This window comes from Lynx canadensis, chromosome X (assembly GCF_007474595.2).
Source record: "Lynx canadensis isolate LIC74 chromosome X, mLynCan4.pri.v2, whole genome shotgun sequence".
Classification (NCBI taxonomy): Eukaryota; Metazoa; Chordata; class Mammalia; order Carnivora; family Felidae; genus Lynx; species Lynx canadensis.
The window spans coordinates 81013533-81085621 of NC_044321.2; the positions used below are offsets into that span (position 1 = coordinate 81013533).

Consider the following 72089-nt stretch of genomic DNA (forward strand, 5'->3'; position numbering starts at 1 on the left):
CAATATTATTCAGCCATAAAAAAGGATTAAATCTTGCCATTTGCAATGACATGAATGGAGCTAAAGAGTATAATGCTAAGTAAGATAAGTCACACATAAAAACACAAATACCATATGATTTCACTCATATGTGGCACTTAAAAGACAAAGAAAATGAACAAAGAAAAAAAAGGAGAGAGAGAGTCAAACCAAGAAACAGACTCCAAACTATAGAGAACAAAGTGATGGTTACGAGAGGGGAGAGGGCTGGGCAGATGGGTGAAAGGTGATGGGGATTAAGGAGTTCACTTGTTGTGATGAGCACTGGGTCATGTGTGGAATTGTTAAATCACCATGTTGTATGCCTGAAATTAGTATAACACTTTATGTTAATTATACTGGAGTTTAAAGTTAAAACAATTCAAAACAAAATACATTGAACAGGTCTATAAATAGTAATGTGCACAAATATTCATTACTTGGAAAAAATTACTTGTATCAGTTTCCCTGGGAAATGAAGTACATAAAAATTTGATTTGACAGTGGATCTCTGTCTGTGGTCTTGTATTTCTAAGACTCTTCTACATTCATCACCCACATACACACTCACAGATACAGCTCTTCTTTAGTTCAGTTTAGATATCCCAGAAAATGATGGACATAGAGGGACTGATGCCAGCTGTGGGTTAAAATATTCCATAAATCTCTGAGTGGTGCCATGGAGCCAAGTTCCAAACCTCCAATTGTCTTGTCTCTTCCCCTTTCTGAGCCCCCAGGTCTGAGACACTCAGGGCTGACATACTGAATCTGGCTACCTGGTGGCATGCATCTCCATTTTTCTTTTTAAGAAAAAGGAGTAAGTTTGGCAAAGAATAACAAATGTCTAAGAATTTTTTTTTTTTGCTATGATACAAGCTCTGTTTGGAAAACTCTTTATGTATTTAAAAGCAGTTGCATTTGCTGTTGCCCCAGATCTTCATCTTGTTCATTGATTTATCTCTTCATCAGTGTAGTTTGACGTGATTGTGGAGGTTCCCTCCTAGTGGACAGGGCATTTACTCTCCATTACCCCACCCCTCTTCTGGCCGTCCAGTCCTTCTCCCACCTTCTGTCTGTCATCCCCTGTCTATGACACAGATCACAGCTGCCCAGAACCTGTTCTGATGGCACAGCTTCTATGTCACCTGTCTGCCCTGTGATGCTTGCTGGTGGCCAGTCTTTGCTGACTGTCAAGGCATGCTACCTCCACCTGGTGTTTCATCCGATTTAAACACTTACCTATATGGTTTTCCGGTTTTCTTGTAGACCTATGAGGTTTTTTTTTTTTTTTTTGAATATAATTAGACTCATTCTGTACATAGGTTCATTAGTTGAAATTTCAGAAAGGGTATTGTATTTTTCTGTTTTTTGAATATTTGTGTTGTAGAGAAAGTTGAATGTAGTGGTATGTTGGTGCCACCTCGTGACAGAAGCCTGAACTGCGGTTTGGACATCAGGGAGCAAGAAGGTGTGAGGGAGGGACTGTGGCCCAAAACCTCCAGACAAGAGTTTGATGGAAGTCTAGGTGGAAAAGCAGCATATCCAAGATACAGGGGTACTGAAGACCTATTTCTATGCTGAAGGGAGAACTGTATGTGAGAAGAATAAAAAGATTGTTTTCATTTTTTCTTTTGAGAAGTCTAGATAAATAGCTAGAGACCTGTATAAGCAAAGATGGACCGTTCCACTTATGATCTTTGTAACCCACCTTTGCTCTTATTATGGCCATCTTTCCATGTAAATACGTTTCTAAGATGACATTTTAAATTACTTCAGAACAAAATTTTATTTTATTATTATTACTTTTCCCATCTTCTGGGTATTTGATCTTATGGAAGTCACAAAATTAAATTGACCAGTATCCTACTGATAAAATTTTTGTTTTTATCTTTACCATTTTTTCTATTATAAACAATACTATACTTAAAAACTTTTCTCATATATGTGCAAATATCTTTGTAAGCATCTCTTTATTAAGTTCCTGAAACTATTCTTTCCAAACTATGAAATCTAGAAAATTGCATATTAACACAATATATTCAGAATACTATTAATAATGTATATTGCTAGCAATATAGTATGAAAGTTTCCATTTCCTTACACTTGGAAATAATGTGAATCAGTGCTAATCCAATAAGCAACAATTCATCTCTCATCATTGTTTACATTATAATTATTATTATTTTTTTTTCAACGTTTATTTATTTTTGGGACAGAGAGAGACAGAGCATGAACGGGGGAGGGGCAGAGAGAGAGGGAGACACAGAATCGGAAACAGGCTCCAGGCTCTGAGCCATCAGCCCAGAGCCCGACGCGGGGCTCGAACTCACGGACCGCGAGATCGTGACCTGGCTGAAGTCGGACGCTTAACCGACTGCGCCACCCAGGCGCCCCATAATTATTTTTTAAATATCTGACTACAGCTCTAGCCTATGAATGTGACATAACCAATTGTCACAAGGCATGTTTTTTGAATTCAGAGTGTTTCTTATATTCACTGTTATCTACAATGTGTGGATGGCATTTTTTTCAGTGTTTATACACTGCTAAAGGGCACAGTTCATGGCATAGTTCATATGGATAGTTACACTGGAGAGCTGAATGTGTCCTCTTTGAGCCCAGCAGTGTGTCATGGGAGAATTCTAGTACTGTAATAACAGAACTTGGTTGCTGTATGAGTGACGGTGTGTGTGTGTGTGTGTGTGTGTGTGTGTACGCACACATGCATGTGTGCTGAAAACAACATTTCTTTTTTTTAATTTTTAATGTTATATTTATCAGAGAGAGAGAGAGAGAGAGACAGAGACAGAGCATGAGCGGGGGCGGGGCAGAGAGAGAGGGAGACATAGAATCCGAAGCAGGCTCCAGGCTCTGAGCTGTCAGCATAGAGCCCAATGTAGGTCTTGAACCCACGAACTGTGAGATCATGACCTGAGCTGAAGTCAGACACTCAACTGACTTGAGCCACCCAGGAGCCCCTGAAAATTACATTTCTTTCTGCCTCCTTCTGCCCCTTCATGGTGTTGCTTCACATTTGGTCTTCCTTCCCAAATCCAGGCCCAGAGTAAAAAGAAGAAGTTATCAGGAGGGCAATCCATATAATCAATACTTTACTGCCATCTTTAACTATGTCCTGAAGATAAACTTCTAACAGGGAAATTGTTGGTGCAAAGGATGTGCACCTATGTAGCCCTTTAAAAAGTCCTGCCATACTGACACACAGAAAGATAGTTCTATTTGGCTCCCTCAAAGTAGAGTCATGTGAGAAAGGCCGCAGAGCAGTGAAGAAAGCAGTAATGCTAAAGTCGTGTCACACCGGATAGGCTCTGGACTGTCATGGACCTACTCTCAAGCCACTATCATGGTCAGAAGATGTGGAAGTAATAAATCACACCTTGCACACAAGAGCAACCTGAGGTGGCATGTGTGTGGAGGGAAGGTCATTGCTTGAAGAAACACAGGACATAAAATCAGCAGGTCTGAGATACAGTGGCAGTTTTATTAGATTCATTTTTATATAAAACCCAAGCATGAAGAACTTTTTTATTAAAAGGCTGGTGTCCACTGTGGTACAACAGGAGACCAGGCCAACATCACGTTGTAAACAACTTTACTGAGATATAATTTAGACAATAGAGGTCATACATTTTAAGGGTACAATTTAATGATTTTAGTAAATGTACGGAGTTATGCAGTCATCAGCTTAAGTGAGCGTCTGTTTCTAAGGATTTGTCTATTTTTGATATTTTATATTAATGGAATTACAAAAAAATGTGGTCTTTTGCATATTTGGCTACTTCACATGTTTTTATGGTTCATACGTATTGTATCATGTGCCAGTAGTTCATTACTTTTTATGAATGAATAATCTACTGTGAATACACTACATTTTGTTTTATCTATTCATCTAATGATAGTCATTTAGGTTACTTTTACTTTTTGGTTATTATGAATAATGATGATATGTGCATTTGTTTACAAGTTTTTATGTTGACATGTGTTTTCATTTCTTTTGGGTATATACTTTGGATTGGAATTTATTGGTCATATGGTAATTATGTTTAACTCTGAGGGACTGCCATACTATTTTCATGACCCTGACGGTCTTGGTGGGTACAAGCTTGGTTTGTTGCTTTTCTCATGATTAGACTAGGATTAAGGGTTTTCTGAAAGAATACCACAGAGTTGCAGGGCCTTTCTTGTCACAACCTACCTGGGAGAACATAATACCCACATGATGTCCCTGGAGATGTTCACATTCATTGCTAGTTTAAGGTGATGTTTGCTGAATTTCTCTATTGTACAGTAACTATTTTCCATTAGGGAAATTATTTCCATTTCCCTACTCTATTCTTTAGAAGTGAGGTATTAAGTTTGCCCTGCCCTATGTATATGCATAGGGACTTAAGGAGGAAGGTGAGGAGGGAAGGAGAGAAGGGTGGAGAGAAAGAGAGAAAAAGAGAGAGATTGAGATTGGTTGATTATGAGGAATTAGCTCATGCCATAATGGACAATAAGAAGTCCCATGATCTGGTGACTCTTTGCTTGAGACCCAGCAAAGCTGACTATGTAGTTACAGTCCAAGTCCAAAGGCCTGAGAATCCAAGCACAGATGGTGTAAATCCAAGTCTGATGGCACGAGAAAACCAACGTCCAGTTCAATGATTAAGGCAGAGAGAACAAATCCTCCCTTCCTCCACGTTTTTGTTCTATTTAGGCCCTCAATGGATTGGATCATGCCCACCCACATTGGGAAAGGTGATCTGGTTTAATTAATTTACCAATTTTAATGCTAATTGCATCCAGAAACACCCTCACAGAATACCCAGAAATAATGTTTAACCAGATATCTGAGCATCCCAGGACCCAGTAAAGTTGGCACATAAAATAAAACATACACCTCATGGAGGGAGCATATCCACATATACTATTCGAAATTGTTAAATGAAGATAACTTGACACCTTTCAACCATCTTTTTATTAATTCAAGCATTTACTTAATTAGCATGGATATGTGTATATTTATTATATAGGCTGCGTTACTGAATGGACACATCCCCCGAAACGTCCAGCACTATGATTTATGTTGTGCAGTATAAGTATTTTGGCTTAAGATCCCAGAACATGCAAAAGAGTTCCCTATCACCACCATTGTTTTTCAGCACTGTCTTAGTCCATTCAGGCTGCTAGAACAAAAATAGCAGCCTGGGTGGCTTCTAATGATAGGAATTTATTCTCATAGTTCTGGAGGCTAGAAGTTCAAGTCCATGATGACATCATGCTTGGGTTATAGTGAAGACCCTCTTCTGGGTTGCAGACTGCCCACTTATGCTGTATCCTCACATGATAGAAGGGACAAGCAAGCTTTCTGGAGCCTTTTTAATAAGGGAAGTAATCCCATTCATGAAGGGTCTGCCCTTGTGACCTGATCACCTTGTAAAGACTCCACTTCCTAATACCATCAGTTGGGGGTTATGGTATATGTATTTTGGGGGGACACAATCGTTCAGATCATACTAAGCACTATTACATTGTCTAATTATGGTATATTAAAGAATGTTTTTAGATGGTGCATTTAGCCATGGTATAATATAAAAACAACATTATAAATTCACTTGATTTCATTGCATACTTGGAAATCCCTTGAAAAAAGGGGAAAAAAGACAAAGTTTATTGAAAGGATCATGGAAATTTATTGCTACCATTCAGTAAACCTATTAGCAAAATTCCTTATGATGGAGCCAAAGTATGTGAGGTAGAGAAAAATATTTCCTTTATTTGAAAGCCCATTGTCTTGGGCACAACCTTCCCCATTCTCTGACTCTGACTCTATGGAAAGTATTTTAAACTCTAGATATTAGGTAACTTATAGCATTGTAATATAATATTTGTTTATACACAAGCAAATGAATTCTGTCTTAGAAAGGAAATCTTTGTCTTCATTTGAGTCTTCATTTCAACACTCATGATGTACAAATGTGACAAAGGTGGTTGCTGACCTTGTTAAGATTAATTTCAGTGGAAACATGGAGGGACATAGCCCTATTGGTTGAAGGATAAAAGGTGAGGCAAAGTTTTGAGATGGTGTGTATTGTCAATGGGACAGACACAGTGCTGTACTAGACAAAACCAGGTAGAGATGGATCCAATGAGGACAACCAGTCCAGTTACAAGGGCCCTCCATAGTTTTGTTCATCTGAGCTGAGTGCATGGTGAGCAAACTTGGGCACTACTGTGCTAGTAAGTAATGGGACCAGAGCTCAAACCCAGATCTCCTTTACTCCATTGCACTTACCCCTAGCCACTGCGATTTGGTGCTTTCCTTTGTAAGTGAGGTCAGCATAAGGAAAGGGACTTTACACATCCAGAGGAAGGGGCTTCTTGTGTGTGTGTAAGGAAGTGGGAAGAGAGGCAGATTCTAGATTACCACAGCAAGTTAAGGCTGAGGCTCTGGTTGGGCTAAGTGAAGTGTGGCTGTCTGTGCTCATACAGGGCACTATCTCACACACTTGGAATTTGTACAGGGAAACATTTGTCATAAACCAAGCTTTCAACCCTTTTCTACTCAAGCTTAGTTTAGTGCTCAGTCCATTACAGAATGAGTGCATCATAGTTTTGTCGGTAGAAAGTTAATTTCCTTTCCACTGTGGATATTCACCTCTGCACTATCGCTAGCTCCTGAAAATGGAGTGGCCCGCTGATAGGACAAGAACTGCTTTGTATCCAGCCACATTTGCTTTGAGAAAGTAATAGGTGGTACTTAAACTGGGTCTTGGTAGATCAATAATTTAGGCACGTTAAAGTTTTCTTTCAAGATTCCTTATGAATATGTCTGAAAGTCACTTAAGTTTTGGTTTAAATTTATATAGTCTGGCTTAAATTTAAATTTACATTTTGGCTTAAATTTATATATATAGCATTGCCTATAAGCAAACATGTCATTATATAGACTTCAATAGTAATTTGTTTTAAGAGGAAGCTCTTTAACTTGAGAAACAAGGGATTATGTTCTTTGAATGTTTCTGTTCCGGTTTTGCCTATCATACTCTTGCAATGGTTAATTCATTTTCCAAGATGAATTCAAAGATAGCTTTCTTTCTTTGTTAGAAACATCTGTGTGATATGCTTTAAAAGAGGAGAAATGAAGACAAAAGAGTTGGTCCAAATAGTCACAGTAAATTGAAATTCGATTTTAAACAATGTTCAATTGTCAGGAAGGGAACGCCAAAAGTTAACTGTTCATCAGTGGGCTGTGGAGTTGCTGGTTATTTATGTTTTTCCCTCCATACTTGAATGTATTTTCCACACTGTCTAAACTGAGTGGGAATAGCTATGACAGTCAGAAACAAAGCCCATAATGATATACTCAATGGGAAGAGTAAGGGAAAGACATGGGTTCTAGTCTGGGCTCTGCCAATGGCAAATGGCAGGATGGGGCACTAAGCTCCCCAAGCCTCAGGCCCCCCATCCAGGGGCTGAGCAGAGGACCCTCCCTCACAGGGTCCTTGTGGGCAATTGATGAAATCACAAAAGCAGCATAGGTCACAGAGGTGTTTTGGTCTCAGCCATGCCTGGGAGGTGAGGCTCAGCTTCTGCATCTGTAAAGAGGGGGAAACACCATGTGGACCCCTGCAGTTATGTCAAGAGATTCAACGTTATAATGTAGATTAAAAGATAAGTCAGTGTCATATTATGCACTGTTAATAAGATTGTAGAGAATGATTATATGTAATGATAATGTAATAGAGAATTTTGCTGGCTTCTTTAATTTTTCCTCTTTTCCAAATTCATTTATACACTTTGGAAATATATTTTCAAAAGTATTCCACAAAGTAAATCGTTTAAAACTTGCACCTCTACCTCTAGAATATTCACGTGGTCTTTGCCATGGAAAACCGTGTGTGGTAAAAAGAAGAGTCACATCAGAGCTCTCATTGGATCTTTTAGAGGAGGAAGCATCAATCCGCAGCCTCCACAGGTTCTCTACAGTACGTGCCCCAGTTGTTCTCTATGGAACAGCTCTGCAGTTCCATTACTCAAATGGCCCGAGTCCTGGGCATCCTCCTCAAAAGTGGAAGAGGTGAATCCTGGGGCAAAGCTCCAAATAAGCCATTTGAAAGCTCTAGGGTTCTCAGCGCATTGTGTGAAGCCACAGCCCATGAGAAATTTTGAACTCACTCCCATTGGATCCCTTGCAAATGAAAAAAGTGTATCTGGCAATGGTGAGCTAGTGGAGTTACCAGATGACTAAGGATAATCAAACCACTAGGCTGAGGACACTTCCCACAGGAAGCAAGGCTTAAACTGAGACCTGAGGGGTAAGGGGGCACTAACCAGGGAAAGAGGGAAGCATGGAGCTAATCTGAGACCCTAACTGGGTATCACAGTCAGGATATACTCTATGACTTGGTTTGTCCCTGAGGAAATCCCGTGTGGAGATCCACTACCCGGCTGTTGGGCATCTCTGGAAAACTGTGTGTATCACAGCGCAATGGTAGAGGTACCTGAACCCCTTCTCCCTTTGCCCTGACCCCAGGCCTGCAGTATCCACCAGTGAGTGTTCTCAGCAAGTGTGATACTAGTCCTGTGTTTTACACCTGTGGAACCATAGAGAAGAAAACTACTGAGAAAAGGGATTTGATTATGATTTTCGTTTTACATACACTTTGACCACTCGCAATGCGTTATTCCTCGCAATAACGTTTGATAGATATTTGTTTCATTTTCTCTGACAATTGTTTTGTTTGGAGGAAATTCAGAAATTGGTGGTCCCTGCCATCTAGTGACCGGGTCGAGAATAGCGTCTTGGACATCATGTAGCAGGAGGCCTTGGAAGGAGGGAAAGGAGAGCCCCATCACAGGGAATTTTCGGGACGTTTATATGACAAACTCAGCATTAAAGGGTGACTCAGACAGAGCCCAAGGACAATAAACCCCATGTCAGGAAGTTTTCGTCAGTCCCTCTCACCAATGATTCCCAGAAATCTGCACCTATGTGTCTGTGAGAATGTGAACTATATAAATATGTGTACATACATACATATAGACATATAGACACACACCCACACACACACACACACACACACACACACACACACACATATGTAGTTGAGGTGCATTAAAACGTTATTTTTGTAAAGAAATTCCCAACAAAGAATATACTACAATCTTCTGTAATTTTATCTGTTATTTTTCTGACTTCAAAATTAATATAAATGTCCTGAAAATAAATGCACTGCAGAATGTATATTTATTAGGGAATTTTTCTTGTATATTTGCCTATCCTTCATAATTAAATTTGTATTTTCCAGCTATGATTTTCTGTGTAGAGTCACAGGAATGTATATATTTCTTCAAAATTTGGATTGCATACTATACTTCAATATGCTTTATACATACATACACAGACATATACATATACAATTTGTTTATTTTTATTTTTATTTTTATTTGAGAGAGAGAGTGGGAGAGCACATGAGCATACACTCACCCATGCGAGCAGGGGAGGAGCAGAGGGAGAGAGCGAGAGCGAGAGTGAGAGAGAGAGATATTCTTAAGCAGGCTCAGCACAGAGCCTGATGCGGGGCTCCATCCCATGTCCCTGGGATCATGACCTGAGCTGAAATCAAGAGTTGGAGGCTCTACCAACTGAGCCAGCCAGGCACCCCATGTTTTTATACTTTGATCTTTATATATGTGACTGTGATGGATAGTTTGAATTGCTTCACTATGGACTTTGAACAACACTTTCCCAGGTAATCAGATTTATTTATATATGATAATAATAAACATTTGTTTCTAAAATATGTTCCAAATATTTTTCTAATAATTCACATTTCTTTATATGTAATGTTTTGTTTGGGATAGACAAGGTGTTTTTTTTTTAACTCCCCTTTAACTTGTCTAATTAAATTTGTAACGTAAAGTGTTTCCAGGGTTGCACATCTAGTTTTAAATTACTCTGGTGTGTATATCATGCCCACGGGGTTTTCAAACAACCCACCCTCTTGGTGCTGAAGATGACCGTGGAGATGCAATGCTGGCCCTTCAGCCTAGAGGCCTGGATATAGGGCCCCTGTGATTGGTCTGTCTGAAGCCAGGCGTGTGGCCTAGGCAGAAGCACAGGAAAATCAAACCTCCATGGCAGGAATGAAATTATGATTTACAGAATCACTTTGATCCAGATGCACATTACATATCCCCCTTAAGCCACACAAGTGTTCAGATATCATCCCCATTTTCCGATATAAAGCTTTTTCCACTGTGCCCTGATGCCTTTATGGCTTTGAATGATTGAAGCCCGAGGGGACTGGTATTTGATGAAACCCTGTGTATTATTCACTTTTGCTATATTATTTTTAAAACACAAAATCAACGAAACTGGAAAGCCAAGGTATGCACCGTCAAAGTAAAAAAAAAAATAAAGTGTGAAAAGCTGGAAATAAATATGTGCAAACATTATTACAGACCTTGTGCTAATACGCATTAACCTAAAGGACTATTGGTAACCAGTCAATAGAGAAAAAGAGCCAAAAGATAGGAATAAATAATTCACCTAAAAAGGAAAATGTTTCTGTAATAAATATTGGACAGATGCCAAACCATATTAGCTGAAGAAGTGAAAATCTGGAGAAGTCAAAACAAGTGAAAAATGCAGTTTGCATAAAAGTACGTATGTGTTTGATAATTTAAAAATAATGTGTGTGCATATAAAATACTTATATTTTAAGGTGCATGATCACAGTACCTAAAGAGAATACATCTGGAAAATGAGCACCAATCTATTTATAGTGGGTATTTGTGGGTCACAGTGAAGGGATCATTTAAAAATAATGTGTGTGCATATAAAATACTTATATTTTAAGGTGCATGATCACAGTACCTAAAGAGAATACATTTGGAAAATGAGCACCAATCTATTTATAGTGGGTATTTGTGGGTCACAGTGAAGGGATCATTTAGTTGGAGGGTGCAGAGTGATTTCATTGTCTAAATGTATATTTGTAGGGTTTAATATTTTGACATTAGGTAAGATTGTTTAAACTCTTAAAGTATACAATAAATAATAGAGAGAAAAGTTCACATATATTTTTACAGTTTATAAACATGTTCACTTGACACTGTTTTATAAAATTCAAAAAACTTCCACTCTTCACTTGAACAGTTTATCTGTGTAGGTGTGTTCACACGCTATCGTGTGCAAATTTGTTTTTAGCTCACTCAGGCTGGACTTGCCCTCTCAGGGCATAGAGACTTGGGAAAGAATTGCTGAAAGAAGGTGGGAAATTCTAGAGAGTTCTGGCTGATGCCCCAGAGCCCAGGCCCTCTCCTCCTCCTTTCCCTTTATGGTGCCCCTGATCCAAGACTTTCAGAGCTACGATTCTAGAGCTGACCACCAGAGGGCATTTGTCTACACTGACTATATTTTTATTTATTTATTTGTTGTTGCTGTTGCTTCATTTTTTTTTAAATTTATTTTTATTTTTTAATTTAAATTCAAGTTAGTTAACATACACTACAGTCTTGGCTTCAGGAGTAGAACTCAGTGATACATCCCTTACATATGACATCCAGTGCTCATCCCAAAAGGGCCCTCCTTAATGCCCATCACCCATATAACCCATCACCCACACCCGCCCCCCTCTAGCAACCCTCAGTTTGTTCCTATGCATATGAGTCACTTATGGTTTGTTTCCTTCTGTTTTTATCTTATTTTTCTTTTCCTTCCCCATATTCATCTGTTGAGTTTCTCAAATTCCCATTATGAGTGAAATCATACGATATCTGTCTTTCTCTGACTGACTTATTTTGCTTCACATAATATCCTCTAGTTCCATCCACGTTGTTGCACCTGGCAAGATTTCAATCTTTTTCATAGCGAGTAGTATTCCATTGAATGTACATACCACATCTTCTCTATCCATTCATCAGACGATGGACATTTGGGCTCTTTTCATAATTTGGTTATTGTTGATAGCGCTGCTATAAACATTGGGGTGCATGTGCTCCTTCGAATCAACATTTTTGTATCCTGTGAATAAATTCCTAGTAGTGCAATTGCTTGGTCATAGGGTAGTTCCATTTTTAATTTTTTGAGGAATCTCCACACTGTTTTCCAGAGTGGCTGCACCAGTTTGCAGTCCCACCAACAGTGCAAAAGAGTTCCCCTTTCTCCGCATCCTCGCCAACATCTGTTGTTTCCTGAGTTGTTAATTTTAACCATTCTGACAAGTGTGAGGTGGTGTCTTATTGTGTTTTGATTTGTACTTCCCTGATGATGAGTCATGTTCAGCATCTTTTCATGTGTCTGTTAGCCATCTGGATGTCTTCTGTGGAAAAGTTTCTATTCATGTCTTCTTCTCATTTCTTCACTGGATTATTTGTTTTTTGGGTGTTGACTTCAGTAAGTTCTTTATAGATTTTGGATACTAACTCTTTATCTGATATGTCATTTTCAAATATCTTCTCCCATTCCGTTGGTTGCCTTTTAGTTTTGTTGACTGTTTCCTTTGCTGCACAGAAGCTTTTTATCTTGACGAGGTGCCAATAGTACATCTTTGCTTTTATTTCCCTTGCCTCCGGGGAGACATGTCAAGTAAGAAGTTGCTGTGGCCGAGGTGAAAGAGGTTGCTGCCTGCTTTCTCCTGTAGGATTTTGATGGTTCCAATCTCACAAGTAGGTCTTTCATCCATTTTGAATTTACTTTTCTGGATGGTGTAGGAAAGTGGTCCAGTTTCATTCTTCTGTATATCACCATCCAGTTCTCACAGTACCATCTGCTAAAGAGACTGTCTTTTTTCCATTGGACACTTTTTGCTGCTCTGTCGAAGGTTAGTTGGCCATATATTTGTGTGTTCATTTCTGGGTTCTCTATAATATTCCATTGATCTATGTGTCTGTTTTTGTGCCAATACCATACTGTGTTCATGATTACAGCTTTGTAATACAGATTAAATCCTGGAATTGTGATTCCTCCATCTTTGGTTTTCTTTTTCAACATTACTTTAGCTATTCAGAGTCTCTTCTGGATCCACGCAAATTCTAGGATGGTTTGTTCTAGCTCTGTGAAGAATACTGGTGCTATGTTGACAGGGATTGCATTGAATGTGTAGACCGCTTTGGGTAATATTGACATTTTAACAATATTTGTTCTTCTAATTCATGAGCATAGAATGTTTTTCCTTTTCTTTGTGTCTTTTTCAATTTCTTTCATAAGCTTTCTATACTTTTCAATGTACACATCCTTTACGTCTTTGGTTGGGTTTCTTCCTAGGTATTTTATGGGTTTTGGTGTAATTGTAAATGGGTTCGACTTCTTGATATCTCTTTCTGCTGCTTCTTTATTGGTGTATACAAATACGACTGACTTCTGTACTTGATTTTATGTCTGGCAACTTTACTGAATTCATGTATCAGCTCTAGCAGTTTTGTGGTGGAGTTTTTAGGGTTTTCCACGTAGACTATCATGTCATCTGTGAAGAGTAAAAGCTTGACTTCTTCCTTGGCAATTTGGATGCCTTTTATTCCTTTTTGTTGTCTGATTGCTGAGGCTAGGATGTCAAGTACTATGTGAAACAACAGTGGTGCGAGTGGATATCCTTGTCGTGTTCCTGATCTTAGGAGGAAAGCTCTCAGTTTTCCCCATTGAGGATGATATTAGCTGTGGACCTTTAATAAATGGCTTTTATGATGTTAAGGTATGTTCCTTCTATCCTTAATTTCTTGACGGTTTTTATTAAGAAACGATGCTGTATTTTGTCAAATGCTTCTTCTGTGTCTATTGAAGGGATCGTATGGTTCTTATCCTTTCTTTTATTGACATGGTGTAGCACGTTGGTTGATTTGCGAATATTGAACCAGCCCTTGTAGCCCAGGAATGATTCTGACTTGACCATGGTGAATAATTCTTTTAATGTACTGTTGAATTCAATTTCCTAGTATCTTGTTGAGAATTTTTGCATCCAGGTTCATCTCAGATATTGACCTGTATTCTCCTTTTTAGTGGGGTCTTTGTCTGGTGTTGGAATCATGGTAATGCTGGTTTCATAGAATTAGTTTGGAAGCTTTCTCTCTCTTTCTTTCTTTCTTTCTTTCTTTCTTTCTTTCTTTCTTTCCTCTTTCTTTCTTTTCTTTTCAGGAACAGTTTGAGAAGAATAGGTATTAACTCTGCTTTAAATGTCTGGTAGAATTTCCCTGGGAAACCTTCCGGCCTAGGACTCTTATTTGTTGGGAGATTTTTGATAACTGATTCAGTTTCTTTGCTGGTTTTGGGCCTGTTCAAATTTTGTATTTCTTCCCATTTGAGTTTTGGTAGTAGGTGAGTTTCTAAGAATTTGTCCATTTCTTTAAGATTGTCCAGTTTGTTGGACAATACTTTTCATAGTATTCTCTTATGATCGATTGTATTTCTGTGGTGTTGGTTGTGATCTCTCCTCGTTCATTCGTGATTTTATCTATTTGGGTCCTCTTTTCTTTTTGAGAAGTCTGGCTAGATGTTTATCAATTTTGTTTATTCCTCCAAAAAAATCAGCTCTTAGTTTCATCGATCTGTTCTGTTGTTTTTGTTCTTATTTTTTTATTCTGTCTTTATTTCTGCTCTAATCTTTATTATTACCCTTCTTATGCTGGCTTTGGGCTTTATTTGCTGCAACTTTCCTAGCTCCTTTAGGTGTAAGGTTAGGTTGTGTATTTGGGACCTTTCTTGCTTCCTGAGATAGGCCTGAACTGCAATGCAATTTCCTTTTAGAACTGTCTTCACTGCATCCCAAACAGTTTGAACAGAAAACTGTTATGTTTTCTTTTTCCTTTGCTTCCATGTATTTTTTAATTTCTTCTTTAATTTCGTGTTTAACCCATTAATTTTTTATTAAGATGTTCTTTAACCTCCATGTATTTAGGGATTTTCCAAATTTTTTCTTGTGGTTGATTTCAAGTTTTATAGTGTTGTGATCTGAAAAAAATGCATGCTATAATCTCATTCTTTTTGTACCTGTTGAGGGCTGTTCTGTGACCCAATATGTGATCTATTCTGGAGAATTTTCCATGTGCACTTGAGAAGAATGTTTATTCTGATGCTTTAGGATGAAAAGTTCTGAATATATCTATTAAGTCCACCTGGTCCAATGTGTCTTTCAGAGCCATTCTTTCCTTGTTGATTTTCTGCTTAGATGATTTGCCCATTGTTGTAAGTGGAGTATTAAAGTCTGCTACAATTATGGTATTATTATCAATGAGTTTGTGATTATTATGTTTGTGATTAATTTGATTTATGTTTGGGTATTTCCAAACTGGGGGCATACATGTTTCCAATTGTTAGATCTTCTTGACGGAGATACCCTTTAATTATGATTTAATGCTCTTCCTCATCTCTTGTTACATTATTTGTTTTATTTTATTTTCAAAAACAAAATAATGTTTATTTATTCTTGAGAGAGAGAGAGAGAGAGAGAGCATGAGCAGGGGAGGGGCAGCGAGAGAGGGACACAGAATCTGAGCTGTCAGCACAGAGCCTGATGTGGGGCTCAAACTCACAAGCTATGAGATCATGATCTGAGCTGAAGTCAGACGTTTAACCGACTGAGCCACCCAGGTGCCCCACAGTCTTTGTTTTAAAATCTAGTTTGTCTGATATAAGTATGGATATTCCAGCTTTCTTTTGACATTCATTAGCATAATAGATGGTTCTCCATTCCTTCACTTTCAATCTGCAGGTGTCCTCAGGTCTAAAATGAGTCTCTTGTGGGCAGCATATAGATGGATCTTGGGTTTTTTTGTTTGTTTGTTTGTTTGTTTGTTTGTTTTCTTTTTTCCACTCTGATACCCTACGTCTTTTGATTGGAGCATTTAGTCCATTTACATTCAGAGTGATTATTGAAAGATAAGAATTTAGTGCCATTGTGTTATCTATAGATCTCATACTTGTAATGATATTCTCTCCTCCTTTGTAGTCTTTGCAGCTTTGCACTCACAGAGCTCCCCATGGGATGTCTTTCATGGGTGGTTTAGTGGTCACAAATTCCTTTAGGTTTTGTTTGTCTAGGAAAGTCTTTATCTTTCTTTCTATTCTAAATGGCCGCCTTGCTGGGTAAAGGATTCTTGGCTGCATATTTGTCCTGTTCAGCACATGGAATATTTCCCGCCACTCCCTTCTGGACTGCAAGTTTCAGTGGAGAGGTCTGCTATTACCCTTATGTGTTCTACCCTTGTAGGTTAAGGCCTGTTGTCCCTAGCTGCTTTCAGAATTCTCTCTTTATCTTTGTATTTTGCCAGTTTTGTTATGATATGGTGTGGTGTTGAGCTATTTTTGTTGATTTTGAAAGGAGTTCTCTGTGCCTCTTTGACTTGGATGCCTGTGTCCTTCCCCAGATTAGGGAAGTTCCCAGCTATAATTTGTTCAAATAAACCTTCTGTACCTCTTTCTTGCTCTTTTTCTTATGGGACTCCTGTGATATGAATATGGTTTTCTTTCCTGGAGTCACTTAGTTCTCTAATATTCCCCTTGTGATCTAGTAATTTCCTTTCCATCTTTTTTTAAAACTTCATTTTTTATCATAATTTTATCTTCTATTTCACCTATTCTCTCTTCTGCTTCTTCAGTCCTCACTGTCACCGTATCTAGTTTATTTTGCATTTCAATTATAGTATTTTTTAATTCATCCTGACTAGTTCTTAGGTCTTTGATCTCTGAAGCAAGGGTTTCTCTGGTGTCTTCTATGCTTTTCTCAAGCCCATAAGATGTTAGTCTTATGACTGTTATTCTAAATTCTATATATATTGTTTATATCTGTTTTGAGCAATTCTCTGGCTGTGATTTTTTTGTGAACATTCTTTTTGGGAGAATCCCTCCATGTGTCATTTTGGCTAAGTTTCTGCCTTTTGTGGGTTTTAAAACTTGTTATGTGTCTTGCACCTGAGGATGCTACTATATTATAAAAGGGTCATACCCTGTCCAGGGCATGGCACTTCAGGAAGTGTTTTTGGTGTATGTTGTGTGCACTCTGTTGTTGCATTTTGGCTGCTCTATTCCACTTGTCTGTCCTCTGCAGACCTCCTCTTTTCTTGTAGGGGTGAAGTTTTTGGACCTTCAACTAGGTGTGCTTTGATTTGTTTGTTGAAGTGATATTAAACAAACAAACAAAAGATAAAAAAAAAATGGGGGAAGCCTGATCCCATAAAAAGAGAAAAAAAAGAGGAAGAAAAAACCCAGAGAAGCAAAAACTTATAAAGCTAATTCCAGAGAAAGGGAAAGGAAAACAAAGAGGAAGAAAGAGAAAAGATGAAAAAAAAAACAATAAAAATGCCTGATGAAATATATATATATATATATATATATATATATATATATATATATTTGACCAAAAACAAATCAGAAACTATGAGCCTGGTTCCAAGAGAAAAAAAGAAGAGGGAGGAAAGAAAAACAAACAAACAAAAAAGAGTTCTCTGTTGGTGCCTAGGGCTGTTGGCTGTGCTGGTCTGGGAGAGAGCCTGGCTGTATTGGGTCAGTCAGTCTTGCTCTAGTAAATAAGCTGTTGTCAGGTATGGAGGGGCAGGGTTTGATATCAGCGTCTCCCACCTCCACTGGACACAGCTGTGCTACTCTCTCAAGTCCAACTGTGTTGTTATGGGGGAAAATGGTGACATCCCAATCTCTCCTCCCTTGACTGGGTGTCTCAAACCATGCAGCCTTTTCAGGCAGCCTTCGCAGAAAAAAGAGGGCACTCAGCTTGTCCTGCTCTATAGTTCTGTGCCTTCTTGGCGCTTGGCTGGGATTCAAAACCCAGTGTCTTAAAGGACCCAGCTCAGTGGCTCCTCTCCCCTGCTCTGGATTAACGTCTCTCTATCCTGCTGATAAAAGGCCTTTGGCCCCTGTAAGGTCTTTTGTCCTTGGAGAGGCAATAAACCCTCTTCCCAATGTTCTCCAGTAAGGGGACTATTCTCTCCCAGTGTGTCCCTGAGATCGCTACACCACAATATGCACTCTGGGGCTGGCTCCCTCTACCCCAGGAGCATGGCTCCTGGCTCCACCCATGAGAAAGTCACACACTTAGGAAACCTCTGAGGTTTGGCTCCAAAGGCTGTTTGTAAACCAAACCAATCAAACCAAACCAAACAAAACAAAACAAACAAACAAACAAACAAAAAACTGGCACTCTCCTTATTTCCCATTCCCTAGTCCATGGTCCAGAGAGGTTTTCCTCTTGTGCTAACTAGATGCTGCACTTTCACAACCCCTCTCTCTTTCTCTCCCCTTTGTCCCTCCACAGAAAGGGTTCCCTCCCTTCCATGGTTGTGCCATTTTCTCTCACCCAATTCACATACATGCACCTTGATCCGGCCAAACAGTCTTCCTTGAACAGTGGAGATCCTTCTGCCACTCTGCAGATCAATTTTCTGGGTGTCCCAAGTGATCTGACCTCAATATGGCTGTGTTTGAGGGATGAGGAAAATCTCTGTCCCCCCACTTCTCTGCCATTTTTAAAGGGAAAAACTACATTTTTAAAAGGAAAAACCAATCTTTTTTTCTTATTCTCCTCATAGTGACCCACCAAATGTTTGCTGTTTCCTTTACACCCTCCAGCTGTTTTGTGTGTAACCTCTTTGGAATGTGCTGGAGTTATTTCCTGCCATGTGGCTATTTTGAAATGTTTCTGTTACTTTACACTTATTTCAGAAAACCTCATATACAGTTGTCCCTTGAACAATGTGGAAGTTAGGGGCGCTGACCCCCTTCCCCCCTAGAGTTGAAAATCTACGTATAACTTTTACTCCCCCCAAAACTTAAGTGCTAATAGCCTACTGCTGACTGGAAGCCTTACTGATAACATAACTAGTCGATCAACACATATTTTGTATATGTATTATATACTTTATTAAAAAAAAATATTTATGGGGCGCCTGGGTGGCTCAGTCGGTTGAGCGACCGGCTTCGGCTCAGGTCATGATCTCACAGTTCGTGAGTTCGAGCCTCGCATCGGGCTCTGTGCTGACAGCTCAGAGCCTGGAGCCTGCTTTGGATTCTGTGTGTGTCTCTCTCTGCCCCTTTACCACTCATGCTCTGTCTCTCTCTGTCTCTCAAAAAATCAATAAGTGTTAAAAAATATTTTAAAAAATATTTATTTATTTTCAGAGAGAGAGAGACAGACAGAGCACTGGGGAGGGGAAGGAGAGAGAGAGGGAGAGAATCCCAAGTAGGCTCTGTGCTGTCAGCACAGAGCTCAACACAGGGCTTGATCCCATGAACTGTGAGATCATGACCTGAGCTGAAATCAACTGTCACTTAATTGACTGAGCTACTCAGGTGCCCCTATATACTGTATTCTTATAAGAAAGTAAGATGGAGAAAAGAAAATGTTATGAAGAAAATCGTAAAGAAGAGAAAATACATTTATAGGACTGAAGTGTAAAAAAGAAATATTCTTATAAATGGACCTGTGCAGTTGAACCCTGTGTTCAAGGGTCAACTGTATTGCAGAAAGAGTTAGTTGCAGCTATGCATGGCAGCGTCATCGTATCTCATGGAGCTCAGTTCCGGTCTCGATTTCTCTGTAGTATCTGAATGGCCCCAGAGAAACTCCTGTAGCTAAAACTCAGCAACCTCAGCAAAGGCAAGGAGCTGGTGACTATGTGGTCAGAATCCCCTTTAGAGGAAAAATGAAGGAACATCATGTTATACAGTAGGCCACAGAATGTCCTATATTTGCAGTTACAAGTACTTGGGTCTTAGGCTTCCTGGACTCTGGTTGGCCTCCTGTGTAAGAGTGGTGCAGTTGGAAATAGCTCCTGGGGCATTAGGCTGGTCACAAAACTCAGGGGGAAGTAAGAACTGGAAGGTGTGTGTGTGTGTGTGTGTGTGTGTGTGTGTTTCCGGCTGCCAGCGCTCTCTTCCTTATGCCCCTGGGGAAGGGTTTTCCTATCAGGATTCCATCTTGTTTGTGTGGCCCTGACAAAGTGGTTTGGGGTCTGCTCTTGCCTTCCTCAGCAGCCCTCCTGGATCTTCTCCAAACCTCCAGCCTCAGACCCTCATAAGCGCCCTGTGAATACATTGGTGATGGGTCACTGCCTGCAGGTCACTCCATGGGTGGGTTGGTCAGTGCTGGTCCTCAGTCTCAGGACCCCACAGGCCAGGAGGGTTCTGGGCCCCCTCTCCAACTCCATCCAACAGGAGCCCAGTAATCCCCCTTTAGATGGGAGGTGGCAAGTGCCCAGGCTGAGTGTTTTCCTTTCTTCTGAGGACATGACCCCAATGGGCCATGACACACCTATCCTAGTTCTACATGGAAAACCTCTCCTCCTATGGCTATGGTTATGACTGAGGTGAAATCTTACCCTCGGTGTATTCATCATGTTTTTTATTAACTATATTTTCTGATGGTTTGATACCACAAGAGCCTGTGGACCTGGTGAGGAACTGGGTCTCCTAGGGTGAGCTAATTCCTTGAGCTAGCAATCAACTTGCCTATGAGCATGGTTTTGATATGTAAACCAGCAAATCCAGAGCCCACACCCCCAGCCACCTCCTTTATCAAACTCTCACACCCCAGTCCAATATTCTCCTTTCCCTAAATCACCCCAAGTCCAGACACTGGACAACTAGGGGCCACCCTTATCACTCAGAGCCCACCAAAATTATTCCAACTTTTCAACCCAAAGTTTTACTCAGCATACTGATCCTGCTTCTCCCGTTCCTTTCCATAAAACCAGAATAAAGACTCTGGTTCATGTTTTCCCTTCATTCTGTCTGCCACCTGACAGCTCCACCACGAGCTTCCTCATGTGGCCCTGAGTGTTATTGTATGTCCCCTCCTCTTGGGACCTGTAGCTAATAAACTCTTCTTTCAAGGACATTGGCTCCATGTCTGCCATCTCACTGTACCTGATTACAGCAAATCTCAGGTATATTTTAAGACATCTAGTTGAGGGTAAAGGCCAGAGTCATGTGCTCCTCTCAGGTCCGGGTTTGGTATGTGGAGAAGGTCTTTTGGAGCCAGGGGGTTTTTGGAGATTAATGTTCTTGCAATTGATGTAAAGGTAGGAGAGTGGCAGAGAACCCAACATTATCCTTGAATCTTCACACCAACCACTCAGGCTAGATTGCATTATGCTCTTGGAAGTTTCCCAAGGCTTCCTTTATGGCCCAGCATGTGACTTATTCTGCCATGTTTCATGTCAGTTAAGTAAATAAATTGGTTAATAGCATTTTTAAAAAATATACAGAATGCTTCACAAATTTGAGTGTCATCCTTGTTCAGGGGCCATGCTAATCTTCTCTGTATCATTTTAATTTTAGTATATGTGCTGCTGAAGCAAGCACTTGTTACTAACATTGTTTAAATCTAATTCATCTAACTGAATTTTTGTTTCCCTGTTTTAGCTATCACTCAGTGAGATGTGTTAAAATTTCCAGTTGTGATAGTGGATTTGTCCATTTTTCCATTTACTTCTGTCAGTTTTAGGTGTTAATATACTGTACCCAATTCCAATGTGTGGGTTTCCCCCGACACATATTCTTTTTTTTTTTTTTAAATTTTTTTTTCAACGTTTATTTATTTTTGGGACAGAGAGAGAGACAGAGCATGAACGGGCGAGGGGCAGAGAGAGAGGGAGACACAGAATCAGAAACAGGCTCCAGGCTCTGAGCCATCAGCCCAGAGCCCGACGCGGGGCTCGAACTCACAGACCGCGAGATCGTGACCTGGCTGAAGTCGGACGCTTAACCGACTGCGCCACCCAGGCGCCCCATTTTTTTATTTATTTATTTTTTTTAAATTTTTTTTTCAACGTTTATTTATTTTTGGGACAGAGAGAGAGACAGAGCATGAACGGGCAAGGGGCAGAGAGAGAGGGAGACACAGAATCAGAAACACCCCCGACACATATTCAAGCAAGTCTCCTACACAAGCTGGGTGTCTTATAAGGTAACTCAATTCTGACACCATCTGCCTGGAGATGGCATCAGATTCCACAGGTTAAGGGCTCAGTCCCACAAGGCTGCCCTGTACTTTAGATGCTAATCTCGAGTCCAAGTTGTTACCTGTGCTTCTGACATTCTAGCTATAAGTCAGAGGTTCCTACAACCCCTTCCTTGGGTTCGATTAATTAGCTAGAGTGGCTTACAGAACTCGGGAAACTTGTTTATTCACTACATCACTGGTTTATTACAAAGGATATTAAAGAATAGGAATTGACAGCCAGATGAAGGGATACATGGGGTGAGGCCCCAAACGCAGAGGCTTCTGTCCCCGTGAGGTTTGGGGCACGACACAGTGGCACATGGAGGCATTCTGGTTTACCAACCTGGAATCTCTGAACCCGGTCCTTTGGGGTGTTTCATGGAGGCTTAATGACACGGTCAGGATTAAATTATTGGCCATCGGTGATTGGACTCAGTCTCCAGCCCCTTGCCTTCCCTAGAGGTCAGGGAAGTAGGACTGAAAGTTCTAACCCTCTAATCTCATGCTGGGTTCTTCTGGCAACCAACCCCCGACCTTAGGTGTTTTCCAAAAGTCATCTCACTAACATAAAAAAGACAGATCTATCATTTTCAACATAGAATATTCCAAGAATTTTCGGAGCTTTGTAGCAGGAGGGACAAAAAGACCAATTAAGATGGGTATAGTAGCATACCCAATTAAGATGGGTATACTAGATTTCTGTTGGTTAATGTTTAAGTTGCCATTTCCCCTAATTTTCTGTATCAATAAACTTTACATGTGTCTCTTTTAAGGTGCATTTGACGGAATTTTTATCTAGCCTGATGTTTGCCTTTCGATTTGGAATATTTCATCTGCTTACATGTAATGGCATTAACATACATAATTTGGCTTAAACATGTCATCCTAATATTTGCTTTATATTTATTTTTACCTGCTCTAATTTCCTTTTCCTTTCCTTTCTTTTGAGATAATCAATAAGGCCTAGGTTTGGTTTTCCTCATACCCCTGTAGGCTTGACAAACACAGAGCTTCGTGAATCTGTGACTTGATGTCTTTGGTCACTTTTTAAACTTCCCAACTATCATTTATTTAAATATATCTTCTGTACTGTTGCCTTTCCTTTTTATCTGGGACCAATTGAACATACGTTGTTATTATTTTCTATGACACCTTCAACTCTTGTCCTTTCTCTTTCAGGATCCTCCATCATTTTGTCTCACCAGGCTTAATGCTGGGTATTTCTTCAGACTAATTGTTTGTTTATAGAATTCTCCATCCAGGTGGGTAACTTGCCTTTGACTCTTGAAACATAGCACCACACAGTCAGGGTAGATTCTGTTATTGCTTTAGAGCTCAGGTTGGAGCAGGGGGTTATAGAGAGTAATTAACTTGTGCCAGGTCACCCAGCCTGGAAATGTCAGAGCAGGAACTAAGATCTCAGAATGGAGCCTCTGCCCAACCCTTCTTTGTGTGCTTGTTCTCTCCCGGGCTGAGGATGCTCCCTACCTCTTATCTTCCAGGAAGCAGATCCACAGTGGAGGTTTCCAAACTTTAAGCATGTTGTTGTTATATTTCTTTTTAGATGAAAAAAGTCAACGATATTTCTTCATTACCCATAAAAGTTATCACAGGACTTTTCTCTGTTATTCAGGCCATTGATGTGTTTTCTACCTTGATTTGGTTTTAATTTTGCTGTTTTTATACCGTTCTTCCTGATTTCAGAGTACATTGATAGACGTCATTCCTTTCAAAGAGGACCTAGATACCTGGGTGTTTCCCAAGGAAGTATGAAAGCTGATATAAACATGGCATTTCTGGCATTCATCTTCATGAATCCATGAACAAGAGGGAGAAGCAGCAATGAATGATACTTATGTACAACCCCAAATAAGATAGTGTTAAAAATAAATTCAAGTGGGTAAATTTTAAAGATATTATTGGATTTATTCAACAATCCATGAATTAGGCAGCATGCCACCTGGCAAATGGAAAGAAGTTCCTAAGAGCTGGTCAAAATGGAAGACCTTTATAGGCAGAAAGCAACAGGACAAGGAAATTACTGACAAATAGTGGATTGTTTCAGACAAGGTGACCTCCCTTTTGGGGGATGGCAGGGGCCTATTAAGCAGATTACCTCACTAGTACTGACCAGGAGATACCAGACTGACTAGTTAAGATTACATTCCTGAGAGAGGCTGAAACTGCAATTAGGTTAGGTATTAAGTCAATGAGATGACCTGTATTAGGTGTAATCACCTGAAATTAGGTGACACAAGCTTAGCATTAGTGACTCCATTTGGGGCCTGTTGTCTCTTCTTTAACAATGTTAAGTGATCAGTCATCATGGTTGATTTGTACTAGCCAGTGGAATACGTAACCCTGTAGTTAACTATATCTTTTTTTTTCCTACAACATGACAGAGTGTAGGCATTAATTAATGGTTGAGCAACCTTAATGGTAGTCTTGGTATTCGTGGGGCAAAAGTGTAGAAATCATTTTTAGAACTCATAGATTTCTTCTTTCTCTCCACTTCCCCACAGCATCCACTAGGCCAACGAACTGTACCATAGGAGGGGCCAGGGGCATTATTAAAGTTTTGTCCATGCTAATGTGGACATAAGGAAAGAAAGAATTACTCCATGGAGATAAATGAGGGTGAATGGGCAAGATGGAACCATGGGAGTAGGTTCAAGATCACAGTTCTGGCAAGACATGTGGAATGTGCAGGAGAGACAGGTCAGGGCAGCTGTGATGGTCTTGTGTAGAGATGCTAGATTATTTTGCTGGGAACAGGTGAGATTTGTAACGTGTCCCTTTCTTTCTTTCTTTCTTTCTTCTTTCTTCTTTCTTTCTTTCTTTCTTTCTTTTTTTTTTCTTTCTTCTAGGAGTTATCTGCCTCGGTCACTTAAGGGCAGGTTCAGAGAAATGGTGTAAAAGGATAAGAGTAGAGGATGGCTAAAAGCAAAGGTGAAAACTGCACCCAAGGCGAAGGAGCAACTTTCCACTGCATGTCTCAGTTTGGCTCAAGATGAGTGCGGGAGATGGAGGTCGAGTCTCTGGAGACTTTATCTGAGGGGCAAGCAGGGTCTTCACGAGGTAGAATCTCCTCGAAATTTATAAAAGGAAGATCACGTCTAATATCTTAAGTGTTTATTTGGAGGAGAGCTTTGAATGGAGAGAAAGGGAATTTAATAAATCCCTATTTGGGGGAGCACCTGGGTGGCTAATGTCAGTTGAGTGTCCAACTTTGGCTCAGGTCATGGTCTCACAGTTCACGAGTTCAAACCCTACATCGGGCTTACTGCTGTCAGCACAGAGCCGGCTTTGGATCCTCTGTCCCCCTCTCTCTGCCCCTGATCCACTTGAGCATGCTTTCTCTCTCTCTCTCTCTCAAAAAAAAAAAAAAAAACAATAAAAATAAAGAAATCCATATTTGGTACAAAATATGAAATTATGTCAATGATCCTTTTTTAGCACTTTCTTTTCAAGCTCAGTAGGTGGTTGGAAAAGGATCTGTTCTCTAGTCTTAATTCCATGTTGCCACTCTTCTCTCCTATCCTCTCTTTTACCCCCTACATGCCCTATGGAAGAAAGTATGACAATACATGGCTACTGATTTCAATCCTGAGCCATTGCAGTGTACCCTTCACCCCTTTTGATGTATAAGAGAATGCTGAAGCCAGAGGAGTGGTCACAGGGAAGGAGGAGAGCTGGTTCTCCAGCACTTTTTCTGTTGCTTCTGCCACCTGTAGTTCCACTATGTGAAAACACAGGCCTAGAACTTTGTCCAGGATGCTGACACTGCCTCTGCATTGAAGGGTGTCAGCTCTAATATGTGTAATGAGGAGAACCAGAAGGTTTGTGTCAAGGACATTACCTGTACCTAGTCCTGGGGAAGGAGGACAGGCCAGGGGTTAGCCGTCTTCTTTAGAATGAGAGTTCCTAGTGCTTACCCCACCCCTCCTTTCTGTAGATATCTCTTTGTCAGTCATTCTGCTGTACCCTACTCTGTGCGGTATGAGTTGGAGCCAGAAGAAATGGAACATCTAAAGGTAATGCAGACTCAAGGCCCATTGTGTGTTCACACCCAGACCTACCTCTTCTTCCTCCAGCCCCCGATTTCCCTATCCCCACCAGAGCCTCACAGTGGCTCTCTCCATCTCTCTCTGCAGCTGACCATGAACAAACACTATGATGTCTCCCAGCAAACTCTTGACCTCCAGAGGCTCTGCTTTGACCCAGGTACAGTTGACAGCAGTAATGCTAGGGCAGGGATCTGCCTGGGAGGGAGACTTAAAGGATGACAATGTGGGGAGGGGTTGGTACTGGCCCTGGACCCCTCTCAGCCTTCCTATTGCCTCTTCTCAGATTGTTGAAGACTTGGTGGGCCATGATATTGATATAATCCTGAATTGAAGAAAATGCATGGCTGCCACCCTGAAGATCATTGAAAAGAGTTCCCCCTGATGTGAGGCCTTATGCCCAGTGCTGTTTTTATGGTAGAGGATGGTACGAATGGTGTGGAGGGAAGACTTGTTTCTGAGGCCCTAGATAGTAACTGTCACTCTAACTCCTTCTCACAAAAAGCTGTTGTCCTTGAACTCGATCAACAACAAACTGTACAGGCTGCATGGCCTGTCTGACATTATACAGATGGTCCCCACAGTCAAGATCCTGAAGCTCTCTAAGAATGAGGTGGGAAGACGGCGCCAGATCAAAGTTGGGGTTGACGGTGGGTGGTAGTGTTTATCAGTGATGACAGGAGGCAGGAGAAGGTACCTGTGTGGAAAAGTGGGGGCTGGGGGTGCAGGGGCCCACATGTCTCTCTTTCCCTGGGACTCGTTTCCAGCTTCCTCCCCATATTTCTCAGCAGACGTCAGCCTGAGAGCTGGACAAAGTGAGGGAGCTGTGGCTAGACGAGAATCCGTGACACCTTTCCTGGGGACCTCTGCCCCTGGGAGCATGAGCTACCTGACAGTGCCCATCTGCAGGAGGCAGCAGCTATGAGGAGGACCATGTGCCCTGACTTCTCTACTCTCTTTCTCACCTGTGCTTAGAGGTCTCCTTTCCTTCCTGTGACCTGCTTACCTGTTTTCCTGGTCTGGGGTCTGTTTCTTACCCTTCTGCACTTAGCTTTCCCTAACATACTGCTATGTTCTGACTGTGTCCCCCACCTCACCGCATTCATTTGTTGAAATCCTGACACCCAAAGATGATAGTATCAAGAGGTGGTTTTTTGGGAGGTGCTTAGGTCATGAGGGTGCAACCTTCCTGAATGGAATGAGTACCATTATATAAAAGGCTCCAGAGAGATCCCTAACACCTTGTACCATGTGAGGACACAGAAAAACGATGCCAGGAATGAACCAGGAAGAGGGCCCTCACAAGAAAGCGACCATGCTGGTGACTTGATCTAGACTTTCCAGCCTACAAAGTGGATAGCAGAAAATTACTGTCATTTATCAGATACCAACTTGGTAGTATTTTGTTATAGCAGCCTGAACAGACTGAGACACATGCCTTCCCATGAGTGTGTTCCAGGAAGCGGGGCTCCATCTCCTCTCCAGAACCAGAGTGACCACTTTGGACCAGGTGATGGTGCCTTGGACTGAGAAGGGCCCTCAACCCCAGGGCTTCATGCTGAGACAGGCCTTCCTACTCCCTGCTGAGATGGTGCTTCCCTCCCTTGTTCTGAGAGGGACCCTCTTTTCCTTGAACCAAATGTGTCCCCTCCTCCAATTCCAGGATGCCATAGTGGCTTTTCCTGCCCATGCTGAGGGCTGAGGTCCTGGGGGGCTGCCATCATGACATCCGTTCCTCTGACCCAATGCCAGGAGCTGGGCTCTCCTTGAGACAAACCAGGGTTCCCTGAGTCAGGGGGCCAGAAGTGGGAGACTGCCAGGGAGCAGAGGACTTCCTGAGGCAGGAATGGAAGTCAGAGAGCAGAGGTGTTTGAGGAGACAGATGGAGAGGCTTCTCAGAGGCACTGTTCCCTCCCCACCCCCACACATGTCACATCATCCAAACCGGTCCTTCAGAGGATCCATGGGTAGCCCGACAACGACTATAATCCCTCAGGCAAGGAACCGACTGAGGCAGACACAGGTGCACTGGGACCATCAGGAGGGAAGGCAGTGATCATAAGAGGGGACCTCAGACCCTCAGCTTCATGCTGACCTGGGACTTGACCCTCTACTCCTTCTGGGGATGGTCGCCTGCCCCTGTGGCTGCCTCGTTCCCCATGCCCAGCTCAGACTGAGTTCACACAGGTGACAAACCTTCAACCAGCACCCATCCAGTGGGCCCCCAGCCCAACACCTGCATGTTTTTCATTCCTACCTTGGGTGCCAGGGTGTTAGGGAAACAGGCTGTGGGGTTTGATGGCTCTCACCCTAAATCCTTACCTTTCAAACTTGGGCCTATTACCTAACCTCTCATTTTCCTCGTTTGCAGAAGGGGCCCAATAATATCCATCTCTTGGGCAGCTGTGAAAATTGAATCAAATGAACTTGTGAAGTGGCTGTCACAGAGTCTGCACATAGTAACATTCCTGTCACTGAGAGCAGATCGCTCCTATTGTTGCTCTCCCAATTCCTGACACCTCGATTCCCAGGAACTTTTGTCCCCTTCAGCATGAGTATCATGTAAGATCCTGACTGGGGAATGCTGTGTGAGTGTGTCAAGCATGTGCAACTCGAAGGGGGTATTGTTTGTTGTTGAAGTGGAAAGAAATTCTCAGAGTTCTGTTCATAACCTATTTTCCCTCTCCCCCCACCAAGTGTCATTGACATATAAGTGACATTCAACCACATTCACTTATTGTACCTTGTATCTGTACCTTCACCCAGACTTTCACTGCTATCCCTGTCAGCAATTCCAAGTGAGTGCTGTGTTTTGGGTGGCACTCCCAGCCCATCCTTGGTTCAAGGGTGTGAGAATGTGGTTGTGTAGCCCTTGGGATTTTATCAATATTGCTGAAAGCCATCAGGTAGATCCAAGGAGTCTAGCCTAGTGGTAAGGGCATGGGCTCTGGAATCGGAATATGGGTTCTCTTCCAGACCCCAACACCCACTAGCTGTGCAACCTTGGTCAAGTCATAGGACCCCTCTGTGACCCAGTGTCTTTCTCTGAAAATGAGGATTATACATTCCACTCCTTGGGCTATTTTACAGACGAAATGAGAGTATAAAACCATCTCTGAGGTGCGGTTAAGCCTCCTAATCTAGCGAAACTGGTAGATAATCTCTCCAAAGGTGGTCTCTGTGGCAGGGGTAGAGGTATCAGCCAAGCAATCTGGGGGGGGGGGTGGGAGCAGGCACAGTAGGGGTATGAAAGGAATGTAGTTGCTGAGTGGCAGTGGAAGCAGGACGTTGTTGAGGGAGTGGGGCTGCCTATGTGTCCAGCTGTCCCAGGGCTCATGTTGGCCCAGTGTATGCATCGTGAATGATAACTCTGCTTGTGAGGGACGTCAGCCTTAAGGAGACCCAGAACACATTCTCTATCCCAGTTCCCACACCTTCCTGAAGCTTCTTGACCACCTTCTCTCAGGAGCAGCAGGAATGATGCACTTTTTCACCACCCAGTCTGGGATGAACCTCTAGTGGTCTAAGAAGTGAGTGGTCAGGCGGCGTGCAGATAGGAGCTGGCAGGAGTCAAGAAGGGAATAATGGGAACTTGCAGGTAATTGTTTTGCTTGGTTATTTCACTCATTGTCACCCTGAACATTCCTGTCTCCATACACATTAAATTACCTAGTTGTTTTGAACAGCTTTACAATTCTGTGGGCCTCATTCCTTTATTGACAGATGTTTTGGTTTCAGGAGTTTTCCCAGTACACACTGACACAGGGCTCATTCTACTGCATATGTTGCAGTAAATGTGGAGCCATATTTTCCTTGCATAGATTGGGAAATGGCAGCCCTAATGGATGTCATCTGACTTTTCTCTACCCCAGGGGACTTTGTGACAACCACTGGGACCACACTGGTTCTCACTTGGCCCAAGGTGAGGTCCAGGTATTCAGGCCAAGTGAGTGGAGACTGGGTGACCTGGGGATGAGACTCAGGGCTCATGGCTCTGTTGATCTCCCACCTTCCTCCCTTTAGTTCCTCCAGGCCAAGCACACGATTCCAGAGGAGGCCCTCACCTAGGCTGATTCAGGATGCTGAGAACACAGCCCTGACAAGAAACGCTTGGATGTGGTCATCTTTGTTGTGTTTCTCCTCCAGTCTAAGTATAACCCTGTGAAGGGGCAGGAGGTCTGCTTGGGGTTGGGAAGCCAACAGTTAACTGACACTAATCCACCCAAAGGGCTAGTTGTTGTGCATATTTGTCTCACTCAGAATTCCTGATTCTTTTGATAATAAAGAATGATGTTGCCTGTTATGTCAAATCCCTGCAAAATCCATTTTGAGGCAGGCATTTTTGTACTACAGGCAAAGGTAAAGTCAGAGAGGGTCAGAGACTCCTTGAGAACAGCGGGGTAGGGTCTCAAATCCTGGACCCCCTAAATCCCAGGCTGTGTGTGTGCTCCCTAGGGCCACGTAGCTGTCGAGGTGGGGAATGTTACCCTGGTAAACCTGGAGATGGTGTTCTGTGCCCCTAGCATATGACTAAAATATTTTTATACAGAGAACAGTATAATTGCTTAGCCATACAAATGAACTTAGATACCTTTTGTGGGGTGGGAGGGAAATGGCATTAAAGAGCACATGAAAACCTGGGAACTAAAAATTACCCATATACATGGATGACATAGGATAAATGTCCTTGGTATCGAAAGAAATCAGTAAAGAGATCATAAATTGGTATTAACCTAGAATTGTTATTAAAAGCAACAAGAGTGTCCAACCAATCTATGAAAAGCTATACAACCACGATAACTATAAAAATGTAACTGCAAACATTAGATGAGATACTAAATGAGAAAAGAAAGCTGAAGATTGTTATTTTCAGGAAAATACACATACACACACACAGAAAGAGAGAGAGAGAGAGAGAGAGAGAGAGAGAAGTCTATATCGATAGGTTGTGTATAGGAAATGTATAAAGTCATTACTTATAAAAGTCAGGTCAGGTATACACAATGTGGAGATGACCTATCTCTGAGAGGTAGGCATTTCCGTCTTTACCTCAGAGTCCCTTCCACTCCTTTGCTGGTGTTCAGGGCAACTTTCAGAGACTGCAGGGTTTGAAACTCATTTGTATGGGGAAAACTCTTCAGGGTTAGTTCTGGGAGGTTCCACAGGTCGACCTTCCTTGATAACCCAGGAGAAAAGGGAAAAGAGATGGGTTTAGATGGAGGGTGAATGTTGGTGGCCCTTGAAGGGGGAGGGAGCTGATGAGGACTTAGCTCTTTAGCCCCATAGCTCCAGGGCATCCCTCAGGTTGTGGCTGTCTTCAGTTGAAAACCAAGAGTGCTCTTGGGTCAGAACCTTCCCAGGGTCATGAGAGGATGGGCACAGGAAATGGTACCCAGGAGCCTTGTGCTTCTCTACTTAACTTTTATTCTCTGTCTTGACTTTTTGTATTCCCCACCCTCAGCTGAGTTCATCTGTAACTTTGTACTGTCTGGCAGTTAATCCCCACTTCTATCATTCACACTTTGGCTGGGTGGTAGGAATAATTAAAGCAAGTATACTAACAACAATAATAAAAGATACCAACAATTATAGCACATATAGTAGATAAATTACTTGGTCAAGATCATGGAAGTACTGGTTCCCAGCATCAAATGCAGGTCTTTCTGACCCCAAAGCCCCTGCCCTAACCCCTGTGTATACATTGAGTGTTCTTCTGTGTTAGGCTGGAGGCCAGCACAGGGGAGGGAAGTCACCCAAGGTCCTGTGGTCAGTGATGGGTCTGGCAACTGGGACACATGCTTGGTGACTCCCATCTTCTATAGTTGACCTGTTACTATTATTATTTCTCCCATATTATTTCTTCTTCCTGAGGGCTCAGTAAAAAAATGTTTCATCCATGTCAAAGTAGAAGGAAACTAAGGAGACAGGAAAGCATGAAGGGAATAGGAAATGATGAAATGGGACCAAAGTTCACTTCTTGCTGCTACATTTCCAGATAATGTTTCAAATCTTCTACTTTATGGGCAGAGGAGGCAGTGTGGTCCAGAAGTAATACACCTCAAGTCCTGCTACATGCCAGACATTCTTTGAGGTTTTCTCCCTTTCTTCTTACAAGTCTGGAAGTAGGCACCCTTAGTCCCATTTTACAGATGACCAACCTCAGACTCGCAGAGCTGTGTAAATGTTCCAGAATCAAACATCTACCCCTTGCCATCTGCACAGGCCAACCAGAAGTCTCCCATTTGGGTGATGGATTTTGAGGGCTTAAGGACTGATAGTGGGTAACTCTCCTGATATAGAAACTGGGCGGTGTCACGTCCTCATTTGGCATGAAGATGATGGTGGGGATGAAATCCTGCACCATGAGTCATGAGCCAAGAGGCCTGGCTATGGGGGCCACATAGACCGGCTGATTCTTGGGGTGTTGAATTGGACCCAGGAAGCAGCACAAATGGTTGCCTTTTGGAAAGGGAACCTGAACTATAGGATATTAACATGGACAACTACTATATGAAAGGTGTTTTACAGTTCATCTCATTGAATCCCAGCTACTCTATGCGAGACCAATACTTACCAATGATCAGGGAACAGACATTAAAAGTTAAGTAACAAAATCCAAGAAGCGGTATTGTAATTAAATTCTTTAATACATAAAGATTAGGTTCTTCCCTGTTTGTCCTATGAGCCATCATTCCACATCTCGGAAGGCATTATTATTCACTTGTTCTTGTTCAAACAGTGCACGGAAATACTTTTAAAATACGAAAACTCATTAAAAATAATCAAATGTTGTCTGCACAGCAAACATTAAAAGGCATGTGAAAAGCTGGGGGAGATCATTTCTAACCTACCTTCAAACACTTGTTTACGTATTCAATGTACAAAATATTCTTAAACAATAGAGATAGGTCAATGATATCAATAGTGGATGCACATAAGAAGGAACATAAATTCTTAATAATCACGTGAAAACATGCTACTCTAAATAAGTAAATAAATAGAAAATAAACCATATCAAGTGAAACAGGGATATCAGAATGTATAAAGCAAAATATGACCCCATTTCTGCGAAAAGTATATATCAACATAGGTGTAAAGGTATGAGTGTGATTAAATACATTAGTGCAATACATACAGAGAAAAATTTGGGAAATAGGCACCGCTAAGTTAACAGAGACTATCTTTGTGTTACGGTGGGCAAAAGGTAGGGACAGAAGGGAGCGACATAACAATTTCAGCTTTTAAATATGCATTTTATATGTTTCTCGTATGTGTCAGACAAAGAGAAGTATTAATTGGCAATCTGACAAAGTATGGTGATAAAGATTTGTGAAACAGGCATATCAGCAACTGAGTCACAAGATAATAGTGTAGCTATATGTTTATTTAGCAACTTAGAAGCCTGTTCATATCCTGTAGAATGCAAATAGTATGCTAAATAGATGTCTATGATAATTCACTGTGTATGCATTGTTGGGGAGAGAGATATGTTTATTTTATAAATTTGCATTTTTATAGTGTCTGAAATATGGAAACATTGAATAAAATATCAAAAACATAAAATAATTGCGAGGTGATTACAAATATGATACATATTCATGGCCTTGGAAGCAGATCAAAACAATTTATTTGACAGTTTTCTGTATGCATATGTGTTTGTGTATGTTTCTTTGTTTCAAACTTCTTCATACCAATTATTCATACACTAAGTCATGCAACTTTCTACTTAGTTCACTGAGGGGCTGGATTTCCAGACCAGAGCTTGAGGATCCCAGGATGGGAATGAAAGTAGAAGGATTGGTGCCAGTGAGTAGAAAAGTCTAGAAATCTTGGCCTATATTATGGTATCTATTCACCTTCCTCCCTCACCACCAATACCACAGCCCTTTCCATCCCCTATCCTTTGCCAATCTCCATAGTTGAGACTTTCACACCTGCATTGCTGACTCCGGTCATCAGGTAGCACTGTTCTCCATTTTCTAAAGCTCCCCTCCCCTGCCACCCTGGGCCCTTTTTATAAACAGAAACAAAATGTTTCTTCAAAGCACATTACAGAATGACAAGTACAGTATGATACAAATTCTTTATGAAAACTTTGTATGTGCATAAAAAGACCAAAAGGACACATGCATAGTTTCGCTTCCTGTTTATGCCTACATCTACATCTAATTAATTAACTAACCAATTAATTAATTAATTCTATATTGGGTGTCTACTATGTGTCAGACACTATCAGTCTAAGACTACATCTGCATCGTAACCTTACCTCTCTTCATCTCCAGACCTGCATTGTTGGAAATGCCCACAGGAAGCAGCATGGATGTTAGTGCCCACCCCATAAGGTATGATCTCCATTCCAAGCAAGATCAGTACAAGCTTGACCCCCGAGTCCTAGAAACCCACCATCCAAATGGGAAATTATAGGGTTGAGTGGGAGAGGTTGTAACCTGACAAAAGGTCCCACCTTACAACTCACACATCTGTACTCTTGCATAGGACTAGCAGACTATAACCTTCTCCTGATTAAACTTCACTCATAGAGAGTAAAGGATGAGTTGGAGGTTTTACTTCCCCTTTAGTCCTTTGCTCTGTTAGAATGGTACATTTTGGAATTGGCTTTATGTCTGTCATATCCCTAGGAGGGTGGTTCCACCCATTTAGTCATCTGACAGGTCGATCTGAGATGACATGGAGTTTCTGCTTCATGTAAGACCTTCTCTGTCAGTTATCGGGGTCTGGATCCATATCCACGGAACACAGAAAATAATAGGTACCAAGTTCTCAAAGACAAGCACAGGGCAAAGATTCTGGTCTGAACATCTAACTCTCCTGATTTAGTAAAATGGTTTTTACAGATTTCTCACATGATGGTTCCTCAGAGTTCCTCTTACACCTGACACTCATGTGACCCTTTTCCATCTCCTCTCCCTCCTGTCCACAAAGGCACACACACACAGTGAAATTCCTCTATAAGCTAGCAGTGAAGAAAGCTTTTTAAAATATGATTTCAAATCCAGAAGCAATAAGAGAAAACAGTGATACACTTGATTTCATTAAAAATTGCACAACAACAACAAAAAAAAAGTTAGAGAGGGAGGGAGCCAAACCATAAGAGACTCTTAATAACTGAGAATAGGGGAGAATGTGGTGGCATAGGAGGATACTGGGCTCACCACGTCCTGCTGATCACTTAGATTCCACCCACATCTGCCTAAATAACCCAGAAAACTGCCAGAAGACTAGCAGAAAGGACTCTCCAGAGCCAAGCGTACACAAGAGGCCCACGGAAGAGGGTAGGAAGGGCAGAGAGGTGGTGCACACTACACAGACCGGCAGGAGGGAGCCAGGCAGTGGAGGGGCAGCCCGCCAGGCAAGACAGAGCCCCCAAAGTCTGGCTTGCAAAAGTGGAGGGGCCAGACTCTGTGAGTTCTGACGGCCAGCAGGACTTAACATCTGGAATGTTAAAAGTCAACAGCTCTGCTCGGAGAGCGGGAGGGTGAGAGGAAACCGGGAGGGAGAGGTGTGAGCCCCAGAAGACAGAGCTCAGCTGGGTGGGGAACAAAGGCATTGGCCAGCACCATCTCCCTCTCCTATCCCCCAACCGAAATCCCAAAGGGAACCAGTTCCCGTCACTGAACTTCCTTGCACCATGCAAACACCCAACACTGTGCCTCTGTGGATCCATCCCTCTGGCGGGTCTGCCTCCATCCTGGTGCTGCAGGGCCCCTCCCACAGGGGACCACTGATGGCAAAGTGAGCTAAGCCTGTCCTTCATGCCCCTGTGCACCTTTCGGATCCACCCAGGCTAATATGCCAGATTCCACCAAAGCAGCACCACAAGCCTGGCAGTGTGCAAGTAGCCCAGACAGGGGCCACATCACTACACAGTGATTCCTGCCCCTAGGAGAGGGGAAGATAAGGTACACATCAGTCTGTGGCCCCAGCAGTGGGCTGGGGATAGACATCTGGTGTGACTGCGGCCACACCCACCAACATAAGTTACTCCAGACAGCACAAGGGAAGTGCCCCGCAGATCTGAGCCACTCCAAGGACTGTCCAACATGATGAAATGGAAGAATTCTCCTCAAAAGAAACTCCAGGAAGTAGTGACAGCTAACAAATTGATCAAAAATGATTTAAGTCCTATAATGGACCATGAATTTAGAAAAATAGTCATAAAATTAATCGCTGGGATTGAAATAAGTATATAGGACAGCAGAGTATCTATTACTACAGATATCAAGGGACTAGGAAACAGTCATGAGGAGCTGAAAAATGCTATAAATGAGGTGCAGAATGAAATGGAGGCGAGGGGAAGATGGCGACGTTGGAGGACGCTGAGCACACCGCGTCCTGCGGATCACTTAGATTCCACCCACACCTGCCTAAATAACCCAGAAAATCACCAAAAGACTAGGAGAATGGATTCTCCGGAGGCAAGCGTAGATGAGATGTCCAAGGAAGAAGGTAGGAAGGGCGGAGAAGCAGTGCGTGCTACACGGACTGGCGGGAGGGAGCCGAGGCATAGGGGCAGCCCACCGGCCAAGCAGAGACCCCAGCTCTGGCTTGCAAAAGCAGAGGGGCCGGACGGAGTTTGTTCTGACAGCAAGCAGGACTTAACATCTGGAAGGTTATAAGTTAACAGCTCTGCTTGGAGAAGGGGAAGGCTGGAGGACAATGGGAGGGACAGTTTTTGAGCCCCGGACGACAGAGCGCAGCTTGGCGGGGAACAAAGGCACTCGCCAGTGCCATCTCCCTCGCCTATCCCCCAGCCAAAATCCCAAAGGGAAGCAGTTCCTGCCAGGGAACTTACTTGCTCCGCGCAAACGCCAAATGCTGTGCTTCTGTGGATCCATCCCTCGGGGGGGTCTGACTGCTTCCAGGTGCCGCAGGGCCCCTACCTAAGCGGATTTCCAAAGGAAAGGTGAGCTGAGCCTGTCCCTCCTGCCCCTGTGCACCTTGCCGATCCACCCCAGCTAATACGCCAGATCCCCAGAACCACAAGCCTGGCAGTGTGCAAGTAGCCCAGATGGGCCACCCCACCCCACAGTGAATCCTGCCCCTAGGAGAGGGAAAGAGAAGGCACACACCAGTCTGACTGTGGCCCCAACGGTGGGCTGGGGGTCAGACATCAGGTCTGACTGTGGCCCCGCCCACCAATGCAAGTTATTCAAGAGAGCACAGGGGAAGTGACCCGCAGTCCCACACCACTCCAGGGACTATCCAAAATGATGAAACAGGAGAATTCCCCTCAAAAAAACGTCCCGGAAATAACGACAGCTAATGAACTGATCAAAAACGATTTAAACAATATAACAGAAAGTGAATTTAGAATAATAGTCATAAAATTAATCGCTGGGCTTGAAAACAGTATAAAGGACAGCAGAGAATCTCTTGCTACAGAGATCAAGGGACTAAGGAACAGTCACTAGGAGCTAAAAAATGCTATTAATGATCTGCAAAATAAAATGGAGATAACCACGTCTCAGACTGAAGAGGCAGAGGAGAGAATAGGTGAACTAGAAGATAAAATTATGGAAAAAGAAGAAGCTGAGAAAAAGAGAGATAAAAATTACAGGAGTATGAGGGGAAAATTAGAGAACTAAGTGATGCACTAAAGAGAAATAATCTACGCATAATTGGTATTCCAGAGGAGGAAGAGAGAGGGAAAGGTGCTGAAGGGGTACTTGAAGAAATAATAGCTGAGAACTTCCCTGATCTGGGGAAGGAAAAAGGCATTGAAATCCAAGAGGCATAGAGAACTCCCTTCAGATGTAACTGGAATCGATCTGCATGACATATCATAGTGAAACTGGCAAAATACAAGGATAAAGAGCAAATTCTGAAAGCATCAAGGGATAAACGTGCTCGAACATATGCAGGGAGACCTATAAGACTCGTGACCGATCTCTCTACTGAAACTTAGCAGGCCAGAAAGGAATGGCAAGAGATCTTCAATGTGATGAACAGAAAAAACATGCAGCCTAGAATCCTTTATCCAGCAAATCTGTCATTTAGAATAGAAGGAGAGATAAAGGTCTTCCCAAACAAACAAAAACTGAAGGAATTCATCACCACTAAACCAGCTCTACAAGAGATCCTAAGGGGGATCCTGTGAGACAAAGTACCAGAGACATCGCTGCAAGCATGAAACCTACGGACATCACATTGACTCTAAACCCATATCTTTCTATAATGACACCGAATGTAAATGGACTAAATGCCCAAAGAAAAGACATAGGGTATCAGAATGGATAAAAAAAAAAAAAAAAAAAAGACCCATTTATTTGCTGTCTACAAGAGACTAAGTTTTGACCTGAGGACACCTTCAGATTGAGAGTGAGGGGATGGAGAACTACTTATCATGCCACTAGAAGTCACAAGAAAGATGGAGTAGCCATACTTATACCAGACAAACTAGACTTTCAGTCAAAGACTGTAACAAGAGATGAAGAAGGGCATTATATAATAATCACAGGGTCTATCCATCAGGAAGAGCTAACAATTATAAATGTCTATGTGCCAAATACGGGAGCCCCCAAATTTATAAAACAATTACTCACAAACATAAGCAACCTTATTGATAAGAAAGTGGTAATTGCAAGGGACTTTAATACTCCACTTACAACAATGGATAGATCATGTAGACACACGGTCAATAAGGAAACATGGGCCCTGAATGATACATTGGATCAGATGGACTTGACAGATATATTTAGAACTCTGCATTCCAAAGCAACAGAATATACTTTCTTCTCGAGTGTACATGGAACATTCTCCAAGATAGATCACCTACTGGGTCACAAAACAGTCCTTCATAAGTATACAAGAATTGAGATCTGACCATGCACACTTTCAGACCACAATGCTATGAAGCTTGAGATCAACCACAGGAAAAAGTCTGGAAAACCTCCAAAAGCATGGAGGTTAAAGAATACCCTACTAACGAATGAGTGCGTCAACCAGGCAATTAGAGAGGAAATTAAAAAATATATGGAAACAAACAAAAATGAAAATACAACAATCCAAACGCTTTGGGATGCAGCGAAGGCAGTCCTGACAGGAAAATACACTGCAATCCAGGTCTATCTCAAGAAACAAGAAAAATCCCACATACAAAATCTAACAGCACACCTAAAGGAAATAGAAGCAGAACAGCAAAGACAGCCTAAACCCAGCAGAAGAAGAGAAACAATAAAGATCAGAGCAGAAATAAACAATATAGAGTCTAAAATAACTGTAGAGCAGATCAACGAAACCAAGAGTTGGCTTTTTGAAAAAATAAACAAAATTGACAAACCTCTAGCCAGGCTTCTCAAAAAGAAATGGGAGATGCCCCAAATAGATAAAATCATGAATGAAAATGGAATTATTACAACCAATTCCTCAGAGATACAAGCAATTATCAGGGAATACTATGAAAAATTATATGCCAACAAATTGGACAACCTGGAAGAAATGGACAAATTCCTAAACACCCACACTCTTCCAAAACTCAATCAGGACGAAATAGAAAGCTTGAACAGACCCATAACCAGCGAAGAAATTGAATCAATCATCAAAAATCTCCCAACAATTAAGAGTCCAGGACCAGATGGCTCCCCAGGGGAGTTCTACCAGACGTTTAAAGCAGAGATAATACCTATCCTTCTCAACCTATTCCAAAAAATAGAAAGGGAAGGAAAACTTCCAGACTGATTCAAGGAAGCCAGTATTACTTTGATTCCTAAACCAGACAGAGACCCAGTAAAAAAGAGAACTACAGGCCAATATCCCTGATGAATATGGATGCAAAAATTTTCAATAAGATACTAGCAAATCAAATTCAATAGCATATAAAAATAATTATTCACCATGATCAAGTGGGGTCCATTCCTGGGCTGCAGGCCTGGTTCAACATTCGCAAATCAATCAACGTGATACATCACATTAATAAAAGAAAAGATAAGAACCATATGATCCTGTCAATCGATGCAGAATAGTCCTTTCACAAAATTCAGCACCCTTTCTTAATAAAAACCCTTGAGAAAGTCGGGATAGAAGGAAAATACTTAAACATCATAAAAGCCATTTATGAAAAGCCCACAGGTAACATCATCCTCAATGGGGAAAAACTGAGAGCTTTCTCCCTGAGATCAGGAACACGACAGGGATGCCCACTCTCACTGCTGTTGTTTCACATGGTGTTGGAAGTGCTAGCATCAGCAATCAGACAACAAAAGGAAATGAAAGGTATCAAAATTGGCAAAGATGAAGTCAAGCTGTCACTTTTTGCAGATGACATGATATTATACATGGAAAATCCGATAGACTCCACCAAGAGTCTACCAGAACTGATACATGAATTCAGCAAAGTTGCAGGATACAAAATCAATGTACAGAAATCAGTTGCATTCTTATACACTAATAATGAAGCAATAGAAAGACAAATAAAGAAACTGATCCCATTCACAATTGCACCAAGAAGCATAAAACACCTAGGGATAAATCTAACCAAAGATGTAAAAGATCTGTATGCTGAAAAGTATAGAAAGCTTATGAAGGAAATTGAAGAAGATATAAAGAAATGGAAAAACATTCCATGCTTATGGATTAGAAGAATAAATATTGTTAAAATGTCAATACTACCCAAAGCTATCTACACATTCAATGCAATCCCAATCAAATATGAACCAGCATTCTTCTCAAAGCTAGAACAAGCAGTCCTAAAATTCATATGGAACCACAAAAGGCCCCGAATAGCCAAAGTAATTTTGAAGAAGAAGACCAAAGCAGGAGGCATCACAATCCCAGACTTTAGCCTCTACTACAAAGCTGTCATCATCAAGACAGCACAGTATTGGCACAAAAACAGACACATAGACCATTGGAATAGAATAGACACCCCAGAACTAGACCCACAAACGTATGGCCAACTAATCTTGGACAAAGCAGGTAAGAACAGCCAATGGAAAAAAGACAGTCTCTTTAACAAATGGTGCTGGGAGAACTGGACAGCAACATGCAGAAGATTGAAACTAGACCACTTTCTGACACCATTCACAAAAGTAAACTCAAAATGGATAAAGCACCTGAATGTGAGACAGGAAACCATCAAAACCCTAGAGGAGAATGTAGGAAAAGACCTCTCTGACCTGAATCGTAGCAATTTCTTACTTGACACATCCCCAAAGGCAAGGGAATTAAAAGCAAAAAGGAACTACCTTATGAAGATAAAAAGCTTCTGCACAGCAAAGGAAACAACCAACAAAACTAAAAGGCAACCGACGGAATGGGAAAAGGTATTTGCAAATGACATATCGGACAAAGGACTAATATCCAAAATCTATAAAGAGCTCACCAAACTCCACACCCTAAAAACAAATAACCCAGTGAAGAAATGGGCAGAAAACATGAACAGACACTACTGTAAAGAAGACATCCGGATGGCCAACAGGCACAGGAAAAGATGCTCAACGTCGCTCCTCATCAGGGAAATACAAATCGAAACCACCCTCAGATATAGTGGCCAAAATGAACAAATCAGGAGACTATAGAGGCTGGAGAGGATGTGGAGAAACGGGAACCCTCTTGCACTGTTGGTGGGAATGCAAATTGGTGAAGCCACTCTGGAAAACAGTGTGGAGGTTCCTCGAAAAATTAAAAATAGACTTACCCTATGACCCAGCAATAGCACTGCTAGGATTGTACCCAGGGATACAGGAGAACTGATGCATAGGGGCACTTGTACCCCAATGTTTATCGCAGCACTCTCAACAATAGCCAAATTATGGAAAGAGCCTAAATGTCCATCAACTGATGAATGGATAAAGAAACTGTGGTTTAGATACACAATGGAGTACTAAGTGTCAATGAGAAAGAATGAAATATGGCCCTTTATTGCAACGTGGATGGAACTAGAGAGTGTGATGCTAAGTGAAATAAGGCATACAGAGAAAGACAGATACCATATGGTTTCACTCTTTTGTGGATCCTGAGAAAGTTAACAGAAACCCATGGGGGAGGGGAAGGAAAAAAAAAAGAGGTTAGAGTAGGAGAGAGCCAAACGATAAGAGACTCTTAAAATATGAGAACAAACTGAGGTCATTTTCTACTCGATTCATGTGTTCACGTTTCTTAAAGCACAAATCCCCATATAGAATTCTCCCACTTATTGATTTTTCTGCTTATTTCCAGTGTTCCAAAACTAGAATGAAAGGTCCTGGGACCCTTTTTATCTTGTTCTCTGTGCTGTGTCCCCTATTCTGGTTCAGTGCCTCACATATGAATCACTGAATAAATATTACTTACAAGAAGGGATTGATTCCTATGGGACACACTGGAGAAGACACAGATATTTAGAACTGAATGGCAGGAGAAGTTGACAAGGAGATTAAACATCAGGGAATTCAAATTTTTAAATGAATGTTTATTGCAAATCCTCAGCAGTGCTTTTTAAACTTGGATGGGTGCCAGAAACAGCTGTAGATATCACTCAAAATGTAGAGACTTCCCATGCCACCTCTCTGGTTTTGATTCAGGAGACCTAGGGTGGCCCCAGGAATTTGGAAATTTAACAAGCACTCCCTATTGATTAAAGAAGTGCTCTGAGAACCACACTTGGAGAAATCCTGACTTAAACATCTGAAATTTGTGTAGCATTAATGTGATGTCTACCATGCAGACTTCTGTGATATCAGGGGGGTGTCTGAGTGTCTGCTAATATGATTACTCAGAGGGCACTGGTCTTTCCTTCCTACCTATGACCAAAGATTTCTTTTCCACATGGGATCACACTTAAAGTCTGCAATATTCCTGAGTGGTTGGATTGGATATTGTTATCCCATCGTATAGATGAGGCTAGTGGAAGGATAGTGATTTAACTAAAGTGCACCAATGATGGGACCCTGATCTCTTCACTCTTGCTCCAGAAAATTGTCTAGGACACTGGACATCACACCTTTTCCTTCTCTATCACCTCCTGTTTCTGGGGCTCAGAGTTCACACACTTTCTCTGATGTCCCACTAGAAGGGAGAGTCAGGAGATCAGACAGCACATAGAATAGAGAGGAAGGGGAGAGGAAAGGAGAATGTGTGAAAGGCAGAGGAAAGGGGTGAGGACGTGCTTGCCTGTCTCCACTCAGGTCACTGGAAGCTGTGCAATGACACTGTGCCTCCTTGTCAGCTCCATTCCACAGCCTCTTCCTGCACACAGCAGTGGCACTGAAGTTCTCACATCATGGAAATGTGGGCTCATCTCTGCTTGCAGCTCCATATCCAAGTATTTTCTCTAGGAAGTCATGCTATGATGTTCATGTCAGAGGCATCACACTGACAGAATGAAGGAGACAAAGCTGGAATGGGCAACTAATCATATTTGCTGAGGGCTTTCTAGATGCCCCACATAGTGGGTTGTTATTTTCAGACTTTGTCAATTCAAGTCCTCAAAGTAGTCTGCTGAGGTGGCATCACTACTTCCTTTCTACGCATGGAGAAATAGGCCCAGAGAACAAAGTACATATTCAAAGAAATCTAGGGAGGTGTTGAATGGATGCAGAGGCCAACTTGAAGAGCTAGCACGGCCCAATTCTGGGACAATTCCAGAATCAAAATAAATAGAGTAACAAATGCTAACACTCTGGGACAAATAAGAATCTATGGGTCATTCTGAAATAAATAAATACTTGAATGAACACATAACTAAATAAACCTTAGAGCAGAAGGGAAGGTCTACCATACAGTCAGATGCCAACTATATCCAGAAGGAATGGCAGAATTAGAAAAACAACACTTGACCAACTATCATAGTAACAAGTGATTCGGGCAAGAGTCCTGAATGGAAGCTCAGTCTGCACCAAATCCCACAGCAGGCACAGTCACCATGGAAGCCATGCTCACCCAAGAATGCTGGAAAAACAACAAGCCACCACCACTCTCTTTTCGTTCCTAATATTACTAAGATCTGTATAGCACGGACATGATGTGAAGCAATTAACACCACCTATTTCTCAAAATAAATACTCCTCACAGTTTTACCGATTTAAGCGTACATGCATGCAAACATACATAATTACAAACATGCATACAGACCCTAATACATGCATGCTTTGTCCCACTTTCTCTTTTACTATTCAAGTTTCCAGGAATTCACTGAAGTGGATTTACGGAAGGGTAATGAAGAAAAAATCCACAATTCAACAAACTCAATTCTAATCACACCTACCAAGTGGAAAATACCATAACAACTTTATTTTAGTGATTTATTTTTCTGTAGTAGATCTAAAGTCTGTCTCTGGGACATTTTTCCATATCTTTGGGTTGGAAAACTCACTATTGTTAAGACAAAAATTGTTAAGATGAGAAATCCCCACACTCATCTATGGATTCAATACAATCCAAATCAAAATCTTAGTGGGCCTTATCATCGTTATTATTATTATTAATTATTATTATTATTATTGGAAATCAACAGCTGAATTTAAAATTCACGTATGGATAGCAAAACGACCTAGACTATAAAAACAAATAGAAACGGCAATCCATGTAATCACCCCATATAGGAGTCTAATGAGAATGGATCATAGACCTCAATATAAAACCTAAAGCTATAAAAACATAGGAGAAAACACAGGAGAGGAAAACATGGAAGAAAATCCTTCTGACCTTGGCTTAGGTGAAGATTTATTAGATACCACACCCAAAACACAATCCACAAATAAACGAATTGATAAATTGGACCACCTCAAAATGAAAAGAAAAAAAAAGTCTACTCTTCCAAAGACACTGCTGAGAGAATGAAAAGCAAGCCACTGACTGGGAGAAAAATAATTGCAAGTCATTTATCTGATAAAGGACCTGTATCCAAAATATAGAAAATATAGACCTGAATCCAAAATATGGAAAATCCATGGCATGTTAAGTCAGTAATAGACATGCCAATAAATAAATGAGCAAACAATTAAACAAACACTTCATCCAAGAGATTATACAAGTGACAAATAGGGTCATGAAAAGATGATCAACATCGTTAGTTAATAAGGAAATGTAAGTTAAAACTACAATGAAATATCACTACACCCCTGTGAGAATGGCCAACATTAACAATACTGACCATACTAAGCATTGTGGAGGATGGAACCCTCATAGACTGCTGGTGGGAATTAAAGATGATACAAAAACTCTAGGACTAGTTTGGTAGTTTCTTACATTGTTCATCTAACATCTACCATATGATCCAGCCATTGAACCCTTATGTATTTACCTTACAGAAGAAATCTTGTCCATGTAAAGATTGGTATACAAATATTCACAACAGTTTTACTGAAAAGAGCTTCAAGCCGAAAACAATCCACATGTCCATCACCAGGTGAATGGCTAAAACAAATCGTCATATATACATATAGTGGAATATTATTTAGCAATACTAAGGAACTATCCAACCATGCAACAAATGGATAGCTTGACACATAGTTAAGTTGAATGAAAGAAGCAAGAAAACAAAAGTGCATTCTGTACAGTTTTATTGACAGAAAGGTTTTTTTTTTTTTTTAAGAGAAATTAATGGTGACAGAAGTTTAGTGGTTACCTGGGAACAGGGAGAGGTCCCAGGGAAGGCAGTCGGAGGCTACAGGAGGGTACAGGAGCATGAAGAGATTACAAGAAAGCATGAGGAATCCAAGAATAGAGTCCAGGGCCTGGCCTGTGTGACATGACCTTAACATTACTACTTTCTCCACTGCTCTGTGGCCTTTCTCATGAGGCTCCTCTTTGAGGGGACTATTCAGGAACTATATTTCTGGATGTTGGTATGGTGGGACTTCTCAAAAGGCTACAGAGGTGTACATCCTTCACACCAACAATTTCCCTGATAGAAATTTAACTTAAGGGCATAGTTAAGGATGGAAGTAGGATTTGGTTCTAAGGATTGCCATCTTGATAATTCCCTACCAGTTTTTCTCATGAACTAGACCTCTCCCAAGACAGTGTTCTGTGCTCAAAGAGAACACATTTAGCTCACCAGTGCAAAAGCCACATGAACTGTGCTCTTCAGCACAGTCAGGTGCCATCCACGAAGTGTTGATAATTGGGAATATGAGAAACACTCTGAATTCCAAATAACATAGGGCTGTGACAATTGATTATGTCCCATTTAAAAGGTACAATTCTATGCAGGGAGCACACATGAGTTGTAATGAAAACAACCAGGAGGGACGATTTGTTGCCTATCAGATTAGCAATGATTCACATTTGTAATGTGTGGGGAAACAGGCACTATCATACAGTGTTGTTAGAAATATAAAATAGTTTCTTTCAAAGTTGTGTTCATATAAAATGCAGTTTTCATGGTTTTGAAAAAAACACTTTCAAGAACTTATTAAGAGAAATGCTTACTAAAACATCTGAATGCCTATGAAGAAGAATGTTAAGAGACTCCCCGGGAAGATGGTGGAGTCAGAAAACTCTAAGCTCACCTTGGCTCATTGATACTACCAGATAACATTCATATCAGTGTAAATAGCACATAAGACAACCGAACGACATGCAGAAGAAACTCTCCACAGCTAAATATAGAGAAGAAGCTGATGAAAGAAAGCAGGAAGGGTGAAGATGCAGTGGGGTACTAAGTGGACCCACGAGACTGCCCTCAGGAGAGAGGGCTGCCCAGGTGTGGAGAGGGGAGAGAAATAGACTCTCACACTATGTAGCCCGCACAGGAAACACAAATTCTCATCACATTGGCTGCAAAAACCAGAAGGGCCAAATTTCACGAGTTTGTACAACCAGTGGGACTTAAACCCAGCATGGTGAGGGGGAACTGAGTCCCCACCCTTAAAGAGACAGGACAACAAACAGCCCTGTGGAGATACAGCATAGAAGGGGCAGTTTGAAAATCACATGGGGACATGGGAAGGAGATTTATTTACTGATCTCGGAGCATGTGTTGAAAGGGCAGGGATGTGTGGGGGACTTGCCCACAAACAAAGGAGCTGGTGGGAGCCAGTTTCCTCCCCCCCCCACTGCAGCATGAACACACAAGAACCAGTGTGTGTGGGGGAACAAACAAGGAACCAGTGAGGTGCTGACATTCCCTACTTAACTTGCTGACAGGACACCCAGCCCTCGTGTTTCACTGTGGACATGCCCCCTCCAATCGGGCCTTGGCTCCAGGTCTTCTTCCACAGCAGACCCATGCAAACCTTGCTAACACTGCAAGTCCATTCCCCTCCCCATCCCTAGACGCTTGGATGGATCCACCCCCTCCAATCCTCTCTTGGATGGAGCTTATGTAAAGCAGTGCCACAAGCCTGGAACTTTGCAAGCAGCCCCAAGAAGGGCCAGTGCCACCCCAAAGTGACTTCTGCCCTGGGGAGAGAGAAACATAACCACACACAACAATCAGGCTGTGGCCCCAGCAGTGGGCTGTGGGCAGACAGGGGGTCTGACTGCAGGCCTTGCCCATCAAGGAAAGCTTCTCAGGGGACAAAACAGGGAAAGTGCCCTGTAGTTCAGTGCTAGTGTATCCCTGGGAGATGCCTGGTCTGACTCAAATCAAGCCCAAGGTGGCCCCAGACTGGCCCACCAGCAACACAGGGACCAAGCCCTGCCCACCACAGGCAAAGAGCGCCATTGTGGATGGCTGAACTGAAGGAAAAAGCACCTCAGCCACAAGAGCAGGGTGCACACAACAAACATACGAGAAACCCTGAAGCGCTAAATTCTGGTAAATAGGGGACACTGCACTGCAGGCACTACAGGGTTGCTTCTTCATAAGGCCACTAGTTTTAAGAGCAGGGGATGTGGTTAACTTTCCTAACACATAGAAACAGGTGCAGAGAGTTAGACAAAATGAGGAGACAGAGGAATATGTCCCAAATGGAGGAACAAGACAAAATCACAGCAAGAGACCTAAGTGAAATGGGGATTGAGTAGTATGTCTGACAGAGAATTGAAAGCAATGGTCATAAAGATACCATGAGATGCGAGAAAAGTTTGGAGGACTTCAGTGAGACCCTGAACAAAGAGATAGAAATCATAAAAAAGAAACAATCAGGGATGAAGAACCCAATAACTGAAATTAAGAATGCACCAGATACAAAGAATAGTAGACTAGATGAAGCAGATCGTATCAGCAACCTGGGGGGCAGGGTAATGGAAAGCAACCAAGCTGGACAGTTGAGAGGAAACAAAACACAAAATGAAAACAGACTTTGGGACCTCAGTGACACCATCAAGCTTAATAATGTTCACATTATAGGGGCTCCAGAAGGAAAAGAGAGAGAAAAGGGGGGCAGAAAATTAATTTGAAAAAATAATAGCTGAAAAAAAATCCCAAATCTAAGGAAGGAAAGAGAAATCCAGATCCAGGAGGCACAGACGGCCCCCCAAAAAATCAACCTAAAGTGGTCAACACGAACACATAATACTTAAAATGGTAAAAAGCAGTGGTAATGAGATAATTTTAAAAGCAGCAAGAGGAAAGAAAACAATTCCATACAAGGTAAACCCCATAAAGCTATCAGTGGATTTTTCAACAGAAGCTTTGGAGGCCAGAAGGGAGTGGCATGATATATTCAAAGTGGCGAAACTAAAAAATCTGCAGCCAAGAATATTCTATCCAGGAAGGCTATCATTCAGAATATAAGGACATATAAAGAGTTTCCCAGACAAGCAAAAGCTAAAGGAATCCATGATCACTAAACCATCCTTACAAGAAATGTTAAAGGGGATTCTTTGAGTGGAAAGGAAATACCATAAGCAGAAATAAGAAATGTAGGAAGCATCAAAGCAGTAAAAATAAGTACATCTATAAAAAACAGTCAAAGGGTCTCAAAACACACGGATGTAAAGTATGGCAGCATACACCTAAAACGTGGGGTGAGGGGAGAGGAGTAAAGAATGAGTTCAAACTTAAGCAACTATCAACTATTTGCACAAGATATTATATACAAGCTGAACTGTAAAAGAAAAAAAAAACAATAACAGATAAGCAAAAACTAAAGAGAAAGGAATCCAAGTTTATCAATAAAAAAGCCAACTAACTGTGAAGAAAGAGAGCAAGAAAAGTAAGGAACAGAGAAAAACCACAAAAACCACCATAAATTGGGTAACAGAATGGCAATGATTACCTACCTATCTCTAATTTTAATGTAAATGGACTAACTGCTCTGATCAAAAGACATAGGGTGACAGAAATGTGAAAAAGCAAGACGCATTTATAAGTTGCAAGAGACTCACTACAGACCTAAAGACACATGCAGATTGAAAATGAAGTGATGGAGAAACATTTATCATGCAAATAGATATGAAAAGAAAGCCAAGGTAGCAATACTTATATTGGGCAAAATAGATTTTAAACAAGAACTGTAAGAGGGGACGAAGAAGCACATTATGTAATCATAAAGGGGACAATGCAACAAGAAGATATAACAATTGTAAATACTTATGCACCTGACATGAGAGCATCCAAATACATAAAGCCGTTTGTAACAAACATAAAGAAGGCAATTCATAATAATACGATAATAGTAGGGGGCTTGAACAGCCCACTGACATCAATGGGTGGATCTCCTAAACAGAAAATCAACAAGGAAACAATGTCTTTGAATGACACTTTGGACCAGACGGATTTAACACATATATTCAGAACATTCCATCCAGAAATAGCAGAATACACATTTTCCTCCGAGTGCACACGGAATATTCTCCAGAATATGTCACATATTAGGCCACAAGACAGTCTCAACAAATTCAAAAGGATCAAAGTCATACCACCAGGCAACTTTTCTGACCACAATGCTGTGAAACAGGAAATGAACCACAAGAGAAAAACCTGGAACTGGCACAAATACATGGAAGTTAAATAACATGTTACTAAACAATGAATGGGCTAACAAATAAATAAACGAGGAATTAAAAAAAATACATGGAGATAAAAGAAGAAGAAAACACAGAAATCCAAAATCTTTGGGATGCAGCAAAAGCTGTCCTGAGGAAGTTTACAGCAATGCAGTCCTACCTGAAGAAGCAAGAAAAATCTAAAAGTAAACAGTCTAACCTTACATCTCCAGGAACTAGAAAAAGAACAAACAAAATCCAAAACCAATAGAAGGAAGGAAATAATAAAGATTAGAGAAGAGGGGAGAGACAGGAAGATGGCGGCGTAGGAGGACACTGGGCTCACCGCGCGTCCTGCTGATCACTTAGATTCCACCTACACCTGCCTAAATAACCCAGAAAACCGCCAGAGGATTAGCAGAACGGAGTCACCGGACCCAAGTGCAGACGAGAGGCCCACAGAAGAGGGTAGGAAGGGCGGCGAGGCGGTGCGCGCTCCACGGACTGGCGGGAGGGAGCCGGGGCGGAGGGGCGGCTCGCCGGCCAAGCAGAGCCCCCGAGTCCGGCTTGCAAAGGCGGAGGGGCCTGATGGACTGTGTTCTGACAGCAATCGCGACTTAGGGTCTGGGAGGTCATAAGTTAACAGCTCTGCTCCGAAAGCGGGAAGGCTGGAGGACAAAGGGAGGGTGAGCTGCGGAGCCCCCGGACGACAGAGCTCAGTTTGGCGGGGAACAAAGGCACTCGCCAGCGCCATCTCCCCCGCCCATCCCCCAGCCAAATGCCAAAGGGAACCGGTTCCGGCCAGGGAAATTGCTCCCTCCGCGCAAACACCCAACTCTGTGCTTCTGCGGAGCCAAACCTCCGGCAGCGGATCTGACTCCCTCCTGCTGCCACAGGGCCCCTCCTGAAGTGGATCACCTAAGGAGAAGCAAGCTAAGTGTGCCCCCCCTGCCGCCGTGCACCTTGCCTTCCCACCCCAGCTAATACACCAGATCCCCAGCATCACAAGCCTGGCAGTGTGCAAGTAGCCCAGACGGGCCACGCCACCCCACAGTGAATCCCGCCCCTAGGAGAGGGGAAGAGGAGGCACACACCAGTCTGACTGTGGCCCCAGCGGTGGGCTGGGGGCAGACATCAGGACTGACTGCGGCCCCGCCCACCAACTCCAGTTATACACCACAGCACAGGGGAAGTGCCCTGCAGGTCCTCACCACACCAGGGACTATCCAAAATGACCAAGCAGAAGAATTCCCCTCAGAAGAATCTCCAGGAAATAACAACAGCTAATGAGCTGATCAAAAAGGATTTAAATAATAGAACAGAAAGTGAATTTAGAATAATAGTCATAAAATTAATCGCTGGGCTGGAAAACAGTATACAGGACAGCAGAGAATCTCTTGCTACAGAGATCAAGGGACTAAGGAACAGTCACGAGGAGCTGAAAAATGCTTTAAAGGAAATGCAAAACAAAATGCAAACCACCACGGCTCGGATGGAAGAGGCAGAGGAGAGAATAGGTGAACTAGAAGATAAAGTTATGGAAAAAGAGGAAGCTGAGAAAAAGAGAGATAAAAAAATCCAGGAGTATGAGGGGAAAATTAGAGAACTAAGTGATACACTAAAAAGAAATAATATACGCATAATTGGTATCCCAGAGGAGGAAGAGAGAGGGAAAGGTGCTGAAGGGGTACTTGAAGAAATAATAGCTGAGAACTTCCCTGAACTGGGGAAGGAAAAAGGCATTGAAATCCAAGAGGCACAGAGAACTCCCTTCAGACGTAACTTGAATCGATCTTCTGCACGACATATCATAGTGAAACTGGCAAAATACAAGGATAAAGAGAAAGTTCTGAAAGCAGCAAGGGGTAAACGTGCCCTCACATATAAAGGGAGACCTATAAGACTCGTGACTGATCTCTCTTTTGAAACTTGGCAGGCCAGAAAGAATTGGCACGAGATTTTCAGTGTGCTAGACAGAAAAAATATGCAGCCGAGAATCCTTTATCCAGCAAGTCTGTCATTTAGAATAGAAGGAGAGATAAAGGTCTTCCCAAACAAACAAAAACTGAAGGAATTTGTCACCACTAAACCAGCCCTACAAGAGATCCTAAGGGGGACCCTGTGAGACAAAGTACCAGAGACATCACTACAAGCATAAAACATACAGACATCACAATGACTCTAACCCCGTATCTTTCTATAATAACACTGAATGTAAATGGATTAAATGCGCCAACCAAAAGACATAGGGTATCAGAATGGATAAAAAAACAAGACCCATCTCTTTGCTGTCTACAAGAGACTCATTTTAGACCTGAGGACACCTTTAGATTCAGAGTGAGGGGATGGAGAACTATTTATCATGCTACTGGAAGCCAAAAGAAAGCTGGAGTAGCCATACTTATATCAGACAAACTAGACTTTAAATTAAAGGCTGTAACAAGAGATGAAGAAGGACATTATATAATAGTTACAGGGTCTATCCAACAGGAAGAGCTAACAATTATAAATGTCTATGCGCCGAATACCGGAGCCCCCAAGTATATAAAACAATTACTCATAAACAGAAGCAACCTTATTGATAAGAATGTGGTATTGCTGGGGACTTTAACACCCCACTTACAGAAATGGATAGATCATCTAGACACACGGTCAATAAAGAAACAAGGGCCCTGAATGAGACATTGGATCAGATGGACTTGACAGATATATTTAGAACTCTGCATCCCAAAGCAACAGAATATACTTTCTTCTCGAGTGCACATGGAACATTCTCCAAGATAGATCATATACTGGGTCACAAAACAGCCCTTCATAAGTTTACAAGAATTGAAATTATACCATGCATACTTTCAGACCACAATGCTATGAAGCTTGAAATCAACCACAGGAAAAAGTCTGGAAAGCCTCCAAAAGCATGGAGGTTAAAGAACACCCTACTAACGAATGAGTGGGTCAACCAGGCAATTAGAGAAGAAATCAAAAAATATATGGAAACAAACGAAAATGAAAATACAAAAATCCAAACGCTTTGGGACGCAGTGAAGGCAGTCCTGAGAGGAAAATACATTGCAATCCAGGCCTATCTCAAGAAACAAGAAAAATCCCAAATACAAAATCTAACAGCACACCTAAAGGAAATAGAAGCAGAACAGCAAAGGCAGCCTAAACCCAGCAGAAGAAGAGAAATAATAAAGATCAGAGCAGAAATAAACAATATAGAATCTAAAAAAACTGTAGAGCAGATCAACGAAACCAAGAGTTGGTTTTTTGAAAAAATAAACAAAATTGACAAACCTCTAGCCAGGCTTCTCAAAAAGAAAAGGGAGATGACCCAAATAGATAAAATCTTGAATGAAAATGGAATTATTACAACCAATCCCACAGAGATACAAACAGTTATCAGGGAATACTATGAAAAATTATATGCCAACAAATTGGACAACCTGGAAGAAATGGACAAATTCCTGAACACCCACACTCTTCCAAAACTCAATCAGGAGGAAATAGAAAGCTTGAACAGACCCATAACCAGCGAAGAAATTGAATCGGTTATCAAAAATCTCCCAACAAATAAGAGTCCAGGACCAGATGGCTTCCCAGGGGAGTTCTACCAGACATTTAAAGCAGAGATAATACCTATCCTTCTCAAGCTATTCCAAGAAATAGAAAGGGAAGGAAAACTTCCAGACTCATTCTATGAAGCCAGTATTACTTTGATTCCTAAACCAGACAGAGACCCAGTCAAAAAAGAGAACTACAGGCCAATATCCCTGATGAATATGGATGCAAAAATTCTCAATAAGATACTATCAAATCGAATTCAACAGCATATAAAAAGAATTATTCACCATGATCAAGTGGGATTCATTCCTGGGATGCAGGGCTGGTTCAACATTCGCAAATCAATCAACGTGATACATCACATTAACAAAAAAAAAAGAGAAGAACCATATGAGCCTGTCAATCGATGCAGAAAAGGCCTTTGACAAAATCCAGCACACTTTCTTAATAAAAACCCTTGAGAAAGTCGGGATAGAAGGAACATACTTAAAGATCATCAAAGCCATTTATGAAAAGCCCACAGCTAACATCATCCTCAACGGGGAAAAACTGAGAGCTTTTTCCCTGAGATCAGGAACACGACAGGGATGCCCACTCTCACCGCTGTTGTTTAACATAGTGCTGGAAGTTCTAGCATCAGCAATCAGACAACAAAAGGAAATCAAAGGCATCCAAATTGGCAAAGATGAAGTCAAGCTTTCGCTTTTTGCAGATGACATGATATTATACATGGAAAATCCGATAGACTCCACCAAAAGTCTGCTAGAACTGATACATGAATTCAGCAAAGTTGCAGGATACAAAATCAATGTACAGAAATCAGTTGCATTCTTATACACTAACAATGAAGCAACAGAAAGACAAATGAAGAAACTGATCCCATTCATAATTGCACCAAGAAGCATAAAATACCTAGGAATAAATCTAACCAAAGATGGAAAGGATCTGTATGCTGAAAACTATAGAAAGCTTATGAAGGTAATTGAAGAAGACTTAAAGAAATGGAAAGACATTCCCTGCTCATGGATTGGAAAAATAAATATTGTCAAAATGTCAATACTACCCAAAGCTATCTACACATTCAATGCAATCCCAATCAAAATTGCACCAGAATTCTTCTCGAAACTAGAACAAGCCATCCTAAAATTCATATGGAACCACAAAAGGCCCCGAATAGCCAAAGGAATTTTGAAGAAGAAGACCAAAGCAGGAGGCATCACAATCCCAGACTTTAGCCTCTACTACAAAGCTGTCATCATCAAGACAGCATGGTATTGGCACAAAAACAGACACACAGACCAATGGAATAGAATAGAAACCCCAGAACTAGACCCACAAACGTATGGCCAACTCATCTTTGACAAAGCAGGAAAGAACATCCAATGGAAAAAAGACAGCCTCTTTAACAAATGGTGCTGGGAGAACTGGACAGCAACATGCAGAAGGTTGAAACTAGACCACTTTCTCACACCATTTACAAAAATAAACTCAAAATGGATAAAGGACCTAAATGTGAGACAGGAAACCATCAAAACCTTAGAGGAGAAAGCAGGAAAAGACCTCTCTGACCTCAGCCGTAGCAATCTCTTACTCGACACATCCCCAAAGGCAAGGGAATTAAAAGCAAAAGTGAATTACTGGGACCTTATGAAGACAAAAAGCTTTTGCACAGCAAAGGAAACAACCAACAAAACTAAAAGGCAACCAACGGAATGGGAAAAGATATTTGCAAATGACATATCGGACAAAGGGCTAGTATCTAAAATCTATAAAGAGCTCACCAAACTCCACACCCGAAAAACAAATAACCCAGTGAAGATATGGGCAGAAAACATGAATAGACACTTCTCTAAAGAAGACATCCAGATGGCCAACAGGCACATGAAAAGATGTTCAGCGTCGCTCCTTATCAGGGAAATACAAATCAAAACCATACTCAGGTATCACCTCACGCCAATCAGAGTGGCTAAAATGAACAAATCAGGAGACTATAGATGCTGGAGAGGATGTGGAGAAACGGAAACCCTCTTGCACTGTTGGTGGGAATGCAAATTGGTGCAGCCGCTCTGGAAAGCAGTGTGGAGGTTCCTCAGAAAATTAAAAATAGACCTACCCTATGACCCAGCAATAGCACTGCTAGGAATTTACCCAAGGGATACAGGAGTACTGATGCATAGGGGCACTTGTACCCCAATGTTGATAGCAGCACTCTCCACAATAGCCAAATTATGGAAAGAGCCTAAATGTCCATCAACTGATGAATGGATAAAGAAATTGTGGTTTATATACACAATGGAATACTACGTGGCAATGAGAAAGAATGAAATATGGCCTTTTGTAGCAACGTGGATGGAACTGGAGAGTGTGATGCTAAGTGAAATAAGCTATACAGAGAAAGACAGATACCATATGGTTTCACTCTTATGTGGATCCTGAGAAACTTAATAGTAACCCATGGGGGAGGGGAAGGAGAAAAAAAAAAAAAAGGACGTTAGAGTGGGAGAGAGCCAAAGCATAAGAGACTGTTAAAAACTGAGAACAAACTGAGGGTTGATGGGGGGTGGGAGGGAGGGGAGGGTGGGTGATGGGTATTGAGGAGGGCACCTTTTGGGATGAGCACTGGGTGTTGTATGGAAACCAATTTGTCAATAAATTTCATATATATAAAAAAAAATAAAAAAATAAACATTAAGAAGATTTAAAAAAAATAAATAAAATAAAATCCAAAAAAAAAAGATTAGAGAAGAGATAAATGAAATAGAAACAAAACAAAACAAAAAACAAAAGAACAGATCAATGAACCTGGGAGTTGGTTCTTAGTGATCAATCATTAGCCAGACTCATCATAAAAAGAGAGAGGAGTCAAATAAACAAAATCACAAATGAAAGAAGATAAATAACAACTGACATCACAGAGATGCAAAGGATTATAAGAGAATAGTATGAAAAATTATATCCCAACAAACTGGGCAAACTGGAAGAGATGGATAAATACCTAGAAACATGTAACCTCCCAAAACTGAATCGGGAAGAAATAGAAAATTTGAACAGAACAACTAACAGCAATGAAACAGAATCAGTAATGAAACAAAACAAAACTAAACAAAAATATCCCAAGAAACAAAAGTCCAGGACCAGATGACTTCACAGGTGAATTCTACCAAACATTTAAAGAAGGGTTAATACCTAATCTTCTCAAACTATTCCAAAAAGGAATACAAGGGGAAGGAAATCTTCCAAATTCATTCTAGGAGGCCAGTAGTAGCCTGATACTAAAGCCAGATAAAGACATTACAGAGAGAGAGAGAGAGAGAGAGAGAGAGAGAGAGAGAGAGAGAGAAGTACAGGCCAATCACTTTGATGAACATAGGTGTGAAAATCCTCAAGAAAATATTATCAAACTGAATCCAACAATACACTTAAAAAATAATTCACCACAATCAAGGGGGTTTAGTCATAGGATACAAGAGTGGTTCAATATTTACAAATCAACCAACGTGATTTACCACTTTAATAAAAGAAAGGATAAGAACCATATGATCAGAATTGCTTGCAGTAGCCATGGTGGTCATGAGTTCATTACAGTGGGTTTCTGTCACTGCAGTGTCCGCTCTCTCTGGCCACTGTCTCGGCACTCAGCTTGGATTCAGGGGCTTCCTCACCCATGGCTTTCTGAAGACTGCAGCTCAGTGCGACACAGTGGAAACGATGAGAAAAGACTGTTTATCACCAAACCTTCTGGATTCTATGACAGGTGTTATTTGAGTTTAATGAAATTCTACATTTTTGTTGAGTGGGATTCCAGTAGCAATTGGCATAACTCTGGTGAATATATTCATTGGTGAAGCTTGAGTTAGCAGAAATTCCAGAAGGCCAAATCCTGGAACACTGGGAATGTTTCAAGCATCCTATATCAAGATGGATTTCCAGAACTTTCTTCGATGGCCCTGAAAAGAATTATGAAAAGACAATGGCTATTCTTCAAATTGAAGCTGGAAAGTCTGATTTATGGTTAAAGTAACTGGAAGTACCAAGGTTAGTTAATGCATCCCAGAGGCGACGGTCCCTTGTATCAGTATCCTTCCATTAATAAGGCGCTGATTGATCATTCTCCAAAAGCAACTCCCAACATCGAATCTCTTATTTATCTAAATACAAAGTATATTCTCTTTAGGGGAAAATTAATTAAAAATATATTCTATATTTTTGCTCATGCGATGAATAAAAGGCCTTCTATTGCTCTATTACTCAGCATTGGTTCAGATTAAGACTTTAGTGTGGGATTTCATTTTTTTCAGCTTTATTGTATTGGGGCATAGTGGACAATATTGTAAGATATTTAAAGTGTACATTATGATGATTTGGTACCCATTGTGAAGGGCAGATTAAAACTTTTTGTTTGTGGGGTGCGGCTTCCTCCTATAAGAAGGTATATAGGTAAATATAGAAACTTGAACAACTAGGAATTTGTGAACTCCCAAAGGTGTAACTTTGAAAGTTTAATGTTTTATTTGACTCATAATTGGAAGTTAGAGAAGTCCAATTATGTTAAATACCAAGAAATATAGTAGTTTACACAAATGTCTGTATTGTAGATATCTAGATTACTCACAGGTAATTCATAATTTTAAATTACATAAATATTGAACTAACTACATAAACCATTAACCCCTGAATAAACAATTTTTCAGTGACCTAAAAAAAGGAACCATGTCATCATTTAGAAAGATGCAGAGAAAGCATTTACAAATTATAAGATCCATTTATGGTAAAAACCTTCAACAAAGTTGGTTCAGAGGAAACATACCTCAACATAATAAAAGCCATATACGAAAATCCCACAGTGAACATCATACTCAATGTGGAAAAACTGAAAGCTTTCCCCTCCTAGTGTCAGCAACAAGACAAGGATGTCCACTCTCACCACTTTTATTCAACATAGTACCAGAAGTCCTAGGTGCAGCCATCAGACAAGAAAAAGGAATACAAGGCATCCAAATTGGTACAAAAGAAGTAAAACGTTCACTATTGGCAGAATAACATGATACCATATATAGAAAACCCTAAAGACTCTACCCCAAAAACTACTAGTAATGATAAATGAATTCAGTAAGGTCTCAGGATACAAAATCAATGTACAGAAAGCTGTTGCATGTCTACACACTAATAATGAAGCAGCAGAAAGAGAAATTAAGAAAACAATCCCATTTACAATGGCATCAAAAATAATAAAATGCCTAGGAATAAACGTAACCAAGGATATAAAAGACCTGTACTCTGAAAACTATAAAACATTGATGAGAGAAATTGAAGACGGCACAAATGGAAAGACATCCCATGCTCATGGATAGGAAGAACAAACACTGTTAAAATGTCCATGCTATCCTGAACAGTCTACAGATTTAATGGAATCGCTGTCAAAAAATACCAACAGCATTTTTCACAGAACTCGAACAAGCAATCCTAAAATTTGTATGGAACCATAAGAGACACCGAACAGCCAAAGCAATATTGAAAAGGAAAACAAAGCTGGAGGTATCAAAATTCCAGACTTCAACTTATATCACAAAGCTGTAGTACTCAAAACAGTATGGCACTGGCACAAAAATGGACACACAGATCAGTGGCACAGAATAGAGATCCCAGAAATAAGCCCATGACTATTTGGTCAATTGATCTTTGACAAAGGGGGCAAGAATATCCAGTGGGAAATAGACAGTCTCTTCAACAAATGATGTTGGGAAAGCTGGGCAGCTACATGCAAAAGAATAAAACCGGACCACAATCCTACACCACACACAAAAATGAACTTAAAATAGATTAAGGAACTAAATGTGAGACCTGAAAATATAAAACATCTTAGAAAGGAGCACAGGCAGTAATTTCTCTGACACCGACTGTAACAACTCATTTTTTTCTTTTTTGGATATGACTCCTGAGGCAAGAGAAACACAAGCAAAAATAAACTATTGGGACTACATCGAAATAACAAGTTTCTACGCAGCAAAGGAAAAAATCGAAACTAAAGGACAAACCACTCAATGGGAGAAGATATTTCCAAACGATATATCTGATAAAGTCTTAGCATCCACAACCGACACATGAAAAAATGCACAACATCACTCATCATCAGGGATACACACACACACACACACACACACACACACACACACAATGGAGTATTACTCGGCAATCAAAAATAATGAAATCGTGTCATTTGCAACTACGTGGATGGAACTAGAGGGTATTATGCTAAGCAAAATTAGTCAGAGAAAGACAAATATCATATGACTTCACACATATGAGGACTTTAAGATACAAGACAGATGGACATAACGGAAGGGAGGGAAAAACAACATAAAAACAGGGAGGGGGACAAAACATAAGAGACTCTTAAGTATGGAGAACAAACAGAGGGTTACTGGAGGGGTTGTGAGAGGGGTTATGAGCTAAATGGGTAAGGGTCATTAAGGTATCTACTCCTGAAATCATTGATGCACTATGTGCTAACTAACTTGGATGTAAATTTTAAAAGTAAATTAAATAATAAAAGGGCTTAGCATCCAAAATTTATGAAGAATGCATACAAATCAACACCCGAAAGACAAATAATCCAATTAAAAAATGGGCAGAAGACATGAACAGACATTTCTCCAAAGAAGACATCCAGATGACCAAAAGACACATGAAAAGATGCTCAACATCACTCATCATCAGGGAAATGCAACTCAAAACCACAGTGAGATATCACCTCACACCTGCCAGAATGACCCCAATCAAAAACACAAGAAACTACAAATGTTGGAGAGGATGTGCAGAAAAGGGAACCCCCTTGCACTGTTGATGGGAATGCAAGCTGGCTCAGTCACTCTGGAAAACAGTATGGAGCTTCCTCAAGAAGTTAAAATGTAACTACCCTACGATCCAGTAATTTCACTGCTGGGTATTTACCCAAAGAATACAAAAACACCAATTCGAGAAGGTACATGCACCTCTCTGTTTATTGTGGTATTATTTACCATAGACAAATTATGGAGGCAGCCCAAATTCCATCGATTGATTCATGGATAAAAAGTAGTATATATGTACAATGGAATATCGCTCAGCCATAAAAAAAAAAATGAAATCTTGCCATTTGTAGCAACATGGATGGAGCTGGAGAGTATAATGCCAAGTGAAATAAGTCAGTCAGACAAAGACAGATACCATACGATTTCACTCCTATGTGGAATTGGAGAAACAAAACAAATGAGCAAAGGAAAAGAGAGAGAGAGAGAGAGAGAGAGACCACAAAACACTATGAAACAGACTCTTTAACTACAGAGAACTGATAGTACCAGAGAGGAGGTGGGTGATGTAGGTGAAGGGGATTAAGAGAAGACTTATCATGATAGGCACTAAGTAATGTATAGAATTGTTGAATCAGTATATTGTACACCTGAAACTAATAGAACACTGCATGTTAACTGTACTGGATTTAAAATTAAGACAAGAGAGGGCTGCCTGGGTGGCTCAGCCAGTTAAGGATCCGACTTCAGCTCAGGTCATGATCTTGCAGTCCATGAGTTACAGCCCCACACTGGGCTCTCTGCTGTCAGCACCCAGCCCGCTTTGGATTTTCTGCCCCCCTCCCTTTCTGCCCCTCCCCCACTCATTCTCTCTCTCTCTCTCTCTCTCTCTCTCTCAAAATAAATAAATAAACTTTAAGAAGAGAGAATGTTAGCATGCTATTGTTTGTAATAGAAAATGTGGTAAAAGAACTATATTTACATCACTAGTATTGAAGAAATAAATGTTGGGCCATTCATATGATGCCACAACTGGTCTTTATTTAAAAAATAAGTGAAATTTTGTTGTAAAGTAATTGAAAATATTATCATTGAAATGTGTTTACATAGAAAGATGGTAAAAAAATGTGCTAAAACAGGTTACAATGATCATAAAGGACACAGATCCATTTTTTGCTTATATAGGCATATACCTATTTATCCAGAGGTCTCAAAGCATAAAATCAAAGTGATCTTGTTGTTCCAGTGGCCTAGAGCTTTTATTCAACATGGAAAGAGGCTGCACTTTCTGTCTGGACACCTCACACAGGCACCCTTGAGAATGTCCCTGTACCCTTGGGAATGCCCCCTTTCTACTCAGATGTCCTGAAAGCTGTCTGGTGGGTTTTCACCACAGCCCCTCCCTCCCACCTTCCTGCTCAGCCATGCTCAAACTGCAGCTCAGGCTCCTGTCACGAGGTGGCACCAACGTACTTCCACCATCAATTTCTCTACAAGAGGTTTGTTTATTCAAGGAGCAAAAACCAAACACCAACGAACCAAACAAACAAACAAACAAAAACACCTTCCCTTAAGATCTAGCATGTGAACCAATTGTATACAATTATTTAAATAATTTAAATTCTGTCTGATAGAACTGATGGGTTAGATAGATAGATAGATGGATAGATATAGGTATAGGTATAGGTGTAGATATATGTATAGATTATGTGTATATATATATATATATATATACACACCCCAGGACATTCTTAAAATGATACACAGGCGATAGTGTTGCACCATGGTAGTAGGAGGTAGGGCAGGTGGGCTTAGGGCAGGGCAGAACAGGACAGGTAGGAGGTGCCTGAGAGAGAATAGGGCACTGGGACTGAGACTGGGAAGCCTGTATGGGGGTGGGGTGGTGGAGGGTGAAAATTTGTCTCTGGGAGGGACATGCTACAGTGTGGACATGGTCAACCTGCACTGAAGAGGGAAAAAAATACATCACTAAATGCGATATAGGTTTGGGGCCAACAGCAAATGGAACTGCTTTAATAGACATATGAATTTTCCAAACATAATCTTAGTAAACAAATGATTCCAAGACTTTTCTTATTCTTTGCTTGGTTTATTTGAAAAAGAAAATGGAGATGGATGCCACTTGATAGCCAGAGCCAGAATTGCAGCTCTGAGGCACAGACCAGGAGGCTCATCAAGGAAGAAGGAAAGATGGAATTTGTGATCTTGGTTGAATGGTTTCAGCCAGAGTTTTTGGGAATTTTTCACTTCATGTCAGTAATTCCTTGGTGTCCATCATTTTCTGGGATATCTAAATCTGAGTTCAGAATCCACCCCTTGTATGAACTGAATCTAGAGCTACACTTGAGATGGGGTGGTTGAGCCAGAGGAAACACACACACACGTACACACAGAATCAATTCAATTTTGAAATCTACTTGGTTCTCCTATAAAATTGAATATAATGAGTGTTTATGAAATGAAGAATGAACAATGTACATGTACATGAACATACATGTGCATTATTACCATCATTGTTAAAAGGGGCTTTTGGATGAATACCCATGGTGCCACAATACCAGGGGAGTGTGAAATGCTCATTTATCAAGGCTTAGAACCCATCTTCTAAAAGCAAGCCTGCTCTGTGTCCTCAAGAGAGGGTGAAGGATGGAACCTCATTCCCATCCTGCCATTTAACTGGAGAGGTGAATTTGGTTTTGTGAGCATGAGCTTTGCCATCTGTGAAATGGGACTCAGGATACTTTTGCCACACAAGTGTCCCAAGGGAAAAATGAGAAAACCTACTCAGAGTATATGGCATGTAGTGGGACTTCAAGGGCCCTTCAAAAGTTGAGACGCAGCAGTAGGGGCTGGCTGAGCTTCAGGGCTAAGGCAGGCATAGTGAAAAGGTATTTCTCACTGTTTCTCCTAATGAAAATATAGATATCCTCATGAAGGAAGCATATATTTCTCTTATACACCTTGTTTTTAAAATCTTGTAGACAGAAGGATCCCTAGTTTCTTGGGTGAATCAGAAGCTTATAAGCAATGCTCAACATCATGCTTCTGAGCAGACCCTAATCCAGTTCCCCACCCTGGGCAGACAGGGCTGCTTATTTGTTTACTTTTTGTTTGCTTTTTTTTTTATTGAAGTGCAGGTGACACAGAATATTATATTAGTTTTAGGTGTACAAAGTGTGTTTCAACAATTATATACATTGCAAAACGCTCACTACTATTAGCGTAGACACCCTTTGTCACCATACAAAGTTATTAAAATATTACTGACTATATTGTCTGTGGTGTACTTTTCATCCCCACGACTTATTTATCTTATAACTTCCGTTTTGTATCTCTTAATCCCCTCCATCTATTTCACCCATCCCCCCCTCATCTCCTACCATCTGGCAACCACGTTTGTTCTCTGTATTTATGAGCTTGTTTCTGTTATGTTTTGTTTGTTCATTTGTTTTGTTTATTAGATTCCAAATATAAGTGAAATCATATGGTATTTGCCTGTTTGTCTGATTGTTTTACTGAGCATAATGCCCTCTAAGTCCATCCATGTTATTGTGAGTGGCAAGATTTCATTCTTTTTATGGCTGGGTAATATTCCACTGTGGTGTGGTGTGGTGTGGTGTGGTGGTGGTGTGTGTGTGTGTGTGTGTGTGTGTGTTTGTGTGTATCACATATCCTTTATCCATTTGCCTATTGATAGACACTTGGGTTGCTTCCATATCTTGTCTATTACAATTAATGATGCAATAAGACAGCTCTGTTTCTTTTTTTTTTTTTTTTCAAAATTCTATTTAAATTCTACTTGGTTAACATATAACGTAATATTGGTTTCAGGAGTAGAATTTAGTGATTCATCACTTACATATAACATTCAGTGCTCAACACAACAAGTGACCTCCTTAATACCCAATCATCCATTTAGTCCATCCCTGGCCTACCTCCCCTCCAGCAACCCTTGGTTTGTTATCTACAGTTAAGTGTCTCTGACGGTTTGCTTCCTTCTCTCTTTTTTTTGCCCTTTCCCTATGTTCACCTGTTCTAGTTCTTAAATTCCACATGTGGTTAAAAGGACGGGCCTGTTTTTAACTCACCTCAGTGACCCCAGTGATAGAGCACATCATGGCAGCAAGGTGTGGTACTTGCCTAACTGCTGCTCTTGGACTGCTCCATAGGTTAATACATTTACAGGAATATTCTAGACCAGTCCAGGAGTCACCATTGCAGGAGCCTTCAGACCATGCGTTATCCAGCCATATCACACCAGAATTTCAGCCAACTGCTGCCTCTCTGAGATGCAGAAAACCAAGATTTACTAGCATTTCTTTGACATACAATTGTCAGTTCTCTCATTCACTAATAACTAAATATATATTGGCTTAAAACCCATACTGTCCATTGAAAGTGTTCCATTAGTTATGTAGTGTAAATAAGAGGATAAGGAGGAAAATGAATATACTGGAAAATTCAACGGTTAAATCTGAGATGAAATAACTCTTAAACATTAACTTTTAAATTTGTTCAAACTTCAGGGCATCAAATATTTTTTTTTAACTCCCTTTGGGAATGCAAGCTGGTGTAGCCACTCTGGAAAACAGTATGGAGGTTCCCCCCCAAAAAACTAAAAATAGGACTACCTTACGACCCAGCAATTGCGCTACTAGGCATCTATCCAAGGGATACAGGTGTGCTGTTTCGAAGGGACACATGCACCCCCATGTTTCTAGCAGCACTATCAACAATAGCCAAAGTATGGAAAGAGCCCCAATGTCCATCGATGGATGAATGGATCAGGAAGATGTGGTATCTGTATACAATGGAGTATTACTCAGCAATCAAAAAGAATGAAATCTTGCCATGTGCAACTACGTGGATAGAACTGGAGGGTATTATGCTAAATGAAACTAGTCAGTCAGAGAAAGACAAAAATCATATGACTTCACTCATATGAGGACTTTAAGAGACAAAACAGATGAACATAAGGGAAGGGAAACAAAAATAATATAAAAACAGGGAGGGGGACAAAACAGAAGAGACTCATAAATATGGAGAACAAACTGAGGGTTATGGGAGGGGTTGGGGGGGTGGGCTAAATGGGTAAGGGGCACTAAGGAATCTACTCCTAAAATCATTGTAGCACTATATGCTAACCAATTTGGATGTAAATTAAAAAGAATAAAAAATAAAACAAGTTAAAAAAAAACATAAAAAGAAAGAAAAAATTCCCTTCTCTGACCCCTAATTCCCATGCAGGCATAAGCCTCTCACTCTGTCTCTCCGTCTTTCTGTCCCCCCCCTTCCCCTTCAAAATCAAAGTTCCAGAGATTTTGACCTTCACTTCCCACCAAATCTTTTTCTCACTGCTTCTGTCTCCATGATTGCAATGATGCATTCTCACCAAGGTCACAAGCCACTTTATTCTCACTAGGTTCAGATATTGTCTAAGGATTATTCACAGTGATATATGGGATATGTTGTAGTGAGTGTGTTAATTGCCTAGGATGCCATAACAAGTCTCCACAAATTCTGTCGTTTGAAATATCAAAAATGTATTCTTTCATAGTTCTGAATGTCAGAAGCCCAAAATCAAGGTGTCAGACAGGGCCATGCTTCCTCTGAAGGCTCTAGGGCAAAATTCATTCTTGACTCTTCCAGTGTCTGGTGGTTCCTGGTCTTCTGTGGTTTGTGGCAGCATAACTCTAACCTCTGCCCCATCTTCACATGGCCTTCTTCCTTTTGTGTGATGCCTCCCTTTGTTTCTCTTATAAGGACAACACTCATTAGATTTAGGGACTACCCTAGATCTCAAGGTCCTTAACTATATGTGCATAGACCTTGTTTCCAAATAAGGTTCCATCACAAGTTCAGAGGTTGAGGTTTGGACATATCTTGTTCAGGACATAAATTAATCCATTACCATGACATTTAGGTTAGAAAACTAATACGAGATCTTACCTTTCCTATATAAATATACAACCATATGCATACATGAACAAACATAAAATACCTGCATAAGCAAGGATGTAATGCATTCTTGAAGAATATAATGCAGATTAAAACATTCAGGGGCTGTCTTTTGCTTGTATGTTTTGGGGTAATGCTTTTCTCCCTCTCTTCTATATTATCTATTTTACCTAAGATAAATATATATTGCTTTTTTAAAATTTTTTAATTTTGTTTACTTTTTTGAATATATTATAATTATTGCCAAATTAGTTTCCGTACAACACCCAGTGCTCATCCCAAAAGATGCCCTCTTCAATGCCCATCACTTGCCCTCCCCTCCTTCCCACCCCCCATCAACCCTCAGTTTGTTCTCAGTTTTTCAGAGTCTCCTATGCTTTGGCTCTCTCTCCCACTCTAACTTCTTTTTTTTTTTTTCCTTCCCCTCCCCCGTGGGTTTCTGTTAAGTTTCTCAGGATCCACATAAGAGTGAAAACATATGATATTTGTCTTTCTCTGTATGGCTTATTTCACTTAGCATCACACTCTCCAGTCCCATCCACGTTGCTACAAAGGGCCACATTTCATTTCATTCTTTCTCATTGCCACGTACTACTCCATTGTGTATATAAACCACAATTTCTTTATCCATTCATCAGTTGAAGGACATTTAGGCTTTTCCCACAATTTGGCTATTGTTGAGAGTGCTGCTATAAATATTGGGGTACAAGTGCTCTATGCATCAGTACTCCTGTATCCCTTGGGTAAATTCCTAGCCATACTACTGCTGGGTCATAGGGTAGGTCTATTTTTAAATTTTGAGGAACCTCCACACTGTTTTCCAGAGTGGCTGCACCAGTTTGCATTCCCACCAACAGTGCAAGAGGGTTCCCGTTTCTCCACATCCTCTCCAGCATCTATAGTCCCCTGATTCGTTCATTTTGGTCACTCTGACTGGCGTGAGATGATATCTGAGTGTGGTTTTGATTTGTATTTCCCAGATGAGGAGCGATGCTGAGCATCTTTTCAACTAGACCCACAAAAGTATGGCCAACTAATCTTTGACAAAGCAGGAAAGAATATCCAATGGAAAAAAGACAGTCTCTTTAACACATGGTGCTCGGAGAACTGGACAGCAACATGCAGAAGATTGAAACTAGACCACTTTCTTACACGATTCACAAAAATAAACTCAAAATGGATAAAGGACTTGAATGTGAGACAGGAAACCATCAAAACCCTAGAGGAGAAGGCAGGAAAAGACCTCTCTGACCTCAGCCACAGCAATTTCTTACTTGACACATGCCCAAAGGCAAGGGAATTAAAAGCAAAAATGAACTATTGGGACCTCATGAAGATACAAAGCTTCTGCACAGCAAAGGAAACAATCAACAAAACTAAAAGGCAACCAACGGAATTGGAAAAGAGGTTTGCAAATGACATATCGGACAAAGGGCTAGTATCCAAAATCTATAAAGAGCTCACCAAACTCCACACCCAAAAAACAAATAATCCAGTGAAGAAATGGGCAGGAAACATGAATAGACACTTCTCTAAAGAAGACATCCAGATGACTTATTGCTTTTGAAACTACAGTTTAGATCTCAGGAGGGAAGATGGCGTTGTAGGAGGACGCTGGGCTCACTGCGTCCTGCTGATCACTTAGATTCCATCTACACCTGCCTAAATAAGCCAGAAAACCACCAGAAGACTAGCAGATTGGATTCTCTGGAGCCAAGCACAGACAAGAGGCCCACAGAACAGGGTAGGAAGGGCGGAGAGGCGGTGCGAGCTACACAGACTGGCGGGAGGGAGCCAGGGTGGAGGGGCAGCCCGCCGGCAAAGCAGAGACCCCGAGTCTGGCTTGCAAAAGCGGAGGGGCCAGACGGAGTGTGTTCTGACAACAGCGGGAGTTAACACCTGGAAGGTATAAGTTAACAGCTCTGCTCAGAGAGCGGGAAGGCTGGAGGACAACGGGAGGGAGAGTTGTTGAGCCCTGGACAACAGAGCTCAGCTTGGCGGGGAACAAAGGTGCTTGCCAGCACCATCTCCCTCGCCCATCCCCCAGCCAAAATCCCAAAGGGAACCAGTTCCTGCCAAGGAACTTGCTTGCACCGAACAAACACCCAACGCTGTGCTTCTGAGGATCCATACCGCCAGCGGTGGGTCTGACTCCCTCCCAGTGCCACAGGGCCCTTCCCGAAGTGGATCACCAAAGGATAAGTGAGCTGAGCCAGCCCCTCCCGCCCCTGTGCACCTTGCCAATCCACACCAGCTAATATGCCAGATCCCCAGCACCACAAGCCTGGCAGTGTGCAAGTAGCCCAGACGGACCACGCCACCGCACAGTGAATCCCGGCCCTAGGAGAGGGGAAGGGAAAGTACTCACCAGTCTGACTGTGGCCCCAGAGGTGGGCTGGGGGCAGACATCAGGTCTGACTGTGGCCCCGCCCACCAACTCCAGTTATTCAAGACAGCACAGGGGAAGCGCCCTGCATTTCTGCACCACTCCAGGGACTATCCAAAATGATGAAACAGAAGAATTCCCCTCAAAAGAATCTCCAGGAAATAACAACAGCTAACGAACTGATCAAAAACGATTTAAACAATATAACAGAAAGTGAATTTAGAATAATAGTCATAACATTAATCGCTGGGCTTGGAAGCAGTATAGAGGACAGCAGAGAATCTATTGCTACAGAGATCATGGGACTAAGGAACAGTCAGGAGGAGCTAAAAAATGCTATAAATGAGCTGCAAAATAAAATGGACACAACCGCAGCTTGGATTGAAGAGGCAGAGGAGAGCATAGGTGAACCAGAAGATAAAATTTTGGAAAAAGAAGAAGCTGAGAAATGGAGGGATAAAAAAAATCCAGGAGTATGAGGGGGGAAATGAGAGAACTAAGTGATGCACTAAAGAGAAATAATCTACACATAATTGGTATTCCAGAGGAGGAAGAGAGAGGGAAAGGTGCTGAAGGTGTACTTGAAGAAATAATAGATGAGAACTTCCCAGATCTGGGGAACGGAAAAGGCATTGAAATCCAAGAGGCACAGAGAACTCCCTTCAGACATAACTTGAATCGATCTTCTGCACGACATATCACAGTGAAACTGGCAAAATACAAGGATAAAGAGAAAATTCTGAAAGCAGCTAGGGAGAAACATGCTCTAACATATAAAGGGAGACCTATAAGACTCATGACTGATCTCTCTACTGAAACTTAGCAGGCCAGAAAGGAATGGCAGGAGATCTTCAATGTGATGAACAGGAAAAATATGCAGCCGAGAATCCTTTATCCAGCAAGTCTGTCATTTAGAATAGAAGGAGAGATAAAGGTCTTCCCAAACAAACAAAAACTGAAGGTATTCGTCACCACTAAACCAGCGCTACAAGAGATCCTAAGGGGGATCCTGTGAGACAAAGTACCAGAGACATTGCTACAAACATGAAACCTACAGACATCACAATGACTCTAAACCCATAACTTTCTATAATAACACTGAACGTAAATGGACTGAATGCTCCAAGAAAAAGACACAGGGTATCAGAATGGATGAAACAACAAGACCCATCTATTTGCTGTCTACAAGAGACTCATTTTAGACCTGAGGACACCTTTAGATTGAGAGTGAGGGGATGGAGAACTATTTATCATGCTACTGGAAGTCAAAAGAAAGGTGGAGTAGCCATACTTATAGCAGACAAACTAGACTTTCAGTCAAAGGCTGTAACAAGAGATGAAGAAGGGCATTATATAATAATCACAGGGTCTATCCATAGGAAGAGCTAACAATTATAAATGTCTATGCGCCGAATACGGGAGCCCCCAAATGTATAAAACAATTACTCACAAACATAAGCAACCTTATTGATAAGAATGTGGTAATCACAGGGGACTTTAACACTCCACTTACAGCAATGGATAGATCATCTAGACACACGGTCAATAAAAAAACGAGGGCCCTGAATGATACATTGGATCAGATGGACTTGACTGATATATTTAGAACTCTCATCCCAAAGCAACAGAATATACTTTCTTCTCGAGTGCACATGGAACATTCTCCAAGATAGATCACATACTGGGTCACACAACAGCCCTTCATAAGTATACAAGAATTGAGATCAAACCATGCATGCTTTCGGACCACAATGCTATGAAGCTTGAAATCAACCACAGGAAAAAGTCTGCAAAACCTCCAAAAGCATGGAGGTTAAAGAAAACCCTACTAACGAATGAGTGGGTCAACCAGGCAATTAGAGAAGAAATTAAAAAATATATGATGAAACAAACAAAAATGAAAATACAACAATCCAAACGCTTTGGGATGCAGGGAAGGCAGTCTTGAGAGGAAAATACATTGCCATCCAGGCCTATCTCAAGAAACAAGAAAAATCCCAAATACAAAATCTAACAGCACACCTAAAGGAAATAGAAGCAGAACAGCAAAGACAGCCTAAACCCAGCAGAAGAAGAGAAATAACAAATATCAGAGCAGAAATAAACAATATAGAATCTAAAAAAACTGTAGAGCAGATCAACGAAACCAAGAGATGGTTTTTTGAAAAAATAAACAAAATTGATAAACGTCTACCCATGCTTCTCAAAAAGAAAAGGGAGATGACCCAAATAGATAAAATCCTGAATGAAAATGGAATTATCACAACGAATCCCTCAGAGATACAAACAATTATCAGGGAATACTATGAAAAATTAAATGCCAACAAACTGGACAACCTGGAAGAAATGGACAAATTCCTGAACACCCACACACTTCCAAAACGCAAACAGGAGGAAATAGAGAGCTTGAACAGACCCATAACCAGCGAAGAAATTGAATCAGTCATCAAAAATCTCCCAACCAATAAGAGTCCAGGACCAGATGGCCTCCCAGGGGAGGTCTACCAGACATTTAAAGCAGAGATAATACCTATCCTTCTCAACCTATTCCAAAAAAATAAAAAGGGAAGGAAAACTTCCAGACTCATTCTAGGAAGCCAGTATTACTTTGATTCCTAAACCAGACAGGGACTCAGTAATAAAAGAGAACTACAGGCCAATATCCCTGATGAATATGGATGCAAAAATTCTCAATAGGATACTAGCAAATCGAATTCAACAGCGTATAAAAAGAATTATTCACCATGATCAAGTGGGATTCATTTCTGGGATGCAATGCTGGTTCAACATTCACAAATCAATCAACGTGCTACATCACATTAATAAAAGAAAAGAGAAGAACCATATATCCAGTCAATCAATGCAGAAAAGGCATTTGACAAAATTCAGCATCCTTTCTTAATAAAAACCCTCGAGAAAGTCGGGATAGAAGGACGATACTTAAACATCATCAAAGCCATGTATGAAAAGCCCACAGCCAACATCATCCTCAATGGGGAAAAACTGAGAGCTTTTTCCCTGAGATCAGGAACACGACAGGGATGCCCACTCTCACCGCTGTTGTTTCACATAGTGCTGGAAGTGCTAGCATCAGCAATCAGACAACAAAAGGAAATCAAAGGCATCAAACTTGGCAAGGATGAAGTCAAGCTTTCACTTTTTGCAGATTATATGATACTATACATGGAAAATCCGATAGACTCCACCAAAAGTCTGCTAGAACTGATATATGAATTCAGCAAAGTTGCAGGATACAAAATCAATGTACAGAAATCAGTTGCATTCTTATACACTAATAATGAAGCAACAGAAAGACAAATAAAGAAACTGATCTCATTCACAATTGCACCAAGAAGCATAAAATACCTAGGAATAAATCTAACCAAAGATGTAAAAGATCTGTATGCTGAAAACTATAGAAAGCTTATGAAGGAAATTGAAGAAGATATAAAGAAATGGAAAAAACATTCCGTGCTCATGGATTGGAAGAATAAATATTGTCAAAATGTCAATACTACCCACA

The 72089-nt window shown here is 41.2% G+C and overlaps 1 long non-coding RNA gene, 1 other non-coding gene and 1 pseudogene across 2 annotated transcripts; 2 read left to right on the top strand and 1 right to left on the bottom strand.

The window, feature by feature from the left end:
• Window positions 1–21224: 21224 nt before the first annotated feature.
• LOC115508023 lies at window positions 21225–21331 on the bottom strand. The gene has a single exon (XR_003966912.1). It is a non-coding gene; the product is annotated as a U6 spliceosomal RNA (small nuclear RNA).
• A 1823-nt stretch (window positions 21332–23154) lies between these two features.
• On the top strand, window positions 23155–27274 carry LOC115507592. The gene is made up of 6 exons (XR_003966734.1): window positions 23155–23233; window positions 23676–23867; window positions 24839–25049; window positions 25927–26005; window positions 26126–26195; window positions 26322–27274. It is a non-coding gene; the product is annotated as an uncharacterized LOC115507592 (long non-coding RNA).
• A 29700-nt stretch (window positions 27275–56974) lies between these two features.
• LOC115506836 lies at window positions 56975–57681 on the top strand (annotated as a pseudogene).
• The last annotated feature ends 14408 nt before the right edge of the window (window positions 57682–72089 follow it).